The 72,089-nt window shown below is 39.6% G+C and overlaps 2 protein-coding genes and 1 long non-coding RNA gene across 5 annotated transcripts; 1 reads left to right on the forward strand and 2 right to left on the reverse strand.

Moving 5' to 3' along the window:
- Positions 1-14,369: 14,369 nt before the first annotated feature.
- Positions 14,370-24,516, reverse strand: LOC103715780 (tetratricopeptide repeat protein 1). Its single transcript, XM_008803538.4, has 6 exons — positions 24,408-24,516; positions 24,128-24,290; positions 17,806-17,982; positions 15,814-15,940; positions 15,481-15,594; positions 14,370-14,770 (listed from the first exon to the last, which is right to left on the reverse strand). The coding sequence occupies exons 2-6, from the start codon at positions 24,278-24,280 to the stop codon at positions 14,655-14,657; spliced, it is 687 nt and encodes a 228-aa protein (XP_008801760.2). The 5' UTR covers positions 24,281-24,290; positions 24,408-24,516; the 3' UTR covers positions 14,370-14,654.
- Positions 24,517-24,625: 109 nt separating this feature from the next.
- LOC103715778 lies at positions 24,626-30,056 on the forward strand. 3 transcript variants are annotated; one of them, XR_005509351.1, is made up of 4 exons: positions 24,626-25,209; positions 25,878-28,802; positions 28,995-29,276; positions 29,728-30,056. It is a non-coding gene; the product is annotated as an uncharacterized LOC103715778 (long non-coding RNA). The 3 variants fall into 3 exon arrangements; XR_005509349.1 differs by having other exon boundaries at positions 25,878-29,276; XR_005509350.1 differs by having other exon boundaries at positions 28,577-29,276.
- Positions 30,057-31,514: 1,458 nt separating this feature from the next.
- On the reverse strand, positions 31,515-52,578 carry LOC103715779 (nuclear export mediator factor NEMF). The gene is made up of 14 exons (XM_008803534.4): positions 52,366-52,578; positions 50,815-50,927; positions 50,634-50,730; positions 50,318-50,442; positions 48,359-48,893; positions 45,209-45,394; positions 43,159-43,452; positions 39,972-40,124; positions 39,263-39,417; positions 35,902-36,007; positions 34,790-35,737; positions 34,595-34,676; positions 33,319-33,699; positions 31,515-31,955 (listed from the first exon to the last, which is right to left on the reverse strand). Exons 1-14 carry the CDS (start codon positions 52,468-52,470, stop codon positions 31,765-31,767), a joined length of 3,471 nt encoding a protein of 1,156 aa, XP_008801756.2. The 5' UTR covers positions 52,471-52,578; the 3' UTR covers positions 31,515-31,764.
- Between the last annotated feature and the right edge of the window lie 19,511 nt (positions 52,579-72,089).

Genomic DNA, 72,089 nt, shown 5'->3' on the forward strand with positions numbered 1-72,089 from the left:
GCGTGGAAACGTTGTTCGCCCAAATAAAGCCGCCGAAGTGAGCTATAAAGCAAGCAACCCAGTTTGCAGCGTTGTTCGCCTTCATCTAGACATGTGTGGCCTGATAACAAATTTGGCGTTGTGGTCTCTGATAACAAATTCCACACCTCCACTGCTCCCTCCCTCGCCAACACTACTGTCGAAATTCATCTTGAGAAAGCCAAGGGGGGGCTCCAAAAAACACAGCATGGTCCTGGACACTGCAAGAACAAATGGGAAGCCTAGATTACCCTAGCCGACCCAAGGGGCGATGCCTTAATAGTGCCAAACCTTTGCCGCATGAAGTAGAATTCTGTCTGCCACCACCCTCGGATACGTGCTGTAGTTCTCGAAAATCCAAACATTCCTATCTAGCCAAATGGTAGACCAGATAGGCAGCAGTAATCCCATGCTCCTCAAGGTCGGGCCCCCACGAGGAAGCCTCCAAGAAACATAGAAAATCCTCAATTGAGGTCCACCCCTGTCGCTGGTCGGGGAAGGTTAAAGCGCACCCCCAAATCTGAGCGGCTTGCGGACACTCAATGAGACATAAAGATAGACTCTCTACCTCCGGCAGACCACACAAACTAAGAAAATCCTTACTCTCCACTGAGCCAGCACACCTCTGGTAGGTAAGCATCCCCATACTACCTTCGAGACAAACAGGACCACACGGGGATGGATGCGCATCCTCCAAATCTAGCCCCATCAATCTGCGAGCCAACGTCCTTCGACCACCCCACATAGTCTCGGGCTCTCACCACCGACCTCCTAGTCATACTCTAGACTTTTATCCACTGCCTCATCTACAGAAATCGGCAATGATAGGACCCACCTAGCAAGCTGCTCCCCAAACATCTGCCTAATGAGGTCCTCGTCCCACCTCTTTTCCTCCGAAATGAATAGATCGCATATTCACATCCCTCCGGCCAGCTGTGGTCGATCAAGGTGGGATAATCACGTAGTGCCACCTTGGAAAGCCATCTATCCTCAAGGACGTTGATAGCCCTCCATCCCTGATCTTCTATCTGATCGTCGGGATCACCACCGGGGCGCATGTGTAGATCTCTCTAAATGAGGAGCAACCTCGACCGATGTGGAAAACTATCGGATCGGCCGGATCCCCATACTTAACCCTCAACAGAGAGCCCCAGAGACTCTTCGACTCCAAAAGAAACCAAAATGCCAACCTGATCACAAGGATCTTCCGACGCTCAATCAAAGAATGGACCCCTAGCCCACCACTGCTAGTCGGCTGACATATAGTCTCCCAGGCTAGTAAGTGAACACCATGTTGTCCCCACGCTGCCCCTAGATAAGCTTATGAACAGTCGCTCCATGCACTGCAGCGCTGCATGGGGCACCAAAGTGTTTGATAACAAATAATATGGATCAAGCTTAGAACTGACCGTATCAGAGTGACTCTGCCCATCCATAGATAGAGCGCCTGTCTGCCACCCTCCAGTCTGCATCTGATGCCTATCTCTATAAAAGAAAAGCACTCCCCCCTACGGAGACGCCGGCCTGTGATCGGGATCTCAAGATATCTCAGGCTCCCTCCTGCTCCCCAATCTTTAGGATTCCCATGATAGAAGCCTTCACACTTGGGTTGATCTTCGGGCTGAAGCAAATGGCTGACTTTGCCAAGTTAACCTGCTGTCCGAACACCGCACAATATGCCCTCAGAATCCTCCGAATCACCAAACCAATCGTCTCGTCGCACAAGCCAATAGCAAACAGTCATCAGCAATAGCAAATGTGAGATCTGAGCCGAACCTGCCTCCGGTCTGTATGCCTCCACCTGCATCACTGAGGCATGCTGAAGTGCTCTTGAGAAGGAATCTAAGATGCATAGAATAGCGGTGATAGGGGCATCCCTACCTCAGCCCTATTGATGACCCGGAGAACTGCAAGGGGAGCCTTGACCCAGTATGGCAAAAGACAGGGTCTGAAACACCCCTGAAACACCCCTAACTTCACCTAATCTGAAGCATGTGAAAGCCAAAACCCTCCAAGGAGTGAGTCACAAAGTCTCACATCATCCTATCGTAGGCTCTCTCCACGTTGACACCCATCAGACATCTGCGCCCTGGCTCCCTCGAAGATTAGACATTAATCGTGAGTAATGACATGTTGTCGGAAGATTACCCCCTAACAAAGGCCCCAGCTCAGGGCAGATGAGTTAGGTAGGATCCCCTCATCCTCTAGACCAGAATCTTTGCATAACATACTAGGTGGTACACAAGCTGATCAATCAAAAGTAGCTCGGCTCCACCGATTCTGTCTCTTCGGAATTAGGGTGATGATGTCTGCTTCATTCATCAAGCATCGTCGCAGACGAAAAGAACTACTGGACATCAATCGTCACCTCCAGCTAAAATTGATAGACCTTCTGAAAAACTGGAGAAAAGGTATCAGACCCGTCTCATTGCTGAGTTACGCCCCGGAGACGTTCGCAGCGGAATTCGAACGGGCGTTCATCACATGAACGCGCCTCGGATCGTAGAATTCAAAAAATTTTCTGGATCCAAATCCAGAAGATCTTGAATTCATTAGGGAGGGAGATTAGGATTTGAGGAAGGTTATTAAGATTCATGAAACTGAAACTAAAATCAGAAGAAATTAATTTGAAAGATCTCATTTTCAAAAATTCTGCAGGTGAAGAACACCGCAGTCTGATGATCTATCTAGGTTCCTGTTTGAGCCACACAATTGTCCGGCCTCTACAAGTATCTATACGAGGATCTAATCATCTGAGATAGGGTCCTTACCGGAGGCTAGCTCCTTGCAAAAAACCTCTCATGACTACATATAGATATAGAAGATAAAAATCTGCAATATACCTCCTTAAAGAAGAACCCTTTCTTCTTCAACCTTGCTCGCGATGAGGAAGGAAGAGGAACCTTGCACGTGGATCTCCTTACTTGCTACCGTGGAAGAAGAGGAGAATAAACCCCTGCTGCCGTGAGAAGAGAAAGAAAGAAGAGGAGGGTTGAGAGAAAGAGAAATTAATTCATAACTTCCCCTTGCTACCTTTTATAGATTGGGTTAGGCTCCTCCTAACTTATTAGATATGACTATAACCCACCCTTGGATTAATGCCAAGTGTCCAATCTTTTCCATAGATGCATACATGTTCTATAATTTGCATATAATTTTCTAATCATATTAGGATTCCTAATCCATTAGGAGAATTAAGATTTGGAGCATGCATCCTACAACGCCATGGGGACTTTAAAGTCCGCATAGGAACATGACTAAGTCAATTCACCTACAACAACACGTGTCTAAAATCCGCACAAACCTGTTAATCAAATGACCCAATCATGAATCCAAATTAATTGGTCGAACCCAATTGATTGCTCATTAAATCAGCCCAATGCAATCAATTCCACTTAATTCTTCTTCCATTACCACTAACACTTAGTGGGTTAATTCAATCACCAATCAATTGATGATTGATTCTATTATGATTCCAAATCACAATTATGATAGTCTACAATAAATCCTCTATTATTGACCCCGTAGATCTATTCTAACTGGTGATAAATATTGAATCTCCATCTCTATACACTAAAACTCCTTTCATGACTGAAACGATTCATTCTACTCTTAGGGTTCACTGATCACCAAGTGAATGCCTTCGTCTCACAATCCACTAGTGACACCTAGCAGTATGTGGCAACCCAGCAGAATGAATATCTGAATCTCTTGTGCAGTTAGCGTATATACAGTCCCTCTATCATGGATCCCGACGTGACGGAGTTATGGATATCTCGTCAAACCCTATCTCCGTCATAAAGAAATTTATACGACTTCAGTTCGAGATATGAAAAAACTTTTTTTTCAAAATATCTAGCCAAAATTTATCGAACCAGTCCATAAATCACATAGGATCACTCCTAATCTATCAAGTCGATAGATCCCATCTAGATGCAACCCTATTCCAAAATGAACCTACTTCAGCCAAATTCGCACTACAAGGACCCGAATGACTAGGCCCAAGTTCACATCTCGTCAAACTACAGCAACCTCATAGAATAGCTGAGGCATCGCAGTCAAGACCAGTCATACAACTGCAGCATAATAGCACTGACGAGTTGATAGACACCAGTAACTACTACTTGTCATGCTAATACTTTGTTCTAACAAGTACTTGCATAATCACTCCAGTGTCTCTACACCATGGACTCAAGACCTCTCCATCTAACTAAGTATCTGTGCACAATACGATCGATCACCGTCCTCTGATGGATCCATCGATCAGGAGCATTAGAAATAATCCTAAATACACATGCCTCAAACTCAACTCCTTAAATTATATGTCAACATCATAATTTCTTGGACGATCATGGACACATACAAACATGAATGAAAAATAAATTGCCCAATCTTTATTATATAAGTTCAATTACAAATTAGCCCCAAATACAAATACGTCAACCACGTGCTTCTAGGCATACTCTAACAATCTCCCACTGCACTAAAGCCAATCAGACATATATTTAAGTCCCATTTTTTCAAGATGACTTCTAATTCTTCCTGACTCAGCTGCTAGTAAATGATCCGCCACATATCATGGACTACTCTGCGCACCTCTCATATTTTTCGAGAATACGCGAAAGTAAATCGCCGCTCCATGCTTGGACTAGTGAGACACTCGGCTCCTTAGCCAGTGCTATGGCGCCATTGTTGTCGCAGAAAAGGTTAGCATCTAATGACATGACTCCTAGCTCTTCGACAAACTTCTTGTACCAAATGCTTCCTTCGAGCATCCGATTGCAAGCAATTACTCCTTCCATGTAGAATCTGCAATAATCGGGTGCTTGAAACTCTTCCAATTACCATCCTCATGCATAATAAATATATCAGTAGACTTCTATCATCAGGATCAACATAAGTCTGAATCAGTATATCCTTCTACCTTAACTCTGTCCTCCCCAAAAGACCAAAAACAGATTCAGCCTTCTCAATACTTAAGATATTTTCACAGCTATCCAGTATCGCCTGGACTTGACTATATCTGCGTGACATTCACAGCATGCATATCAGTCGATACATAGCATGCAACATGAGGCTCCCTATGCCGACATAAGGGATCACTCTGCTCTGAATCTCTTCAGATATTTTGGGTACATCTTTTTGGGAGATATTTCCTATCCTTAGTAACAATCCCCTCTAAGATTTCCATGCTGAACCTCTTCACACTTCCTCTAGTACATTCTGTGATAGGCCAAGCATCCTCTTAGATCATATCTCTATACCTTAATTCCCCAAAATATAAAGCTTCACCTATATCTTCATGGAACTTCTAGACAACTAAACTGAACATGAGCATGAATATCATTCCAATAGAATATCATCCACTACAATACGAAATACTGAGCCCTCCCACGACCTTTTGAACACATGTTCCTCTTCGTTCTGATAAAATTTAAACATTTGATCACACATCGAACGAGTTTCCAACTCCGACATCTTGCCTTAGTCCAAAATGGATCTTGCAGTTTCAAGACCTTGATCACCATCACTAAAAGTGAAACCCAGTTGTTCCACATAATATCTTCCTCAAATATCCATTAAGAAAAGCAGTTTTATATCCATCTTCATATCACATAATCATGAAAGCTGCAAGGCAAGCAACGTTCGAATGGACTTCAGCATGCTACCGTGGAAGGTATCTTGATAGTCAATGCGTTCCGCTGGTATAACCTTTTGCCACCAACCTTGCCTATAGGTCTCTACCTGCCATCCGAACCATTTTCCTTTTGTAGATCCATTTACACCCGATAGTACATACCTTCAGGCGGCACTACTATCAACTTGTTGAATCATGAGTCTATTCTGACTCATCATCCATCCATTTTTGGAGTCGATGTCTAACATCACTTCATTGTAGGCTCTGGTCATTACTATGATCTCTTTCTCCCATGAGGAACTCTTCCACTATTTCTCTTAAGCCATACCTAAGTATCTTCAGGAGATGGGAGATCCTACGATCTACGAAGTACGAGTTCTCATGTATGCTCAATGTGAATAGGTTCACTAGCTCAATTGCTCGTTGCTCTTCAGAGACTTTCTCTTCGAGCCAATTTTCTCCCACTGCCTCTATCAAGAATAAACTATTTTTCCAAGAAGAATGCATTCAGCTCACAAATACTTTGTGATCTCGGAGTAAAAATTGTATCCTAACGACTCTTTAGGATATCCAATGAAACGAGCAACAATTGTCCTAGACTCTAACTTGTCAGCCTGTTGTCGCTTGACTTGGGCTGGACATCCCCAAATCTTGAGATAACCAAGACTTGGTTTCTTACCATGCCAATCTCATACGGTATGGTAGGAACGGACTTAGAGGGAACTCTATTCAATATATAGATAGCTGTAAGTAGGGCATCTCCCCACAAGAATAAGGGTAAGTCAATGAAGCTCATCATGGACCTGACCATATCCAATAGAACCGATTCCTCCTTTCTGACACTCCATTGAGTTGAGGTCCAGGAGGTGTTGTGAAACTATACCATTTTGTTTGAGATAATTGCGAAACTCTCCACTAAGGTATTCCTCCTCGATCTGATCGAAGAACCTTAATGAGTTTCCCTATCTGTTTTTCTACTTCAAATCTGAATTCTTTGAACTTTTCAAATGCTTCAGATTTATGTCTCATAAGATAGACATAACCATACCGTGAGAAATCATCGGTAAAAGTAATAAAGTAGAAAAATTGACCCCTAACCTATACATCGAATGGGCCACACACATCAGTGTGTACTAGGGCAAGTATTCAGTGGACCTCTCCCCATGTCCTACAAAGGGTAATTTGGTCATTTTTTCTTGAAAGCAGGATTCACAATCAGATATGACTCAGAAGTCAATGAACTCAAAAGCCCATGTTTCTCCAATTTGTTAATTCTGTCTTCTCCTATATGACCAAGTCTGAGGTGCCATAAATACTTTTGATTTATTCCATCTTTAGATCTTTTTGATCCTATGGTACTCACTATAATGCTCAAATACATTCACAGATACATCCATATGTAAGTATAGAGACCGTCAATCATAAAACTACGTCCAAATAGTTTATTTCATAAATAAACAGAAACGTATCTTTATTGAAATTAATTCATAATGTTCCTATGCTAGACAAGATACAGAAATCAGATTTCTGCTAACACCAGGTACAAATAACAATCTCTAAGTATCAAACTAATCCTGACGGGTAAATGCAAAGGGAATGTGCCTACAGCAACAAAAGCAACTCTTGCTCCATTGCCAACTCTTATGGTTGCCGCACCTTCCCATAAGCCTTCTACTTTCCTTTAGACCCTGCATGGTAATGCACAAGTGAACACTAAAACCAAAGTCTATAACCCAACTGGAAATAGGAAAAACTGTTAGATTAGTTTCAATAATGAGCATATTAGACATACCTTCAGAAGGCGTGTCATCCTTCTTGCTCTTTATGTTTCCCATGTAGATAGGACAATTTCTCTTCCAATGGCCATCTTCATTGCAATGGAAACATTTTTCTTTGGGTTCGGCCTTCTTCTTAGGAACTTCCTTCTTCGGCTTTTTCTCGGTCTTTCTGCTTCTTCGCAGGCTTCTTCTTCTTCCCAGTAGACTTTCTCTTGGAAGTAGAAGCTAGCTCAAGCAGCGAGAACTGTGCCCCTGAACCTTTCAAGGCTCCCTCAGTTGTTACCAACATATTCAACAATTCAAGTTTGGTGCATTCAATTTTATTCATATGGTAGTTTACAATAAACTGCCCATATGAACATGGCAACGATTGTAGGATCAAATCCGTCTGCAAATCCTTGTGCAATGGTCATGCCAAGCCTCTCAAGCCTCCTCAAGATCCTTGATCATGGTCAAACCATAGTTCAATGGACGGACTGCCCATCGCGCATCTTGGCTTTGAAGAGCCGCTTGGACACTTCAAACCTCGTTGCGCGACTCTGTTCACCATACAACTCTTGTAGGTGATCAAGTATGTCCTTAGCAAATCTTCATGCTCTCATGCTGGCATTGCAATTCGTTGGACATGGATGCCAAAATGTAGCACTAACCTTATTGTCGTCATCCAACCATTTTGCATACGTCTCACGCTGTTCATTGGTTGCACGGGTGGGTAACACCGGGAGTTCATGGTCAAGAACATAAGCTATCTTTTCGCCAACTCAAGACAATCTTTAAGTTGCGGAGCCAATCTTTATAGTTTGGTTCGGTCAACCTATTGTTATCTAGAATTCGAACTATCGGATTGGAAGCCATTGACATCTGCAGAGAGTAAAGATTTTAATTAGAAATTTGTATTTGACATTAATTTATTTTAGGGACTTTTAAAACAAAATTGAATCAAATCCTTCCACTATTTCTCAGATCTCTCGTACTTCCCTGATAAAGATACGGAAACCTGCGACTTAGGGATTTCGAGTGGAGTGCTGCAGTCCCACCAATCTACATGTCACCTCACCTAACAGTTATTGGAGACACATAGACGATGAGTGTACAACTCTTGTATAATGCTTCGTAAGTATATTGAGCTAACCTGGTCTCCAAGTCATAAGGACCTTACCTAACAGTTATTGGATCCGTTCCTTGGTTAAGTCAGACCCACCGTATATCCCGCGAAAATAAAGCTGTGATTGGGTCCTCACCTAACAGTTATTGGAGCCCAACCCCACCTTTACCCCACAACATCTCATGTTAATAGAGAGGTTCAATCCTCCGATGCAACTAGCCCACTGTATCCAGCCGAGACTAATCAACGCCGGAAAGATCTTAGCAACTCTACTACGGTGGAAGACCAATCGACTTAATATTGGGTAATCAGATCTTAGTGATTCCAACTTTGAGCTTTCCATAGGAGGTAATCGATCAATTGGCAAGGTAAGCAGGTGGGAGGCTCTCATTACTCAGAGAGTAAGGTCCTAATTAAGTAACCACCTTTGAGCTTACCTAGACACCAATTAGATCAATTAATCAAATATGGCTAGCTCAATGTATCGTTCACTCTCGATTGATTTAGGAAGGTTTTAGGTCTCTTGGGATTTACATCTAATGTAACCATCTACCCCATACCATATGTCATTCAATTTACATCTTATGTAAATGTCACATTGGTTCAGGTTTACATCCTATGTAATTATGAAACTCTTTGATATATTATGTGATTACATCTTATGTAAATGACATAATTGTTTCAGTTTACATCTTATGTAAATGTCCTATTGTTTAAGGATTTTATTTACATCTCATGCAAATAAATTTTTGTTTAACTAATACATACATCTCATGCATACATTATTTTAAACATAACCTTAAACAAGTATGAACATTATGATTACCATATGCATCTCATATATATTTTCAGATCTGAAATTTTAAACCTATTATGCTATTCTCTGGATTTCAGATCATACATTACTTGATTTAAAACATTGTAATCTAATTGCAATTCTAAAATAATTTGCAAAATTATAGCAAAAAAAAAATCTGCATGCTGAAAATTTCAGCAACCTGAAATTTCAGCACGCAGAAAATCTAGCAAGCATAATTCCTTTAAAAATCAGATTAAAAATATGGTAATCAATCCTTAGGTTCTAATCATGCTTCCTAGAACCATGGCTCTGATACCACTGCTGAGTTACGTCCCGTTCGATGCGACGTTCGCAGCGGAATTCGAACGGAATGTCGTTCATTGCATGAACGCGCCTCGGATCGTAGAATTCAAAAATTTTTCTGGATCCAAATCCAGAAGATCTTTGAATTCATTAGGGAGGGGAGATTAGGATCTAAGAAAGGTTGATTAAGATTCATAAAACTGAAACTAAAATCAGAAGAAATTAATTTGATGATCTTATCTTCAAAAATTCTGCAGGTGAAGAATACCGCAGTCTGATGATCTATCTAGGTTCCTGTTTGAGCTACACAATTGTCCGGCCTCTACAGGTATCCACACGAGGATCTAATCATCTGAGATAGGGTCTTACCGGAGTGCTAGCTCCTTACAAAGACCTCTCATGACTATCATATAGATTAGAAGATAAAAATTTACAATATACCTCCTTAAAGAAGAACCATTTCTTCTTCAACCTTGCTCGCGATGGAGGAAGAGGAAGGAGGAACCTTGCACGTGGATCTTCCTTGCCTTGCTACCGTGGAAGAAGAGGAGGATGAAGACCCCTTGCTGCCGTGGAGAAGGAGAAAGAAAGAAGAGGAGGCGTGGAGAGGAAGAGGAGAGAATTAATTCATAACTTCTCCCTTGCTACCCTTTTATAGATTGGGTTTAGGGCTCCTCCTAATCTTATTAGGAGTATGGGACTATAACCCACCCTTGGATTAATGCCAAGTGTCCAATCCTTGTGCTCATAGATGCATGACATGTGTCTATATAATCAATTGATTAATTTTCTAATCATATTAGGATTCCTAATCTCATTAGGAGAATTAATTGATTTGGGAGCATGCATCCTACGATGCCATGTGGACTTTAAAGTCCGCATAGTGTGAACATGACTTAAGTCATATTCATCCTACAACGACATGTGGTCTTTAAAATCCGCACAAATCTTGGTTTAATCAAATTGACCCAATCATGAATCCAAATCAATTTGGGTCGAACCCAATTTGATTTGGCTCATTAAATCAGCCCAATTGCAATCCAATTGCAATCAATTCCACTTAATTCTTCTTCCATTAACTCACTAACACTTAGTGGGTTAATTCAATCACCAATCATATTGATGATTGATTTCTATTATGATTCCAAATCACAATTATGATAGTCTGACTAATTAAATCCTCTATGTGTGTGATCCCGTAGGTGCTATTCTGACTGGTAGTGAGAAATATTGAGATCTCCATCTTAATATCACTGAAACTCCTTTCAGTAGACTGAAACGATTTCAGTTCTACTCTTAGGGTTCACTGATCACCAAGTGAATGCCTTCGAGTCTCACAATCCACTAGTGACACCTAGCAGTATATGGTGGCAACCCAGCAGAATGGAATATCTGAACCTCTTGGTGCAATTAGCGTATGATACAGTCCCTCTATCATGGATCCCGATGTGACGGAGGTTATGGATATCTCATCAAACCCCATCGTCCGTCATATGTCAAATTTATACAACTTCCAGTTCGAGATATGGAAAACTCTTTTTCCAAAATACCTGGCCAGGAATTTATCGAACTCAGTCTAATAAATCACATAGGATCACTCCTAATCTATCAAGGTCGGTAGATCCCATCTAGATGCAACCCTATTCCCAAATTAACCTACTGCAGCCAATTCGCACTACAAGGACCCGAATGCCTTGGGCCCAAGTTCACATGCTCGTCAAACTACAGCAACCTCATAGTGAATAGCTGAGGCATCGCAGGTCAAAGGACCAGTCATACAACTGCAGCATAAGTAATCACTGACGAGTGGATAGACATCCATGTGACTAATATCTTTGGTCATGCTAAGTTCTTTGTTCTCTAACAAGTATTTGCATAATCACTCCAGTGTCTCTACACCGTAGACTCGAGACTCGTCCATCTGACTAAGTGATATGTGCACTAATCTCAGCAGATCGATCACCGTCCCTCGTGATAGATCCATCGATCAGGAGCATTTAGAAATTAATCCCTATTGACACATGCCTCAAATTCTCAACTCCTTGAAATTATGCGTCATCATCTATTAATTTCTTGGACGATTCATGGACACATACAAACATGAATGAAAAATAAATTGCCCAATCTTATTTATTAATAAGTGTCCAATTACAAATTTATGCCCATATTACAAATATGCGTCAGCCACGTTGGCTTCTAGGGCATACTTCTAACACTTATAACCTATGTGGACTGAGGAACACTGTAGTACGGATCTATTGGAGCTGATCATGGGCCGATCATGGTACTTGTGATTAGATTTGAATGAATTTGAACCCTTAGCCCGATGAGGATGTCAAGGCTTAAATGGAGGAAGTATGTGAGGATTCGTATGGGCATGTGCTTAATCCCACTCGGTTATTCGCTAGGTAGATCTTGAATACTTATATAGAATTAAGGAACCCAGATAATATCTTCCAGCCAGCCATTTTAGGTGAAGTTTAGAGTTATTACAACCTACATTACACCCTGAATGAAGAGTTATCTTAGGCGGAAATGTTATAGATGAAAGCATATGAAACTTGCCATATGTATGTGCTCACAGAAGCTATTTCTGCATGTAACTTCAACTGCCGTTACTCATTCAGCAATAGTGAATCCCTCAGCTGCTAGGCTTGTCTTCACAAATTCCAAGTCCTTCCTGTCCCCTTTCAAATGCAGTATCTATAAAGCAAGAACTACTTTGATGAAAATTGTCATCAGATACAAAGAAAATTAGGATGGACTAGACTCCTAAGGGGTATAAGTCTATAAACGACCGAAGGAGAGAGAAAGAGATGACTTGGCACGCGAGAGGAGGAGAAGGCGTGGGAGACAGAGGAGAGCAGCGTGGCTCGGTGGGGCGGTCGATGGGAGAACGAGAGAGAGAGGGAGAGAGCGGTGCATGCTCTGTTTTCGAACACAAGGCCGTGTGCCCCCTCCCGTTTCACGAACTGATGAGGCGCCGCTTTAATAGGCGGGCCTGGGCTTAAGCCGGCTTGAGCCGGACATCACAATAAGACATATTTTTTTAGCTCTCACATTATATCAGACGATTTTCACAGGTTCGATATAAACTTTCATCGACAAACAACTAGCAATATTTTCAACTTTACCTCCACAAAAATTATTCCATTCAACTGCAATGGGATACTTTTAAAGAAAAGGAAAAACAACTGCATGAGAAATAGTCTTTCACCTGAACACAGGGTCTTGTTTGGTTTGTGCGAAAAGAAAGAGAAAAGTGTAGTCAATGAAAAAACAAAAAAAGACCACCACTGAGGTGGTAGCCTACTGGGAGCGTGGCCTTAGTTCCAACCAAGTGGTTCCGAGTTCGAAATGCACGGGCATCGATTAAATTGTGGAGACCGGATGCTCCCTACTTGGACACAGGGTATGGAATGGCTTATCGCTCTACTGGTAGCCTCGGTGGTGCCAGGTGTGACGTACTCACACATGGTATTCGTGCCGAAGCCTAGAGGGGTAACCGAGCCGGGCCCACGAATGGGGAGGGTATGAGTAAAACCGGCCGAGGTGCCCAACACACGGTCATTTTTGCCCGCATCGAACATTCTCCTAGCGGGGTGGGGGCCCAGTGGGGGCTGCTACGCGGGGGTGGGCTTGTCCCTTCCTCCCCTCTTCCCCTTTTTTAAAGCAAAAAAAAACAAAAAAACAAAAAAACAAAAAAGACCTCTTATTTGGTTAGAGTTTTGAAAAAAGAAAGATAAGAAAGTAGTATTCCCATGAGAAATAAAAATCCATGAGGGATATGGAAAAGCTACTTTTCCACCGTTGGGAATTAAGATTTTTTTTCCAAACTACCCTTAAGCTATCAAAATCAATAGATAATTAAGGATATAATAGATATTTCAGAAAGTAAATACTCAACCAAATATAAACCAATATGGAATGTATTATTTTTTATAGTCAACTAAATATAATAGAACCATTTTCCTATAATATTCTCAAAAATCAATTTTTTTTTAAAAAATATTACAATAAGAAAATTCTTTCCGTGAATCAAACAAGCCCTAAATATTTAGGAATGTGCCATTGGAGAGGAGTGGGGACAGACCGGTTGGTTGTTCCACCACCAACACTTTAGCCATGCCCTCTTGTTTCCTCTCCCAACTTTGTTCTTAACTGGATTCTCTTTTGGGTTTTGTGGGTTAAATGGAGATGGGGGCTTTGGGCCTGCAAGGAGAGGCTGGGGACAGAGATTTTCATAGGAGCCCATCCTCTTCTCTCCCTCACTTCATATTATCTTGACACTATAAGATATGAATCAGGATATTATTGCAATTTATCTCGATTAACGAAACCCCAAAAGAAGGCAGAGTCAGATGCACGTACACAAAGACCATAATGTTTTTCTTTCACAAAAAGATCATAATTCGGTACCATCAATATATCACTAACTAGTAAGCAATAATCCAAGAGTCATTTACTCATCGAGATTACTGGTTGGTGTATCCTTCTCAGCCAATAAGCATTGTCCCAACTATCTGGGGATTTAACAATGCCTCACCTGCCAAGCATTCCTAGCTAAAATTACTGTTGATGTCCTTTTTAATCTTTCTAAAATATATGATTAAAATTCATGAATATTAAATTTGAATCATTCCATATACTTCCAATAAGCATTGTCCGTTTGCCAAGCATCCCGAGAACACTTTGTTCTTCACACCATTTTATTAAGAAATGAAAAGGTTGGGGAAATTTCGCACCATATCATTTCATACATTCTGTCATCTCAAGCACACTTGCTCCTCATCCGAGCAGAAGACCCACAGCATGAAATAAAGGAAATACTGATCACAGCACATAAAAGATCTGTTTCATCCAGAAAGAGATACAACTATGGACTATTGTCCAGTATAAATAGAACAAGCAGCCAACACCGCATTACCAGATGTCCAAATTCACATTCAAACAATAAGAACGATATACATCTTTTTCCTTTTGGCTATGTGTTCCAACTTCCAACTTTCTTGCCTAGCGCTGAAATTGGATGGAGTATGAACCCGTATTTGGATCTTTTACAGCTTTAAAGTTGTCAAGGTTCATTCCAAAACGTCCCAAAACAGAATTTCCCATCTCCTTCAACTTCCCTGCAAGGAGTCAAAAGGTGTTATCTTAAAAAATGCTATGAAAGATTCTTCGATGGGTAAAAAGAAGCATAGCTTCCTCTTTGACATGACTTGAAACGGAAATAGTGAGAAAAATGGGTTTCCTATTGTTTTATCTCATTCTTTCATTCTAAATGTCAAATTAAAGGTGATATGCCATACTATGAGACTGACAAATTATAATTGAGAGGAAAGACATCCAACAATAATGGATGAAGCACAAGAATTCACCAAATGCTATATGGTTGTAAAGATGTAGCACAATTGTAATGCGAGATATTCTGCTGGCATATTTGAACTTGGTGCATGTTCAACGATATTTCTATTGAATCAAAACCCATATGCAAGTGAATATTTAATTCTAGCAAGATTTTTTGGTTGGCATATCTGATCCTAATGCATATTCATGTTGAGTGAAAATCTATCTCCCTTGATTTACAAAGGACTACAAAATAGGAAGGCAGGGCGATAAGTAGACATCACAATTCTAAAATTTAGTCTTCTACGAGTCTGCATGCCTATTTCACCATCACAAAAGATAGAACTAACCAACAAATTCCATAAGAGCAAAATATAAATCAGAATTTGTCAAAAAGTCAAATGAAAAAACATCGAAATCCAATTTATCTTTATTTGCATAAGAAAAATTGTTTATAAATATAGAGAAGGAAATACATGTTATATGAGCTTACCAATCATCTCTTCCTTCATCTTCTCTCGTTTTTCTGCTGCAATAGGCTCTAACCGTCTTATGTTCCTTCTAGCTTGATCATTTGAAGGATCTAACTCCATGACTTTTTTCCAGTCTGCAGGAAATTTTACAAGATAAGTACCACAATTTAAGAATCCATCCATTAGAACCATTAGGCAACTTTCCAATTCTCTCCAGAGCTTTTACCAAAATAAGTGCTGACTGATATATTGGAGGAAAAACTTATAAAGAAACAGAAAACAAATTATATAACAACATGAATGACAGCAAAGTAAATCTTCAACAGAATATATAAATAAACATTTAACCATACCTGCAATAGCTTCTTCATAGTGTTCAAGCTTTTCATGTGCCTCTGCTCTTCTGAGCAGTGCTTTTATATATGAAGGATTCAACTCCAATGCTTTTGTGCATTCCTTGATAGTGTCATTAAATTTTTCCTGAAGAAAATTGAATGCTTCAATGACAAAAAAATCAAGCTGAAATACTTGCTGAATGAAGTACCAGAAAGAAAAGAAATACATGCTGAATGAATAATGGAGCAAGTGGGTGAGATAGGTCTGGTTATAAACACTTCATAACTTATTGGGTAGAATGGCACCAACCTATTTTCCTTCTAGGGTGGGTTGCATTTGCATATAGCATAGATTTATCAGATCTTTCAAATGAGGTCAATGCTACAAGATTAATGCCCGATCCACCATAAGCTGAATCTAGATTAGGTATAGGTCAACTTAGACGCAAGGATAGGGTGACAAAAGTATCATGGTATACACCAATATAAAATTCTAAAATGAAAGAACTTCCACCACCATTTTCAGACAACTGTGGATGAACTGGCCAAAACCACTGAAAGTCAACTGAAAGCAGTCAAGTTTCTGCTGAAAACGATGGAAACCAAAACTTAGAGAGGAGGTCAATTTTCAGTTCACACTAAAACCATCCCATTAAGTATCATCTCAGCATTCAGGTGCCAGTCATTCATCATGGATAGGGCCAACTCTTAGACGTGTATCTTGGATTTCATTTCCTCAATGAATTCTGGGTGGGCTGTTCACCCTCCCAATTTCTCAAAAAAAAAAAAAAAAAAACTTAGAAGCACCCACATACCATAAGAAGGAATGCCAGAAATTCTAGGGTAATTGAGCGGAGTCAGTGTTTTAACTAAGCAAGGATGATTGGAACAAATATTTTTATATAATCTTTGACAAAAATTATAAGAAATTTTGGATAACTAGGGGACAAAAAAATTTGCAGCTTATCTAGAGTCTAAAAGTGTGTATATCAGATCAGCCCAAACTCCACATTCTTTAGGTTTTTGAGGATATCAGGCAACCGGAATCATCCTAAATAAAAAGTTAAAAAGAGTATAAATGCTGACTCTGACCTGAACCAACAGGTCCTTAAATCAGGGTGAGCATTGCAGGTCTGTTTAATCCAACCCGTGCTATCCTATAGTATACAATACAATGAGACCTGTGCCTGACAAAATCTTGCTAGAGGATACAGCATATGCTTAGAACTAGTCATAGATGACCAAATTATAAAGGGTTTAAAAGGCGGAAGCAAAGACATCTTCAAAATTACATGAATATATTTGGTTAAAGGGAATATATAAGAACAAAGGCTTACCATTAAAAACAAACATATGATTAAATTCCATAATAAGGCAATCATAAAGCCCATGCAAGAATGATAGTTCGATCGACCATTACAATAAGAAAAAATGAATGTTTATACAAAAAAGATGTGAGCAAGCTTCATTGCAAAATCATCTTTCAAAGAATTCTAGAAGAATAATTATAAACATTTCCTGAAAACATAAACATGGCAGGACACCATGCAATATCTTCCAATATAAATTCCTTCATGCATACATGGTACTTCGACTTAAAAAAAGGCATGCCAAGGTTTCCAAATAAAGTTTAGAAGCATCTTTAGACCAAGAACTACAGAGACAATTTAGTGTTCTGGAGCATTGAAGGTTGAAAAATAAAGTTATAGTTAAAAATTGGATATATCACCAAGGAAGCTGACACATTTGGAAACATTAAAAAAACAAAAAAAAAAACCACAGAAAAAAAAGCCAGGCAGCTTTTAGAAGAACTTGTACTGAATATTATGACTATTTAGTAGATATGGAGACTCTAGTATATTAATCAAGTTTTGTTTCCAGAAATCTGGGTTTCATTCATATAAGATTCACTAAGATATTAAATACGTGGATCTTCAAAGTTGGGAATAGAAGACAGAATTAATAATATGAAATTTTCCATGAAAAAATGTCGGGGAAAAAATGGCCTACCAATTTCAGGAAGCATACGCCGCGGTTTGCATGACACATGGAACAAACTTCAGATGAAGGCACTTCAGAGGCAATTTGCAACGCAAGTTCATATTGCATTAGGGCATTTTCATACTGCCCAGCCTTAAAAAGTTTATTTCCTTCTTCTTTTGCATCATTTGCTTGATTTAGAGCTTTCTGCTTCACAAGGAAAGGATGATTTAATGCAATGTATTCTGAAAAGAAGCTAAAAAGCTTCGTAGCATACACTACTACCAAAATATTATGAATAGAACTTATGTGATGTGATATAGTGACAAATGTGAGAACCCATGCTTGAAATAAATGAAAGGCAAAGCAGATTATATATCTGAACAACTCAAACCAATATTTTGTTTGTGCAAGTATTATGCATCTTGGAAGGGGAGGATTCCCTATCCTTGTATACTTTAGGTTACAGTGAAAACTAAAAATTTCCTCCTATAGAAAACTGATCCTATAAGATTTTACATCTATATCTAGCTCTTCTGTAATCCTCATCCCATAAGCCTGCAAAACTCAATATGGTGAGCGTTGAACTATTGGGAAATAATAAGCATAAAATGCGAAATGATGCTAAGAAATTTTAACATGCGAAGAAGATATTGAAAAACCACGAAGGATTGAGTTGCATAGGAAAATAGACTACAGATGACATGAGAACTTTGCAGGAAACAACAGAGGCTGCCAATATGTGATTAAAGAATCTAAACATAGACCATGAGACATGCCAGTGGTGAAAAGTGACAAAATGAAATTTTCTGGCGTAGAAGATGTGGCAGGAAAGCCCAATGCAAATAAATAAGAGAATGTCCATTGTTTATGATTATGGTTAGATATTTTGATATCTTCCGCCATATAGGAATTTCGGAGACGTCAATGTTTCTTTTCGAGTAAAATTCAAAGTTGTTGGTTTAAAAAAGTATCATCCGAAACTCAGGCATCGAATATGTTTTGTAATATGTATAAAACTATTCTAGCAGAGATAGGACTGTTGTAGGCAATGTAAGGCAAAGCTAGTGCAAAATTCATGAAAAATAAATGTATTTCGGAAACTTCAAGATTAAAACCAACATAAGTATAAAAATGAAATCAACAGAATTTATACAGTTATCTATAGCAAAATCCAAAATCACCCGATATAAACAAGAGAATTCAGCCCAAACGTTTGAAATATGGTTCCCATTGCAAACAATTAGGGACGAGTTTCCAATAACCCAGATAATTTTTCCTAAATTATGGGAGGTATTTCCTGTTGGAAGTTGATAAACTTAATTATGCTGAGGAATTCAAAGGGTCATATGAAGTATCCAAAGGGTCATATGGATAATCTAAAAGGTCTCATTATGATGTACTTATTAGGGGAGTTAAAAGGTCACTTCTAGTGCCTATAAATATGTGGCTATCATGAAGAAGAATGCATGGAAGAAAAAAAAAAAGAAAGGAGTGGTAGATAGAGAGGGCTTGAAAGAAAAATTGTATTCCTCTTTGAAGAAAAGTTGTACTACACCATTATCTTATATAAAGTATTTTCTTTCCATGTTCTTGTGTTTCCACCACCATTGCATATTCTATCAAAGTGGTATCAGAGCTTGGTCATGGCTACCGGGATGCTTCCTATTCCTCGTCTCACCAATACCAACTATGAGAATTGGAGTATCCAAATGAAGGCATTACTTGGATCTCAAGATATTTGGGACATAGTCGAAAAGGGCTATGAAGAAGACGGAGATAGAGCACAACAACGAGAGACTTTGAAGAAAGATAAGAAGGCTCTCTACTTCATTTATCAAGGCTTAGATGAAGCCGCTTTTGAGAAGATTGCTGGTGCTACCAACTCAAAGCAAGCATGGGAGATCCTCGAGAAAGCCCATAAGGGTGTTGAGAAAGTGAAGAAGGTGCGCCTTCAAATATTGAGAGGCGAGTTCGAGACTTTGAAGATGAAGGAAGGAGAATCCATCTCGGATTACTTCACAAAGGCTCTATCTATTGTAAAACAAATAAGGAGAAATGGTGAGAATATAGAGGACAAGCGTGTGGTGGAGAAGATCCTAAGATCCTTGGATCAAAAGTTTGACTATGTTGTGACAGCAATTGAAGAGTCCAAAGATGTGGATACTATGACAATTGATGAGCTCATGGGTTCTCTACAAGTCCATGAGCAGAAGATCTTGTTGCGAAAAGAAGAACCTTTGGAGCAAGCCCTGAAAAGCAAGCTCACCATCAGTGAGAAGAAGGAAGGCCCAACTGACGAGGACAAACATAAAAACCATGGTCATAGTTACAGCCGTGGATATCATCATGGACGAGGCCGTGGACAAGGGCGAGGTTCTTTTGGACGTGGCAGAGGAAGAGGAGGCCTAGGATTTCCATCAAATGAAGAAAGCACTCAAGATGGAAAAAGGCAACGAGGTTTCTCAAGAGGAGAACGAAGGTATGATAAAAGAAATGTTAAATGTTTTATTTGTGGCAAATATGGTCATTTTTCCTCAGAATGTTACCATAATAAGAATAATCAAGTGCATGAGAAGGCCAACTATGCAAGGAAGGAGGAAGGAGAAAATGGTGTGCTACTACTAGCAGAGAAGGGAGAAGAAGCCTCCAATGAGAATAAATGGTACTTGGATACCGGTGCAAGCAATCATATGTATGGGCACAAACATATCTTTAAAGAGTTAGATGAGACAGTGGAAGGCAACGTTTCTTTTGGAGATGCCTCAAAAATTCAAGTGAAGGGGATAGGTAAGATCCTAATCCAACTCAAGGATGGTTCTCAACAGTTCATTTCTAATGTTTACTATGTGCCTAATATGAAAACAAATATCTTAAGTCTTGGTCAATTATTAGAAAAAGGCTTTAATGTTTGCATGAAAGGAGGATGCCTGTACTTGAATAAACATGATCAGTTGATTGCAAAAGTACCTATGACCAAGAACCGAATGTTCGTGTTGAACATTAAGTATATCAATACAAAGTGCTTAAGTGCATGCATGAAGAATAACATGTGGCTATGGCACTTGAGGTTCGGGCATTTGAACTTTAGCTCTTTGAAGCTCCTCTCCTCAAAGGCGATGGTGAAGGGGTTACCTCTCATGGAGAATACTTGTGAAGAAATATGTGAAGCATGTATTATTGGAAAACAGTCAAGAACAAGTTTCCCAAAGGAGTCATTTCATCGAGCCAAAAAACCTTTGCAACTAATCCATACGGATATTTGTGGTCCCATCACACCAGCCTCATTTGGAGGTCGTCGTTATTTTCTAACATTTATTGATGACTTTAGCAGGAAAACTTGGGTGTATCTCTTGAAGGAGAAACGGGAGGCCCTGGAGATATTCAAAAAATTCAAAGCTTTTGTGGAGAAACAAATTGGGTGCAAAATCAAAGCTTTGAGATCAGATCGAGGAGGAGAGTATACCTCGAAGGAGTTCGAAGAATTCTGCAAATCTCAAGGCATTTGGAGAACCTTAACTGCCGCATACTCACCCCAGCAGAACGGCGTAGCAGAAAGGAAGAATCGAACCATTCTTGACATGGTGAGAAGCACGCTGAACACAAAGAAAATGCCAAAAGAGTTTTGGGCAGAAGCCGTAAATTATGCGGTGTACATCCTCAACCGCTGCCCAACAAAGAATCTTGATGGAAGAACCCCTCAAGAAGCATAGAATGGCTATAAGCCAAATGTATCTCATCTAAGAGTATTTGGTTGTATTGCCTATGCACACATCCCAGATCAAAGAAGAAGCAAGCTTGATGATAAGAGTTATCCTTGCATCTTTATAGGATATGACCAGAGGTCCAAGGCATATAATCTCTATGATCCAGAGACAAAGAAGACTATTATAAGCTGAGATGTGAAGTTCAACGAAGAAGGAAGTTGGAATTGGAGCACCAACTTGGTGGAAGTACAAGAAGAAGAAGAAGATGAAAAGGCTCAAGCTGAAGATTCCTCACCTCTCTCTTCACCTAGCACGAGATCTCCATCTTTAAGTGAGGATTTCAGAAAGACAAGAAGCATTCAAGATCTCTATGGGGTAACAAGGCCTCTTAATCTCATTTGGTTATATGCTGATGAGGATGTAATCTCTTTTGAAGAAGCAGTAAAGAATGAAAATTGGAAGACGGCCATGGATGAAGAAATGAAAGCAATCCAAAAGAATGACACATGGGAGCTTACCACTCTTCCAGAAGGCCATGAACCCATCAGAGTGAAATGGGTTTACAAGGTAAAGAAGAACGCAGAAGGAAAGATAGAAAAATACAAGGCTCGCTTAGTAGCTAAAGGCTACAAACAGCAAGCCAGGATTGACTACGAGGAGGTATTTGCTCCCGTAGCTCGTATGGAGACAATTCGCCTGGTAATTTTCTTGGCAACACAAAACAATTGGAGAATCTACCAACTAGATGTGAAGTCGGCCTTTTTGAATGGCTTATTAGAAGAAGAAGTATATGTTGAGCAACCTAAAGGGTATGTGAAGAAGGAATGCAAAGAGAAGGTTTTAAAGCTAAAGAAGGCACTTTATGGCTTAAAACAAGCTCCAAGAGCTTGGAACTCAAGGATTGACAGCTACTTCAAAGCAAACGGCTTCAAGCAATGTCCCTCTGAGTATGCTGTGTATGAAAAAGAAAAAAATTCTAACATATTACTTGTTTGTTTGTATGTGGATGATCTCATCTTTACAGGTAACGATCCACAAATGATTGAAGAATTCAAGCATGCTATGATGAAGGAATTTGAGATGACAGACATGGGACTCATGACATACTTTCTTGGTTTGGAAGTCAAACAACATGAAGAAGGAATTTTCATATCCCAAGAAGGCTATGCTAAAGAAATCTTGAAGAGATTCAAAATGGAAGATTGTAATCCTATAAGCACCCCCGTTGATTGTGGAGCAAAAATATCAAAAGAAGATGAAGGAAAGGTTGTTGACCCTACTCTCTACAGAAGCTTAGTGGGAAGTTTGAGGTATATGACCTATACAAGGCCGGACATATTATATGCAGTCGGCTTAGTCAGCAGATTTATGGAAGAGCCCAAATCAATGCATGGGAAGGCAGCAAAGAGGATTCTTCGGTACATTCGAGGTACTATTACTGATGGACTATTTTATTCTCATCTTAATAACTTTGAACTTGTTGGCTACTCAGATAGTGATTGGGCTGGAGACATGGATGACCCTAAGAGTACTTCTGGATTCGCATTTTTTATGAGAAATACAGTATTTTCATGGATGTCAAAGAAGCAACCTATTGTTATTCTTTCTACATGTGAAGCTGAATATGTTGCTGCATCTGCATGTGTATCACATGCAATATGGCTAAGAAACTTGCTAAAGGAAGTTGGTTCTGAGCAAAAGAAGCCCACTAAGATAAACATTGATAGCAAATCAGCCATTGCACTAGGAAAGAATCCGGTGTATCATCAAAGAAGCAAACATATTGATATTCGTTTTCATTCAATCCGGGAACATGTGAAGAATAAAGAGGTAGTGCTACAATATGTGAAGACTCAAGATCAAGTGGCTGATATATTCACTAAAACCTTGAAAGTAGACCTCTTCATCAAGTTTAAAAGTTCTCTTGGTATGATAAAGAAAGAACAATTAAGTTTAAGGGGGAGTGTTGGAAGTTGATAAACTTAATTATGCTGAGGAATTCAAAGGGTCATATGAAGTATCCAAAGGGTCATATGGATAATCTAAAAGGTCTCATTATGATGTACTTATTAGGGGAGTTAAAAGGTCACTTCTAGTGCCTATAAATATGTGGCTATCATGAAGAAGAATGCATGGAAGAAAAAAAAAAGAAAGGAGTGGTAGATAGATAGGGCTTGAAAGAAAAATTGTATTCCTCTTTGAAGAAAAGTTGTACTACACCATTATCTTATATAAAGTATTTTCTTTCCATGTTCTTGTGTTTCCACCACCATTGCATATTCTATCATTTCCCAACTCATGGATCATCCCATCAAGTTTAGTGCGCCAGAGAAATTACAATGATCATTTCTCTTTTGTATAAAAAATTGGATCCCTTTTATCATCAGATAAGAACATGGAATTTGGTTTTCGAGTCCATCGCCTACCCTTTTTTTAAAAAACCTAGATAACACTCCTTCGTAGGACCCCACAAAATTCATAATAGATAAAGAATCTTATGTACAAATTAGAAGGCAAATTTCAGGTACTAACAATGGATTACATATAAAAATCTAAACTTTAAACCACGGGAAAAAAGACTTCCACATCTACAAGAATCCAAAATTCGTAAAAACAGATCAAAGCAAAAATAAGCGATATCGGACCTCTTTCAACTGCTCGTCCGTCAGCGCGTCCTCAAAAGCTTCGTCCTCGCTGCCGGCTCCTTCCTCTGTTAGGGCCACCGAAGCCTCCGGACCTCTCGGCTCCGGCCGGCTCTCCGGCGCTTCTTTGCTCTCTTCCGGCTCGATGACGACCATTTCCCCTCGGCTGAACCAAGATCAAAAGAGAAAGAATTATGAGACAAAGGGATGAATCAATGATTCGCAAATCGTAACGTTCGAATCAACTGGAACTAGGTTTGCTCCGATCATATGATCCGATTACCAAGATCGAGGCGCCGATACCCCGGGAACTTTTTTCTAGGGTTTTGGAGATGCTTCGAGAGAGAGAGAGGCGATTCCGCTATAAAATAAGCGGGCGGAGGCGGTTTATTTAACAAGCTTATATGTGAAAATAGTATTAGACAGTGGTTTATATGTAAAAGCGCCTCTATTTTATTTGAGATACTCATGCGTGTAACGTGATAGGGTCTTATATGTGAAAACGCCTGTAGACCGCGGAAAAAGTTTTATCTAATAATACTAGTAATTTGCCTGGATAATTACAGTACAACGGCGACGCATCTGCCGAGTTCACGCAGCGGGTAAATTAAATCAGTTGCGTGGTTCGGATCCGGTAACGTTTTCTCCCGTGTCGTGCACGCGTGCAGTATTCTTGATGTAATTTAATGCGCAATAAGGGAGCTTAAACTAATTTTTCTATTAGACCTCTCGTTCCCTCGTCTTCTTCCCTTCGCTCGGCCGTCGGAAATGGCCGCCCTATCGACGCTGTTCACCGGCGTGAAGCGGCCGCCTCCATTCCCCTCCTCCGCCGCCTTCCCTCTCTCCAAGCCCTTGTCTACTTCGAGATCCCAACGGAGGAACCCCTTCTCTGCCTCGCTGGTCGTCATCGCGGCTGTGACCATCTCCAACGCCCATACCCGGGAGCGGGAGAGGCTCAAGTAGCTATTCCGGGAGGCTCGAGAAAGGTGCCTCGTCGATCCCATGGACGGTGTCTTCTTCACCCTCGACGATTTCCTCGCCGCCTTTGACAAGCACGACGGGTCCGAGCCCAAGTTGGTCCCAAGGTTCGACATATCCTCTCTCTCTCTCTCTCTCTCTCTCTCTCTCTCTCTCTGTGTGTGTAATTTCGAGTATTTAACATGATTTGGTCATGTTTGGAGCTTAAATGCTAACCTGTTACTTTGATAGAATGTGGTTTAGTCTGATATCATTGGATTTAATTACTTCAGTTTGTTAAAGAATGCGCTTTGAGCGCCGATTAGTATTTTTGAATCATAGGTCCGTAAGAGTTTGAGTTCTTGGAATGATGGATGGGAGAAAATGCTTTCTTCAAATCGACAGCAAAATTTATCAACAATCTCCGCATGAATTTGTAATTTTGACAAGACGTAATTTGGTCATCGACTAGCCATCTTAAATTGATAGGCGCTAATTGATTTTATATCATGTCATCTAGACTGACAACTTTTCTGGGTCAACTTGAAGTGAATTATTAAACCTGGATGCATTTTCTATTAAATTTAGCAATATCCAAAGCTATACGTCTTTTCATGCTTTCTTTTAACCAAATTATATGACTTATGTGGACAATCTGATGATGTTGTTGTTGTTTTCCTCTCTAGTTTAGGCCTAAATGTTTAAATTTTGGTCCCTTTTCTTTTCTGTACAACTACTAATTTCAGTCTGTTGTGATTCTATCGATATTATTAAGTCAGCTATTTAATACTTGCAGGTTATTATAATTCTTTGCAGCACATGAGATCCAACTATTTTTCCATTTTTTTTCTCCCCCAAGGTTAAAGGAACTGTCTTTATGACAGATGATAATGGTGCTCTTGTGGACATTGTAGCAAAAGCATCTGCATACCTGCCTATTCAAGAAGCATCTATTTATAAAGTTTCACATGTAGCAGAGGCAGGCATATATCCCGGATTAGAAGATGAGTTTGTTGTAATTGGTGAGAATGCAGTAGATGATAGTTTGATTTTAAGTCTACGATCAATTTGATGCGATCTTGCATGGGAAAGGTGCCAGCAGCTCCAAGATGCTGTGGTCACAGGTAAGGTGGGGATCATGTACCGCATCTAGTTGTCTCCATCTATGATTGCTATGTCGGCCCTTTTCTTGGCAAACATGGATCTGCTGATTAGGTCTCATGTATGATATTAGTCTCTGGTCCTTTTTTCTATCAACTTTAGCTGATCCACTCCCAGGAAGATTTGATGTTTTTAGTTTCAGAGTATTCTTCCTACAATTGCATGATTGACTTTGTTTCCTGTATTTGCCTCTATATTTCTCATGTTTTTATTGGAAAAGTAATATTGGAAAAGCAATACTGAAGGCTTGCAGCATTGCAATTAGCCATAAGGGATCAAGATAAGACTCTCCAAATGCCAACTTTGTCTCATATTGCTGCTGTTCATTTGTATTCAGAAGCCATGGAGGATTTTATAGCTTTATCTCTGTCTAAATGTGTTGCTATTTAAGCTTCATATACCAAGGTCTCTTGCTTTTGCATCAAGAGTTGTTTTGAGCTTCATAACACATTAGGCTTTGAATCTTAAACAAACTTGAATCTCAAGCTTGCCCTTTACATTTATATTCCTTCAAAGTTTCTACTAAAATTCTCCTCAATTTCTTATTAATATTCGCATTCAAACAAGCATTTGCAAATTCATTTCATTAATTTGTGTTAATGGAGCAAAGCCTCTCTAGGTAATCAAAGAGCCTCCTTTTCTTCTTCTTTCATCAAATGCCTATCTTGAATTGGCTGTATTATCCAAATAAAAATATGCAAGAGTCACTGAAAACATATAATTAAAGTCCGCCAACTGCGAATCATGTGTAGCATGTGGAACCAAGGACGGAATATACTGATGTTTCTTCAATTCTACTATTTCAATTATAATAATTGATGAAAATGGAGTAAGCAGGAAGTGCTGTTACTGAAGGATTAATGTAAATCAATATAAGCGGAATGCTTGGGTTTGGTTTGAGCAGTTGAATAGAGAATGGCGGATCAAAGAAACATAGGTGCGAGTGCTAAAGCAGCAAACTGTAATTTGAAAAAGCTCATATTGTAGTATACCATTAATTAAGGTGACCAAAAATAGATTGATCAAGGTAAATTGCTTATGTAAATAACATAAATCTTCAGTGGGTTGAGGTTCATTCAAGTTTCTGACCAACTATCTAGCTTACAGTTGCAAAAAAGTAAAAGTGGAGGGGATTCAGGTGGTAGAGCAAGAAAGTATGTTTCTGTAAGGCAAACACATTGTGTAAAAATTGTCTGCAGAGTACAACACTGCATAAGTCAATTTATTAAGGAAAGCTCCAAGTCTTTATGAAATTGAGGAGCTAGTGTGGTATCATGATAGAAGCTTCCTGTATCTAAGGCCCAATATTTCCTTTGAAATTGGGAACTAATAAGTGTTAGCAATGTTTATTAATGGAAAGATTGATAAAAGGGAAAAAAAGTCTTGAGCAATCATGAATAGGTGCTGCTAATCCGCAATATGAACTATTTTAAACATTTTGAAGACAATTGGATCGACGGCTTAAAGTTTTTTTATCAAGTGGTTGCGTGGCAAAAGGTTCATGTGCAGAGTCAAATAACAGTTCTAATTATTTATGTCCATTGGCTTTTATATAATTTTAGGTTAAATTTAGAGTTTTGAAGAGGTCTACATGCTTGAGGGCAAGGTTCTTGCGTGGATGTTGCGCTGCAGGCACAACCATTACTGGAGGGGGGACCTATGTTGATTTTGCACCTTAGAATCTGGTATCTGGACTATGTTGCAGTCAAACATTCTTTAGGACTGATGCAATGTTATACACCCGAAATATGGCAAAGGAAACTGCTTACAGGAGTCCCCTTGATATATTTTTTTTCACTCTGTTAAAGAACCAAAAGTTTAGGATTAGTTTTCTTTGGATATAGTTCTTAATCCTTCTAGGTGAGTCTGTGCTACAAAATTCTGTATGCAAGGGCATGAGTTAATTTATTAGATTCATTTATGGACTGCTAGAATTTATAAAAGTTTGATAATCCATGGGTCATCTGTCATCTGTAAACTTGAGTGATGCCCAATTGTGGTTGAACGATTCCTTCAGACCCTCTTCTTCCTCCTACAGACCCTCTTCTTCCTCCTTGCTTTATTGTATTAAAATATTTTACTTATCTCCTACTAATACATGTAGCCATGTTCTCTAGGATTTGTTAGGAAGGATCACTGAGTTAGTTAATTTCCCTTCCGAAAAATGAAAACCTACTCATAAAATGCATCCAATTATCAGCTCATGGAACAGATCTATTGAAATTTGGAACTCAATATTTGCCTCTAATTATGATTTTTAGTGAGGTCAACATATAATACTGTTTTGCCCTTCATGCCTGCCTTTTAATGATCACATGCTTTTATGAACTGCAGGTTGTTGGGCAAAATAAAGGAGGTGTGGTGGTCATCATGGAGGGCCTTCATGGTTTTATACCATTTTCACATATTTCAATGGTGGTTGTTGTAACCTGATATCTGCATATTCTAATTTATTGGTGCTACTTAGTTGAACACCTAGGTTGTTTCACTTAACAACCATTTCCAAGAACAATCTCGTTATTTTTAAAGAAAAGCAAAGAGGAGTTTCACTGTGTTGCTTGTGAGTAATAGCACAACATTAGCTAATAAATCAATATCTTTTCCTGATTCTGTTGGTATTGTAGAATATATAGATCTTGTAGACATCAGCCTCTATTTTTTGGCAAAGTGGCACTCTGTCAATACAGTTTACTTGCACTAGTCTGATCTAGTATTACTTGTTTCTGATTCTTGGACTTGATGTGCCAACTAGATATCAACTGCAAGAGAACTCATCAACAAGAAACTACCTGTGAAATTTGTGGAGGTTGATAAAGAACAGTCTTGGCTTGTTCTCAGTAATTGCAAGGCTGTGGCAATCAATAAAGCTCATATTGGAATAGGGTCAGTTGTCACTGGAATTGTTCAGGGCCTGAAACCATATGGTGCCTTTATTGACATAGGTGGAGTTATTGGCCCTCTCCATGTTAGCCAGATAATTTATAACCTTGTTTCAGATGTTGCGACAGTCCTGCAGCCTGGTGACAGGCTAAAGGTATACAGGTTTGACTCTTTCATGTTCTCTTGATTGCTTGGCTGTTTTCAAGAAGGTTCTAATGGAAGCTTCTTATTACTACTAAAAGCCATGTCTATGAAGACACTTTTCTGAAACAGAGATTGAGAAGTAGTAAAAAGGCAGCTTTACCATCATAATCATAATTATCTAGACTTTTCTCAACTGAGGCACTTTATGGTATTCCTAATCTTAGTTCTGCTTAGAAGCAAGGTTTTATAAAAAGAATCCCACATAGTTGTTTACTAGCATATAACCTACACGATACATGGGATACGATTTTTTCTGTTTTTCCCAATAGTTCTTGAAATGCAATGTAATAAATTATAAGGCTTGATAATTACCATCGCGATTTATTATAATTGTCTCAAATAACACTGTCTACCTTGAGTTTCAGCTCCAAGTAATCGAACTTTTCCCACTTTTTATGCAGAGTGGCTTCTCGTATTTGAGGTGATTGTAGACCCCTTCATGCCAATTGTACCCATCAAGGATCTAGACATAGCAGGATCCCACTGGTAGAGGTGTAAAAATGGAACGAGTAATTTTAGCATGCTGCTGCTACTCTTTCTTCCATAGGCTTCTACGGAGATACTTTTTGTCAGACAGTTGTTATCATCAATTCTTGCTTTTGTATTTTTATGCTAATATTGTTGAAATGCTAGGAAACATCCTCCGCAATGTTGTATAAATGGTGTTGACAAGATCATGAGAAGTTACTGGACAAAGCAGAGAGTAGCTATCAGTCTCATATTTTCATTTAAGGCTGCAATTGTAGGTTTTGGATAAATTTAAATTTTTGAATTTTAAAATTAAAATTCTTTTAGGAGGTGTTTTGTTGTTAAATAGAGCAAGTTCAAAAATGAAAACAATTGAGTATAAGAATGCAAGAAAAAATGAACTAGAAATTGCTGCAGTGGCCATGATTAGTAATTTCAATATATATATATATATATATATATATATATATATATATATATATATATTAGGGACATCCTAAGAAAACAAGCTTTTGATAATAATATAGAAATGTGGTTGTTGTATGAACTTTCTGAGACAATTGTGATATGATTATTGATCAAATATAATAAGAGTTAAACCATATTATAGCATTCTGAGTTGTATATTATGGTAGCCAGAGAGGGAGGTTGAGATCCTGCAGCCCTGCACAGGCTGATAGATCAAGAGCACAATAATGATGGAAAGCATCAGCCTTCTATAGAGGACCTCCTTATGTGGGTATACCTATCTCCTCTGTAGATAGATATTTTTATCTCCTGTGTGACCATAGATGCTCATATTTTTATTTTCTTCTGCTTCAGCACTAAATAGCACGAGCAATCCAACTTGCTCTTAAAAAGGTTTATATAACCACATCGTTTGTTTTTAACCATCCTAGTTTTAACCATTGCATACAGACTGGTCTTTGATACGGGAGATATTGACTGCTCACTACGGAGTTAATCACATGTATCATGGCAAAATGCACACTAATTGTCACTAATGAAACTCCTTTTTCCACCTTCCAAGTGTGTGACACCATTCTTCTTCCTTGGCCAGATTTCACGTTCGTGTGTATTTTCACTAGAACCGGAAAAAAAAACTTTTCCATCCCTAACCAATTTACCCACTTCAAACGGCCATTGGCTCCCCATCCAGCTGAAGACAAAGCTCTAGCCGGATCAGAATGACTGATGAGAGGAACAGTTGCTCAGCTTGAAACTCGGGCGGGGATCTCCCTCTGTTACAAGCACGGGAGATCAGGACAACAACCATCTAAGCATCTGACAATGGCTCAATAACGTTCTGAGATAGACCCATATTGTAGTTTTTGGTTGAGCACAATGATTGACCGGCATACACGAATCCATCCCAGCAGAAGACGTTATACAAACCATTCAGATCAAGGATTGCTCTGGTAGTCATCAATTGACAAATGATCCATATGCTGCCTGAGCTAAAGCGGCTATCATGCTCCCAAGCAACCACAAGTTCAATTCCTGGCAGATTCTTAAAGAATTTTAAAGAACCTAGAGAGTTGAGACTTTCTGAATTTTTTCGAACTTAGGAAAGAAATGAGAATCACCTAATGAAAGACACCTCAAGTTTATAGAGTAATCCGTTTCAAAATTCTATCGTCCCCATTTCTGAAAGATACACATCTAATGAGAATAAGGGTTGCTGTCAATAGGGTTTCTCAGCTTGCTAAGAGCCACCCTCTAATCCGCACATAACTAGTTCGTAAGTTATTAAACAGAAACATGCACTCGTTCGCAAACATGTATTTATGAATGGAACTCCAAAACTTCTTTACATCCACAAGATTTGCAACCACGACCATTTAAGATGCAATCCCTTTACTATTAGTATTTTAAATTTGGTAAAAATATGAGCTTAGCAGCAAAAGAACTGGCAACATAGTTACCTTGCTACAAGTGAATAATATCCGACCAAGACCTTTCAACCTTTGCTAATTATCCTTGCCGGATTTTTTACCTTTTTTCTGTTTTTGCTTTAACTGAGTTAGACCTGGTGCTGTAATCTTTGCATTGCCAACAATTGCAGCCACCAATTCTGGATCCGTGCAAGCTTTCAATAGTTCTTTTTCGCGGTTTGTCACTTCAGGCATATGCATAAACAAGTTCATTGCAGTTTTGGCAGCTGAGGCAAAGACATTTAAATCAGTATATCAAATATGTAAAATGGTGAACTAATTGCATACATGATTAAATTATCAAATTAACTGCATATGCACACCAACACACGAGTGCACGTGCACATGTGTGTGTGTGTGTGTGGGTGTGTGTGTGTGTGTGTGAGAGAGAGAGAGAGAGAGAGTTCCCATGCAAAAATAAAACATTTTCACTATAACTGTGAACTAAGGCATGCCTGGATTTGAGCATGATTTGCAGGCTCTAAATATCCCCTGAAACAGCAGATATCATATCTAGTGACAAAGTAACTTCCAATGTCAACAAAGCAAGATTAATGAAGCATATAGAAATGCACAAAAATTGAAATAAGTAGCCATTTATTGTTGATGGATACAAGTTTGAATAAGGATACCAGACAAATTTTGAAATTATTTTCATTTGTTTCTTGATATACATTATCAACATTCAATTGCAATTGAATATCTATGTGCATCACTCACCAGTACGATCATATCTAAGCATCTAGCCAACAATGTTGAATACAGAAGCCTAACTCGTTAGTTTTGCATCATTTCCCAACATAACATTTTATGAGATCAAGATGTTGAAGCTGTTTACAGATACCATCTTGATTCCTCCTCTTCCAAAGATGTCCATTAAAAAAATGAACACTTTGACTTGCACTTGGAAACTTTATATGCATCTATGATTCACGTTTGACTTCATCTGATATTCTTGAATTGGCCCTCATCACAAACACATATTACATTTCATGATTTCAGCAACCAGCAACTATAGTGAAGCCATGAGTTTGTGGATAAAATGTTTAATGAAATATTGTTTGTCTTCTGAAAGGAAAACAAGATTTTATACCATGAGACATCGACCATGCAAATAAATCACCTGCCCTAGAGAATGGTGGCTAGATGCATGAGGAACATCTTGATAAGGAATGATTGAGCTTTAGATTTTTCAGTGCCCCCAAAACTTATGATACTCAGAGAGTAATCTGAGTTAAACTGAAGAAAATCCATATTAATGTGTTTCAACAGTAGCACAGAAAAGAGTCAAATATTTTGGCCTAGTTTGGGCTTCTGACAGGGCATAGATACAAGTGAATCAATCATATATTACGCAGCTTACACTATCAACTTGACATACAAGTAAATCAATAAATAAAAGAAATAAAATTTATGAGACTTCTAATGTATAACAGCTCAGTGATAAACTATTGCCAATCTGAACCAAAAAAAAATTGATTGCTAATAATAAGATCCTTCTAGAAATGATGAATATTATAGGACTAATGAGACAGTGGCAACTTTTACTTTCATGGCTTCCCAGTAATTCACAAATGATGAGGAAGATACCTTTTCCTTTCTTTGCGGTGCCTGGAGTTATTTTGACACGGTATTTGTATGTCTGCAATGCATTATAAGGGCCACAGACAGGTATTGCATACAGTAAGATATCATCTAGAAGGGGATTGCCTGTAAGATAATCTAAATCATTTAATTTGGCCCTCTCTTCTTCCCCTATCTCATGGATTCCACTCTCCTCAATAGAAATCCTATCCATCTCACTTGTAGTTTTATCCAATTCTGCATCCAGATCTTCAAAGACATCACCATTGGCATGCTTATTCACTATACCCTGCGATTGATCGGTTTCCAAAATAGTTTCTGGACAATCCCGAGAAAGGTGACCAGACTTTTTGCATTTATAACAAATTTTGGAGGAGTCATGCTGACCTGATATATCCAAAAAGTAAGTTTCAGAAGATGGCCTCAAATGTTGTTCGTCAAAAATGAAATGCAACCATCAAAAATGAAAATGCAACAACATTCAAAAAACAAAGTTAAATTTTAACCTGAATTGTTAAACAGATATGCATGTGCCAAGAACCGTGCCGCGACAAGAGGAAAATGAAAATACATATGATGTTAATGTGCATATTTGCATTAATGGATGAGGAAGTAGATCCCTTTGCATCAGATATTTTAAACAGTCATAATATCAGAATATATATAGAGAAGCTTCTGATGCTATTAACAAGAAAATAAATACGAGGAAAAGGTGGCAAGATAACATGAAAGGGCTGTTCGAATATTCCTCCAGGATTGAGCTGAAAATCCTGCAGGATTCATGGACTGGGCCACCCATTTAAGCATGGCTCTATCAACCAAACACCTCCCAGCTCAAATTCTGTGGAAAGAATGGATCTTTTTTTTTTCTTTCTGCAGCCCAAAGGCTGGGCTTTGGGAAGACCCTTAGAAGATGCAAGCTAGATGGGCTAACAGGTCTGATTCCTACAGAATTTTCAGCCCAATCTTAAAGGAATATCCAAATAGACCCAAGATGCGCATCACTCCAGCATGCATGCATATAACCATCTGTGTAATATTAATATTTGTAAGACTATACTAATAGAAACAAGTATAACAGATATGCCCCAGCTATGCACAAAGCATAATCTGACTATATTAAATCTATTCAATTGATCCGCCCATACTCATATTCTTAAGCATAAAGAATATGAATGATTCAAGTAAAATATTTGTCAGGATACATGCTCCAATTAATATCAATTTTCAGAGGAACCATGTGTTAATTAAATTTACTGCGAACGAAATGTTAGTAAAGTACCAGTCCCTGATCTGGTAATTTTGCCAGCTCCTCCATCTTGATCTTGTGAGTCCTTTTCTTTTTTGGGAGCTTTACCAGCAGACTGAATTTATTAAAAGACAATCAGAACCAGAACTGGGGAAAAAATAGGTGAAAAAGGGAAGAAAAATCAAGTCTCCTTAACAAATCAAAATAAATTTGATGTTATGTACTCACTGCAAGTAACGCCATACGAATTCTCCTTTCTTCTTCATCCTGTTCTGCATACTTTTCCTTAATCTTCTTAAGTTTGCCCTTCTGCCCACGGGTGATCTTTTGCTTAGCTGGCTTCATATTCTCATTATTTTTATCTAGCTGAGAACCTGATGGAGCACATTCATTGCCCTCTTCTTTTTTATGTGAGCTACTTACACTATCGCTACTATTATTCTGGCCTTTCTTGAGTTTACGTCTTTCTGCCTTTGATACGTAAGGCTTCTCTCTTACAGTACCTTTTTTCCCTTCACGCTCATGATCCTCCATTGAATTTGATTTATAAGCATCAAGCGCAGCACCTTTACCAGATAGTTTAGCAGGACCAAGGCCAAGAGCCTCATCAATGAGAACATCAAGTTGGGATGAAACAGAAGGTTCACTTTCTTCATCAGTATCAGATAAACTTCCACCATGCAAATTTTTCTGCTGGCCTTCTTTGTCTCCAACAAGCTCTTCAGATGGGTTAGCAATATTAGGATTAGGAGGTAAAACTCCAGAAGCATTATCAATTGCAGAGGTGCTATCAGGATCCACCTTAGAATTATCTGTGTTCAATCTGGAAAGATGACCCAATTCCTTACTTGTGCCAGCATCATCCAAAATTTCTTCATCGGAATCAGAAACATTATGCTCTTTATGAGATGCTCCTTCCATTTCTTGCAGACCTTCATCTTCACCTCTTACCCTCCTTTCATTCAGATGGGATGCCAAAGAGCTCTCATCCAAACGAAATAGAATGCCAAAACCCATAACTAGGGGGTGAGGAGGAAGGAAATTCTTTTTACCACGAATCATGAAACTACCGACTGTAAGATATTCCCCAGAGGGAGCTGTTTTACTAACTTGATGGGGGTACACCCACCAAGCACTTGTTACAATCTTTGAGTCCCATGCCTGACTGTGACACACCTGCAAATAAGAACATGTTTTAGAAAAATCTAAACCCACAACCTAGAATATAGTGAAGCACAAAGGCAATTGTTATATTACGCCATACGTAATTAGATTTTGCTCAGTAAAACTATCTCGAGAAGAAAACATTTCAGACTTTTAGAAAGTAACATTGTACTCACAGTAAAACAGCCAGCTTGATTTAATGTCAGTGGCGGTATTGGACTATCTGGTTTGTAATTCTTGATCACCGTACTTGAAGCGCCATGCAAGTCTGCATGCACATACCTGTTTTATATCCAAAATTAGTTATATCAGCAGAAATCATCAGTATGATCCTGCTTTCTGTCTGGGATATAAGACATATAAAGAATGCCAAGCTATCAGAATTCTGTCCCGTAAGAATACAATACTTTGAGGAAAAAGATGAAGATGGCCCCATATAATGAAAATAATATTGCAGAGCGAGCACGAACTTATTCCACAACCTAAGTTACGCAAGTTCGGCATGTCATATTATGATTCTGCTATATGCTACATGACATGCTGCAGAATAGAGCATCATGATAATATTCTAACTGTGTGCCAAAGAATGAAATAGATAACAGGGATTTAGAAAATAATGCCCCAGAAAGGGCATAAATAAAAGAAGGTGATATAAATTTGTAACATCCACTCAATAACTTGCACATAAGCAAACTACAAAATACTGAAAGCATCCAAATAAACCGCATGGTGCAGGCTGATGCCCCGTGTAGAGCTAGTTGTAACAATAAGTTACAAAAGTAGAGCTGGTTATAACAATAAGTTACAAAACTTGATGGACAATACTTAGATTTCCACCCATAAAATGGTACCTCACGAACCACAGAACACGGGAGAGGAATTCTGCGAACCGCGAAACAGAAAAGCAACAAACTTTAATAAAAAAGGCAGGTCAAAGCAGCTAAAGCATACATAAGGTACAATTACTTAACAGGTAGGCAAATGGGAGAGGAAGAGAACAATATAGCCGACAATCGGCAAAATGAATTAGCAGCTGAGGAAATAGAGGTCACGCTAAGGTATTATGAACAACATAAAGCTTTATGAAGGACATTGAGGTTTATTGCATGATTCCGAAACATAAGTTTTGTTTATTGCAGGATCATTGTACAATACTTCCTTACGCCTGTCTGAGACTAAATACAATATTCAAGGAATATAGGCATATAATTAAATATTGAAATCATCAATGCAAGCAAAGTTTCAAATGAGCCTTTCTCCCTTTGCACTGGAGACAGCTACATCAATAACTTATAGTTTTGTATTTGCATTAGTGCATATACATGTATACATTGTTGTTTCACTGTGTAGGAATGCAAATGGATTGCAAATTACATTCTGCACATGGGATTCAGACATCCACTGCTTATTGTGATGTCTAGAAAATAGAGTGCAAGTCTTCTTGTCATGTAAATATACTGTTTGTGCCTATACTAGGCTAACATCAATGCAGAACTTGACCCTCAAGCCAAAGCATTAGAACATTGTTTTAGAGATAAAATATCAGCCTTCTGCTTTTTAAGCATAAGGCAACTGTTGTCCATGGTATCAATAGAAAAAGTAAAGAATGAAGAAGTGAGTTATTCATTATAGAATATACAACAATGCCATAGGAACTGACAAAGCTTCAAATGCTCTTAGAAGGAATATGAGAATCGCATGAATAATAACATAATACTCGTACTTATGAAAGTGTGGGACATCAAAGTCAGGGCTTAAAGCTTTACTCTTGAGACATAGGATAATTGCAATTTTGATATCTGACTGTGGAAGTAATGCATGCCTGAAAGACTGTTGGAATCCATATATCAAAAATTGCTTTTTTCCCCTCGTACAAATCAATTCTTCTCCACCTCTAAATGAATTTTTGAGAAAAACACTCCATCGTATATGCTTAAAGTATGTAACCATAAGGTAGTTCTCCCTACTCAATAACTGGCCTTAAAGGTGGACATTCTCTTCGAGGAAGCCAATTTGACCAAAAATTCAACACCAGTTCAAATGTTGAGGCGGGCTGTAAAATATCTTCGAAGTATGGAGGTAATTTTTGATGCGACAATGGGTCAGGTCATGTCAAGTTTGGTCAGGTCATGTTAGGACAATAACATAGAAAAGCTTAACATGTACCAACCAGACCGAGCATTTACCAACCTAACTGAGCATAGGGTCAAGACTCACAACCCTCCAACCCATACCCACCCACAGGTCTATACAGAACTCGGAATGACCTATTTGATCTTAACCTAATCTATTTGGCAAGGCTTGATCCCTAATAGACCGAACCCAACATATCAAATCCAATCCTTACAATTCTTAACAGCTCATTTCTATAGTACTTAAACAACTAGTTTTAAGAAAATGTCAATCACTTAAAAAAATAATCCAAAATCACGAATCAACCTGACTTATCAATGTCAACCCAAATAAAACTCCACCAATTAAAAAAATTCAAAATCATGAATCAACCTGACTTATCCATTTCGACCCAAATAAAACTCTGCCCTCATGACACGAGTCATCCATTTAAAGTTCATAAGAAAACTTGACCCATACCCAACCCTAACTAAAAGCCCTTGACCCAAACCCAACCCAAATATGGTTGGGTTGAGTCAACTTTTGGATCGGGTCACTTTTCGACACCCCTACGTACCCAACTCGATTTACAAAGTCTACCCCATGTTAGATAAGTTAAGGACTGATGGTTGGTGGGTGGGTATGTTAGGAAGTAAAAATGAGTATGTATCACATCTTCAGTGAGCCTCATGACCAAATGTTTTAGGTGTTTGATTCTCATGGACAAGGTAGAGATGACGAATATTACAATATGGCCTATTGCTGGTTAGCATGATCTCAGACTTTAAGGTAACCAATAGGAATAGAATGGCTATCAAATGAGAAATAACAAACCTAGCTCTACACCGGGAAGAAGTTTGAAGATCAATTAATGAGGGAACAGCTGATTTAAATTTGAGAGATTAAAATGGTGAAGCTTCTGGGAAGGGTAAACTAGATTCTAGTAAGAGCAGTATAGAGGTCCCATGTAGAATGGGCATTGCTAAGGCATTCATAATATTTCAATTATTGCCCTTGCTTACATAAAAAATGCTTTATATATTATGCTATAAATATCTGAAATTATTTGCATTCCACTTGCTGATAAATTTCCATTCATAGAATCCAAACTGATCCATAACAATGATAAGTTTCCATAAGATACTATTATAGTGCATAGTAGCTACTTATCAAACATGTTTTCAGAAGAATATTTTTACACAATATTTCTTGGATGAGAATAGTGCAGCTATCAAAAATGATTGCTTGAATCAAGAAATTCTAAAATCGTGAAGTTTGAAGACCAAGCTAATATTCCAAGTTGGTTGACAAAAATATTCACATCACATATCCATGATTCATGATGTTGAGTACATGCTAACCCATTAGAACCTAAGTGCTACAATGATCCAGGGAAAGAAAGGTAGTCTATTTCAGATTACTTACAGATCTCCTTTGGACATATATCGCTTGACTATCATCTCATTTTGTTGAGCATCACGACCACTGATAACTAAATAATTTTCACTACTGATAAACCAATTGAATTTCTCAAACCAGTGCACCTTACGCATATGAGAGATTGCAGCAACAGTCTTTTCCTGCAAATAAATAGCAATACATTGATAAGAGGTACCTGTTAATTTGATTTATTTAAAATGTATTCTCTAATCAGTTTTTTAATGAAATATAAGAAAAAGAGTCTTTATCTAGTTTAATGTCAGAACCTTGCAATCTAATAAACAAATTTCCCACAATTATTGAAATACTGGCAGCAGCCAATGCAATATCACATGTTCATGTAATACATGCAAAGAACTATCATGCGAACAAGTAGTTTAGCTACCCAAAGCTACCACTCAAACTTCCATGTTTGTCATATCAAAGGATAAATGCAAGAAGATGTTGCTCTATTAAACCAAGACCTCATAGCAAGCCCTTAAAGGTATAACCAACTAATAAGGAGGGGGTAAGCCACACCTATTTAATTGTACATTTATTTCAAATTCAAAAGGGATATTCACACAGGCAATATATCTGAAGCATTTGACTTGAATGTGACAATGATACTAAAGACACAGATGTATACAGGGATCTCTGTGAGTATGTTCAAAGAAATATCATGAGAAATATTAAACTATAGTCTGTAGAATACCTGAGCAAGTTGGAGACGTGTCTTCTTCTCAGCTGCTTTGAAAGCCTTCTCATGTGCTGTAACGGTCTTCTCTTGTTTAATCTCCTGCTTTTTCTTCAGTTCATACCAGCGGCGAGCATTTGCATGTGCAGAAAGTGCTAGATCAACCTCTACCTGGAAGGAAAAGATAATTGCCATTGATTCTTGCAATTTGAAAAAAGATAAAAATAAAATCGAAGTTTAATGGATAAAATACTGCAGGAATACTACAGGAAAGAACTCTGAATTTACAGCAAGATGATATGGATTTACTTCAAACTTCAACAAGACTAAGACACTCATACGGCAAACAGCCACAATAAACAATTAACAATTAAGAGAAAGAATCTCAATGGAAATATATTGCAACATATTAGAAAAATAATGACATCTACCAAGAAATGCCAAGGCCTCCTACAACCTGTTACCAGTAGAGTCAGTGGTTGATTTTTGAAAGAAATGTAGATAAGATGTAGAGGAGCAACTTGACGGGACACCTGACTATGCAATTCCATATAATGTACTGATCATTTCCAACTTTCAACTAGCCAATCTCTTTCATCCATGAGTTGTATTAATAAAAATTTCTCGAGACTAAATTAGACTGGTATTAACAAGTCCATGATAAACTAGAACCATCAACAAAATTGAGGAGATCTATTTTGCTGTCCCAAGTAGGGGAGACATGATTGTACAAACCTGTAACATGTGAGAGGTAAGTCTGCTAAAAGGGACCAACATACGGAGAGGTGAAAACTAATACAATGAAACATCTAAATCAATTTTAATCCGAGATTTATACTTAATTTCTTAGTCTACTGGGATTTATTTCTCCAGCTCCTTATATTTGGTTTAACTCAAAAAACAAAGTCACATTTGAGTGACACATTACTGCTTTATGTTGTATTTAAGCTATGTAGTACATCCAAGGTATGCTGAACCGACCGGAATCGGTCGGTTCAGCCTGTACTGAACCGATGCCAACAGGCACCGGTACGGTACATTCTATAAAAATGGTTCCGACCCAAACTGGGTCCAAACCGGTTGGTTCCGTACTTGTACCGGTTGGTTCCATACTTGTACCGGTACAAGCCGATACCGGTGCGAACCGTTCGATACAAGCTCTTTTTCCCCGCGCGCGGCGGGGCGCGCGGGGAAGAGCGCCCACGCGGGCTCCATGGGCTGGAGCCCGCGTGGGCCACTAAATGCCACAGAGTGGCATTTAATGCTACTCTATGGCATTTAACGCATTCGTGCGGACGCAGAGTTTTTTTTTTGGGGGGAGGGGATCGCTCGCGGATAGAACGTGGGCCCGCGCGCGATTCCCCGCTCAGGAACCACGCCCGTGGCCGATTCCCCAGCAGGGAATCGCGCACGCGCGCAGTTCCCCGCACGGGCCAAAGTGGCATTAAATGCCACTCTGTGCCATTTGACGCGTCCTCCCATGTCCGCAGATGCGCGCAGACGTTTTTTTTTTTTGACGTCTACACGCGCGCGGCCACGGACGCGCGCGTCTCCGGTTCGGTACCGGTTCCAACCGGGACCGTACCGGTGCCGGTGCTCACCGGTACGCCGATACAGTCGGTCCGGCGAACCTTGAGTACATCTAAGTTACAAGGAACTTAAGCTAACTAGTGACAGCTGACAAGACTATTGACGTAATTATCAGAATGACCAAGGCATTACTATTGATGCAATCCTCCCTCCCCAACTTCTCGCATGAATTTAATATGAAAAAGAAAAGGCTTTAAGGTGTCTCTCTAGACTAATTGCAAATGCAAAAAAAAAAATAAGTATTCACAATGAAGTTTAGAAAAAAATCAATTTTTCCAGGCTTTATTTCATCAACACAAGCCCGAAGTTTAGAATCCTATTGCATATCTTAAAAGATTGTATCTTGCTTGAAATGAATAATACTTTTTTCCAAAAATTATTAATAATATGCTCAATGGAAACCATACCTTTTTTCAGCGGTAATATGAAAGATTTTATTAACAAGAAGAAAGTAGAGCAAAGAACACAAATTAAGAAAAAACAACAAGAGAGGAACTAAAATTTAAGGTTGAAGGACATAGCCAACTCAATGTACTGGTTAATAAACCACCTCTTGAAAAGCTGACAGATAAGAATAAGCATCCATGATCTCCAGCAGTACCTCAACGAGGTCCATGTATTATGAAGGCTAAGAATTCAAGTTACTTTTAAGCAACTAGCAACTGTAGGTGTATTGCACTCTTTAACTATTTAATCATTTCAAAGGTCTATGGATGGACCATTACATCATCTAAATATAAGACACGACAAGAAAAGCTTGACAAGAGAATAAGAGTGAGAGAGCTCAAATCATGGGCATCATAAGCCCCAATCATCGGCTCAAAAAACCAACTCTAATATAGGTTATGACAACCAACCCTAAAAATCCTCTAAACAATCATTAGAAACAACATTAGGAAAAGAAAAAAGAAAAAAATGGCATTCCAATGAATAACTGACGCCAACCCAATTTGACTCGGTCTTTGACCGATACTAGTTCCAGGAATAGGACTTACCTTGGTGATCACTGTCCTCAACTGCCTCCAAATTACGGAAGGAGGTGTAAAATGAATTAGTTTTATGTAGCAGTAGATTTTATGCCCCTATCAAATCAAACTTTATCATCTCATTTCGTGAAGTTAATTAGTCACTTATATTTTGGGGCAAGAAAGGCTTATTTTTCTAATTTGGAATAGTAGAACTTCATGGTTAGGTACATTAGTTAAAATCTATACCAGTCCTTTCATCACTTCAAATGCTTGCATTCACAAATAACTAGTTAAACTTCGTTTACATTTATAATTTTCTAAAATGAAGGATGTTTCAGCAGAAGATCTGCTGTTAGTGCATTTACTATTTTTTTATTTTATCATACTGATGCAAGAACTTGAAAACAAGTCATCTCAGGAAAGAAAATCACATAACACAGAAAAAAGTAAGTTATCCACAGAACTTATATCTACTTAAGCATGTTACGTGCAAGAGTAAAGATTTAAGAGCAGATGAAAATGCAGGAATGCACCTAGATATGAATGGAAAATGTTAGGTGAGTTAAATGCGCATTTGATATATCAAAGATGAAGGAATAAAGTGCATTAAGGAAAACACAAATATGAAACTGAAGTTGCACCAGCACCTTCTCAACAGGGGAGGTTTTCTCATCCTCATCCATTTCATCAAGATTGTTACTCAACAATAGGGTGATGCAATTTCTTTCAAGATGGAGCTTATCTATAAGGCCAGCTACAGGATTTCCAGATTTTCTCTCCTCTTTCACCATACGAGCAAGATCCACCCAATCCATCCCATTTGCAAGGGCAACACGAACAGCTAAAATGGCTGCATCCACATCTTCCAAGTTGTACTCAATCAACTGTGCCAATTTAGTGCAAAGGTCAACTTCCTTCTTCAGTGTATGTACCCGGTTTTCCTGCATCGTAGCACAACGTACTTCTAACATGCAAATATATTGTAGATAACAAGCTATTAGCAAAAAAGCATTATTTTGTTTGTGAAGAATTAATGCCCTGATAAAACAATGAAAGAAATACAGGAAGAAGGAAAAGCCACAAAACCAAGTTATGGGATTGCCTTCCCATTCAATCTTACACCCCCCAAAACACAGTGGGAGACAGCCCCTAAAAAAGAAAAAAAAAAAGAAAAATCTGTGACAGTTTTAAAAAACAAAAACATTGAAACCACGACACCAACAAAAACTCCATGGGAATTGCTAGACATCTTCTCAGGCCATGTCACTAGGCCAGTATAAGAGCCCACACAGTCCAAGAAACAGCAACAATGCATCATTATTCATTACACAAATTAAACTACATGAATTACGATGGCTGCACCATGTTTAGCCAGTGGTCTAAAAATGCCACAGTAGCGAGCACCCCCTCATTGCAGATCCAAGCTTAGTAGGATTGACCAGCTGCTGCCTAAGTCAATTTCATATAAAAGCAAAGTATTGTCAAACAACAAATTTACCAAGTTACCCCCCGCCAATGATGAGAAGTAAGGTTCAACAACATGTGAGGTTCAACAAATTCACCTCGTGGTTTTAGAGAACAGAAAACATAAAAGGAAAAAAACTACATTATGTCCTTCGTAAAGGTCAATAGAGAAGAGAGAGAGAGACAGAGGGGGAGGAATGAAGAGAAGCCTCCTCCAATTCATGATGGTTTTATCAGTTACTGCACAATAATTTAAGACAAATACATGTAACTCAATATATAATCTCGCACTTAAGCAGCCAAGAAGTGTCATTAGGGAGAAAAAAACAAGACATGTAAAAAGAAGGTGGGAAAATTGGAAGAATAAATGAGGGGCCCATGAAAGGGAAAAGGGGGTACTATTCACACCTGAGAAAAGTAAGTTTTTCATTCTCCACTCTTCTGGAGAAGAAAACAAAATTTTCTTTTTTCCATCTTTCTCGAAAAGTCATTTCCATAGCTTAATATTTTTCTCTCATCCAAGCAAACAAGATATGAAGTTTTCTAGAAAAGCTATGTCCGAGCTTTTGCCCCCCGACATCCAAAGAGACCCCAATAACTTAGCATCAGAACTCATAGTGACCAGAAGGTCCTTCCTAAGATCATGAAATAGATCAAATAATTCTCTAGATCTTCTGATCACAGTTTGGATGAATATGAGTTTAGAGAGGGAATAAAAGAGATCACTAGCTGAGAAAAACTAAGCTCCAGGAGATTAGCGACGGTAGATTCTCTAAATATAGAGAAACTTTAGTACAACTTTTCTAATCGTGTGATTAGAATAATTATGATGAACAAAGAGGTTAAATAATTCTAGATTATTCCTTGACTATTATATTTCTAATAAAGCAATTGAATTATGAAATTTGAAACAGGATGTGCACAGGTTCATGCCTTTTAACTTGCTAAAATCCAAAAACTCATGAGTAGAATTAGAGCTATCACAAAAGCTAAATTTCTAAGGATGACATAAAAATAAAGATAGTGTCTGATAGGTTCCTAAAAATCTTAATTTTAATAAACTTTTTTTTGAGTAAAATGCTACTCTATTAATGTGCAGTTAACTTAAGAAAAGACTGAGTAATTCATATATAGCACGCTAATACTAATGAATGATGATAATCCCTTTTCTTTAACCAAAAATTTTTCTTGAGAAAAATAGCTAACATATTACTTTCCAAAACAAAATAGAACCTGATCTAAGCGAATCTTGTTAAGCTTCAGTGTGGCAGATCCCTCTTTTGCTTTTTGTTGCTGTTCGGACCTTTGACTCTCAATTTTACTGTAAAACTCATCTAGTGCAGCGTCAAATGTCTCAAATTTCATGCATTCCCTTGATTTGAACTGATTCAATAGAATGGGACAAAATTCATCATAGACCTGCCCACAGAAAAAGAATAAAAAAATTAGTCTCAATGAAAATGCGAAAAACTAAGATATCATGATATGAATTCTTAGCAGTACCAGGAAAAAATAAACATCTATTTAACATGAAGGAATCGATCCATCCTTTGTGAGGGTAAAAGATCACAGGGGTAAAATTGATATTTTAAGTCTTATATGTACAGGTTCACACAGTACGGTAGGCCTCCGCACCAACAAATAGTGGAATCTTGGAGCACCCGTAACACATGTACCATGTGTATTGGCGCGGGTGCACCAAGCATCCATACTATGATTCTATCATAACAAGACATAAGCCCCATACCGGTGGGTACAAGTTGGTGAAAAATGTAACCATGATAAAAGCATGGCTGCACCTCAATCATGAATTCAATTACATCAGAAAATAAATCATCAGTTATTTAAGAATGGTCAAAAGCCGAGAATATCCAAATTACTGCATCAACCAATTGCACCAACATGACCATGCAAAACAGCATAGCATTTTTACCAGAAGCCCTTTCAATCCCAAAAAAATTGTCTGAAAGTAGATACACGGACTATTCAAACTTGCTGAAGAGTAATGTCTGGACATGTGAAACATGAGTACAAGTACAGATTTCATGTCAACGGACAAGAATGCACGTCCTCTGTTATAATTTACACATTCTTGTATTTTGTATTGATTGCATGTTACACAAGAAATTCAACTTCGTAGTGTATGGAAGTTCTCATGGATGTGTATTTTGATGTGTTTACTTAGGAAAACTTGGGAATAAGATTGTATATTATATGCCAACCTAACTTCATTTTTTCCGGGCATCGCAGTATCAGAACCTAGCTGCATCGGTACTCGGACAGCGTGGATACCGGTTCCAGCAGTTTTTGGGCTGGTACTGACCGGTACGCATGCATACCGGTTGCGTATCGGTCTCGTACCGGCCGGTTCACACCGGTACCGATTTTTTTTAACTACAGCGCGCGTGCTATGGATTTTAAACCACAGCGCACACGCGTTGTGGTGCAGAGCGCGTGGCTCGCGCGCTGTGGATTTTAAACCACAGCGCGCACGCGTTGTGGTGTAGAGCGCGTGGCTTTCGGGCCACGCGCTCCCTCGGGGTAGAGCGCCCCGCGCATGGGGCAGAGCACCCCGTGTGGACATGGGGCCGTGCGCCCACACGCGGTTCCCCCTGTGCATTCCGTGCACAGTTCCACCGCGCGCGGCGCGATTCCACGACGCGCGGGCGTGATTCCCCGCGCTGGGAAACGCCCCGCGCGGGAGCAGGCCCGCTCATCCACGCAGGGTAACGCGTCATAAATGCCACAGAGTGGCATTTAATGCCACACTCTATGGCCTCTTTTCTTACCTACGTCCGCGCGTAGATGAGAACCGGAGAAAAAAAAAAACAAGGAAACCAGTTCGTACCGGACCGGTTCCGGTACGAACCGGTCTTGAACCGGTCCAGTAGGCGACCAGTACGCCTACCGGTACCGGTTCAGCGTACCTTGATGTAAATAATTCTAGACCCAAGTACCCAACCATGATCAGTTAGACCTAATAGCAGACATGCAAGTCAAAGCTAAAACAAAAGAATACAAAATACTGAGGGAAGCAGTGGCATAAAATAGCAGTTCCAACTGCCAAGGATGCCCAGATATCTAGCAAAGCAACAGCTTCAGACGGTAAAGAATCATCGCAAGCACCAAAAAATCCAATTGGAGTAGAAATAGCAGCAATGGTGGTGTAACAATGTTGATGAACATTTTGTTGTCCAACTTGGCACAAGATTCCATGGAAAGCCTGATGCTTTATTGTAGCAACAAAGAAGCTAGTGTTAGGGTCATGAACAGGAAAGCACATGATCAAGGTTCAAATATTCAAACCGTCAAGCAATGTTCCCCAAACACTTGGAATGGGTGCCAGAAGTTCCTTTGTCCCCAAGCATCCAACACTTTAACCTCTAAATATTCCAACACAGACTATTGCTTGCAATCCTATACATCAAAATCCATAAAAGAAAAGGGCTAAAAGTAGCATAAGTTGACTACTTAATAGTATTTTTAATTATAAAACACTACATGCCATTACAACATTAAAGATTGAAAAAAAAAGAAACAGATGTCATTGGAGGGGTCTTGGCAGTTTATACTTGTAGTTTTTAGTAATATGCCATTGAGACTTCATTAAACATATAGGCCTTCAAGTCTACTGGATCTAAGACTGATATACAAGCTAATTCTGACACATTTATCAATTAAGGTGAGCTTATAAATATAAGCAAAAACAAGAAAACAGGATAAGAAATTATTGGCAATCTCATTGAATTCTTGAAATCATAGCAGACAAAACTTTGTATAGATAGTAATTCTGAGACAGGCTCTGTGCAACATCATCAGTAACCTTAATGTCAATCAGAAATAACAATAGATATCCAAGAAGATATTTGCTTGGAGAGAATGAAAGATGATTAGAAGGAGTTGTTAAATTGCCACCATCATCTTTCTGATTCTAGACTTTGTACACATGTTAAATTCTAAACCTAACAAGTGCTGTCAGCAATTATCATGTCCTTAAATTCAAAAAGCAGAACTATCATGAAAGAGCAAGCAATTTGTGCTACACTACTGAGATAGGTGACAACTTTAGTTAAAGCAAAGAACACTAGCCAATTGTATCACATTATATGTTGACATAGATAAGCACACTTAGCACAACCTATTTTGATATGTCAAGGCAGCTTGATGACATAAGATATTGAAATTGGATACCTTGACTTAGTTGTTTTCCCTTCTATCACCACCACATCATTCAAAACAAGAGCAAGTGCTAATATATATAGTTGATTTTCCTTCTATCACTATCACATCATTTTAACCAAGAGTATGCGCTTGTATATATATTCCCAAACAACAGGTCACTTGAGCTACCAGTAAGTAGGAAAGCAAAAGCAGCCAATTAACCTTATCCGAAGTAGATTCTTGCAAAGGTAGAGTTTCCTTCTTCTCAATGACCTTATTTTGCATCAAAATGTATCCCTCAGGAACTATTTGACCTGAGATAACATCTGCAAGCCATTCCTCGAACCTGGTAACAGCTTGCACCAAAGCTTGAATTCTGGCCTCATCTATTTTACTATCCTTCCCAACTTTCATATTTGGAGGCAAGCCAGCGTCCAATACTATATGTTCAGATAGTGCAGGTCCATAGCTTAATGTCTGTCCAAGAATCGTCTTTAAAGTAGTTTTATTTGACTGAGTTCCATCATTACTTTTCTTCTTTGATGCAGGCAAATTCTTGTTCTTACCACTAGTAGGTTCTTTGGATTTGTCACAAGCATCGCCACTAGCATCAAGAACCTCAGAAGATTCATTATCATCAGTTAACTCAAAGCTAAGTGCTGCTTTTAACTTCATAAAGTCAGTCCTTTCAAAAACACGACAGGCTTCAATTGGATAACGATGGCGTGACATAATAGCCAACCCTTTGTCATCATCTCTGCAGTAAATGAGCTTGCATTAGATGCATTGAAAGTGACTTCAAATCAGAAATGCTATTTTTCCCATATAGATTAAAGGAAACTTTATGGTGCATAATATCAAACAAAATCTGTCATGTTCGCATCACAAAAAGTTTGACAGCGGCCAGAGGGTCAAACATGGAAATCAGGAAAATAATGATTTGAAAAGGGAAATGAACAGTTCCAATTTGTGAATGAAATTCAAATAGTCTAGGAACCATAGCCAGAAAATGGAAATGCATTAAAAGAAGATCTCATCATCCTAATAACGTGGAGTTGTCTACAACATGAAAAATAATGAATCTTAGTAAAGTAATTTTATACCCCCTTTTCTGGAGAGACACACACACATAATTGCCAACCCTTTATTATCTCTTGATAAGAGTAATTTTATCACCTTTTGTTTTCTGGAGACACACACTGGACAACCCTTTTTCATCTCCTAATAAAAGTAATTTTGTCCTTTTTTTTCTGGACACATGCAATCACACATGCGTGCGCACAGTCTCCAACCCTTTAAATGAGCTTACATTAGACAGATCGAAAGTGACTTCGAATCAGCAATGCTATTTTCTTGTATAGATTAAAGGGAACTTTATGGTGCAGAAATAACCAATCAATATCAAACAAAATCTGTCATGCTTGCCTCACAAAAAGTTTGACAGCTGGTTAAACATGGAAACCAGGAAAAGAAGGATTAGAAAAGGGAAATGAACAAGTTCCAATTTGTGAATGAAATGCCAACTAGTCTAGGAACCATAGCCAGAGAATGAAAATGCATTAAAAGTTCTCATCATACTAATAACCTGGAGTTCTCTGCAACACAGAAAGTAAAGAATCTTAATAAAGGTAACTTTACCTCCCTTTTTCTGGACACACGCACAAAGTTCGAGATAAAGAACTCAAATCATAATTTTTATCAGTGTAATTAGTAAGGCCAATGTCATAGTGAGGCCTCTTTCAACCGTAAGAAGTACTGATATCTAAACCAATAAGATTTGATGGTCATATCAATCAAAATTCATGTGGAGGTTAAAATAGAAGCAGATGAATCCAAATTAGGGCCTCTGTCTTAACTATACATTATAAGAACCAAGGCTACCAACTTATAAACAGAAATCAGTATCAAGAATTTTGACCAAGTTTCATTAAGTTTCAGGCTGCCCCAAATTTGGTGCAACAATAAAACATCAGGTCGCCCAGACAAGGTAGCCTACCATTTTCTCTCTTTTTCTAAGAAATTAGCATCAGCTACATACCACATAGATTTCACTTATATCATGACTTAGATGTAAGAGAAAAAATTAAAAAGATATACTAATTATACTATGTCAAAAGGATTATAGAACCGAAACATAAATAGCATCAAGATGAAATTCGCAATTGAGGATGTTATAACAACCTGTGCGATCGGAGAAGTGTCATGACAGTAAACTCAGAATCTGTAAGAAGAATATTTCCTTGGGCATACAGCTCCAGGATAACAAAATGAGAATTGCTACCCAATCCAAACTGGAAAAGGATAATCTGTCGATAGAAAATACAAGGTGGCTATAAATCAGCATAGGTGGGGATCAAGAAGCCTATACAAACCAAAAAAGTTGAATAACACATAGTAATGTATTGTAACTCAGAGAGTCAATTTGTTCATCCAGTTCCAAAATTAAGGAATCCAGACAGTTAATCTGATGCCACTAAATACAAGAGAAAGTAATTACACGGTCATATCCGAGTTGCCGCACATCTTCAAGTCTTCTCGTGCGGATGTGCTTCCGTAATTTAAGAGTGAATCCAGAAGGAGTTGTGTTTTTGTCCCTACAATCAATGGTGGAAAATCCTGATAATTTCAAAGATACTGCAATACACTTTATTAATGATCCAACTGAGCACATAATTTACCTGACATATTGAGTTGTGTGCAATCTGACACCACTTTCCATCAACAACAAAACTTTCTCGCTCTCACCTGACTCTGTCATGCCGCTGCTGTTCATCAGCTTGAACAGATAAGTCTACAAATGCAACATCATTATCAACAATTTAAGAAAAAAAGATTAATATTAATAAGAAATTTAAACAAATAGAGATGCATCCCTAAACAGGATAAGGGTGTGAATTCTAAACAAAATAATATAATTTGTCAATAGAGAACTAGGACTACTTGGTTTGAAGGAGTTGCAGAATGGACAAAAATATCAATCCAGGCCAAGGCATGTTGTTAATGCATTAATTCTGAACTGCTGAAAGATATACTTGAAGCAATCCTCCAAAATCCAGTTCCATACTGATAAAAAGTAGTCAGTTGTGTTGTATGATAGTTGAACTGATTACGATCACATAATGATTGAAGATTTACCAAATAATACAGTTCCATATTATTATAAGATATAAAAATAGTGTGAAGTTCATGGTAAAATCATGACCCCAAGTTGTTGACATTAATATCAAGAGTGACACTTATCTCCAATAGATTGTAGTTTCTAGAAAGAAGGCACGGATCTAACTATATAGGTATACTTCAACGCTTTCAACAATTGTAAAGGAAAATTTAAACAATTATATTTCCAAAGGGAAAGTGAAGGAGCAATCCATTGAAAGAAGCCACAACACAAAGGCAAACCTTGATCTTTAAAAAATAAGTATTTTCTTAACTATTTGGGCCCATTCTTATAAAAGAAAACATTATCTACATAGTTTGGAAATGTTATTCAACCAGTTCTGCAAGTCATCAAGTCTTCAAACTGACCCAAAATCCTGAAGAAGACAACTTTAGGCAAGAGAGGGCCTATCATAAAATAGTAAATGAACCATTTTGACTTCTGAGCTTCTAGTATAAATTATACCCAACCATAAGCTATTAGAAAGTCCTAAACAAATTTGCAGAGCATAAATAACCCTTCTAGCAAGTAATATGGCTGCGATCATCATTTTTATCCTCTCTAAGTTACTCTCAAAGGAGCTCAGATTTCTCTTTTGCAGGATTCCACAAGAAACTAAAATGCTTACGTGCACCAACTTTTTACCTTGAGATATTATCAAGAAAACACAATAGCCCTTTCTCTGCAACTTTAGTTAACATTTTGCTTCTTGATTAGGTATAACCGTTCTTTTCCAAAATTATGCTAGTATGCCGACAGATTCACAACTTCCGGTCTACAAACTTCACGAATCAAATCAAAAATTTGCCCAGAAGAACAAAAATAAAAACATAAACAACGGATTTTCACTGAGATATAGGCGAGGGGATTAAAGAAGAGAAACATATAAAAATTGGAAGACAGAAGGAAAAGAAATGGACAGGATGGCATTTGATCATGGGGGATTAGGGTTTTTGAGTTGTTACCTTGGGGAACATGGGGAGAGGGAAACGCATTGAAATTAGAGGACAGAATGAAAAGAATGGATCGGACGGTATTTGGTCTCTGGAGGGTTAGGGTTTTGAGTTGTTACCTTGGGGGTGATGTCGTAGACGTTGGCGCAGCGCATGCCGATGAGCCGCCGGAGGCATTTCACCTCGGCGGCGACGTCGGCGGTGTTCATCCGAACCTTCACCATCTTCGCTCCTCCCCTCGCTCCTCACCTCTCTTCTCTAACAAGCTCTCAGGGATCGTAGTATTTTTCTCCTACAGGTTTTCTAGCGGCTTCGGATTGGAATAGAAACTACGATTGTCGGATGGAAGAACATTGGAAAAGTAACGGTAATTTTTATAATATTTTATATGTTTATTATTGTATTATACTATAAATATAATATTATATTATATTATATTATGGTTAAATAATTTAATATTATATTAAATTATTATGTTATAATATATTGCTATATTATAATAATATTATTATAATGTAATAATATTATATTATATTATAGATTTATATATTAATATATATTTTAATTTCTAAAATCTAGGTCCTTACATTGGGTTACGTAGATGACAAATTCATATCTTCTGGACTCTTTTACTTATATTCTCCTAACAACATAAAATTTCTACCGTCTGGGTATTTTTACCCTTAGTCCCACACTTAATCAATATTTTTATAATTATGTTTTTTATTCTATATTTAAATTTAAAAATTGATTTCTGTATTTCTATGTTTATAATTTTAATATCTGAAGTCTATATCCTTAGGTTAACTAAATGATAAACTCCATGCTCACTTATATTCTCATGGTTAAGTTCCTATCTTCTGGATAATTTTGCTCCCAGCCCCTCCACGTAATCAATTTTGAACAAAAAGAAGCAAAGTGATCGAGAAGAAGCTATAAGTCTCAAACCTCATTTGTAGTTGACGGTGATGCATTTGTTCTTTCACAATCTTAGCTAAACAAGATTCAATCAACAAAAACTAGCGAAAGAATGTACTGGTATAAAAGAATAACTTACAATAATTTTTGTACAAATATAAAAAGATGAGAAATGATATGTAAATATGAAATATTTTAAGAATTAATTAACAAAAAATCCCTTTTTTTCATGTGTGGGTGCCTATGGATGATTTAATATTTCTAGCAAAGTAATAGATAATTTGGATACAATTTTTTTGGGATATAGTTGAAACCCTCTCTAGTCCATGGTTAGAACGAAGAGAGCTAGTCTATCAATTATGATTATTCGGCTATCGCATGGCAATTGTAATAAAGTGGACGGCATCAAAAGACCCACTCAATCCATCATGCCATACACGGACAATCATAATTGATTGACTGGACCTCTCTAGTTCAACCATAGACCAAAGAGGACCCGAACCTTTGGGATATACCTGTTTTTAGACTTAGTAAATTGTCCTCATAATTCAGGGGAAGAATCCCATCACTAAAAATAGCACCTAGTGTTTAGTTATTAATATAAAATCTATAGTTTGATTTATAAAGATTTGACATTATTTATCTTCTTAGAATTGTAAACCGGCTATCTTTGCATGCACGCTATCGCTTGATCTTGATCATCATAAATGATGCCTCAAGGGTGTAGATCTTTCATTTTAACAAAAGTTTTTAATTGAGTGCTTGAAGGATAGTATTTTGCTCTAGCCACTGCATCATACTTATGGCTCCATGCTCTTATATGCACGAGGGACCACAATAACTGGAACGAAACAAAATAATAGGAACAACAATGTTAAAATGTTAACTAGATTAATTAAAAAATATTTGGCATAGAGGGGATTCAAACATGATCTCTAACAAACCTGAGTTCTAACATGTTAGTTAATCAATTGACCTCAAAAGATTAAATCGATAGAGAAATGGTCAAAAGAATACATAAAAAGCCTAACAAATACGGCTCATTCTAAATTTACAAGAGGCTAACATCTGAAGCCTAAGCTATAACTTCCAAAAGCAACCATTTTATCAAAAAAAAAAAAAAAAAAGAACTTACAATGTCATTAAACCAGCTTCATGGACTGGGTCCAGTGACATTTACAGTTAGGGAACAACTTCTGATGTTCAGCACAAACTGTAATACCCCTAAAAAAAAAAAAAAAAAAAAAAGAGAAAAAAAAAAAGGAAAGAGAGATGGGCCGGCCCGAAAAGACCGGGCCCATCCCTCTTTTTACGATCGTGCCCTAGGCACGATCGTGGATGAAGAGAGGAGAATGGGAGAGGGGGGCGGCGGCGTTGGAGGGGATCGTCGGAGAGGAGATGGGCGCCGAGGTCCGGCCGGCCGCGGAGGAAGACCACTTTCCTTCGGTGAAGATCCCCACGGGTGAAGAGACCTTGGAGCCGTGCGCATTAATCCGAGCTGCTCGCGGACTTTCTCCACCGAGTCCTCGCCGGAAAAGTCGCCGGAACACCCCATCGGACCGAGGTAAGTGTGGCTCCTCTCCTTGCATGTCATTTGCTAGATTTAGGGCTGCTTTGGTTAGGGATTTGCCCGGTGAATCATCGGAGAAGAGCCCGAAACAGGGTACCCCTGTTTCGGCCTCTTCTTTCCGGTTTTTGGCCGCCGCCGGCCGCCGGGATGGGCCGGGATCCATGGCATTGGGGGTCGGTCGGGTCTGTGTGAGGGTCGGAGAGGGTTTTCTATGATTTATTTGAAGATGGGGATGGTGGACCGAGGGCTTCCTCTCGTGGTTTCACCCTCTTCTTCTCTCCCTCTTGTCGGTTCGCTGCCGGCCGGCGACGACGGTGGGACCTGGACACTGTGGCTGCCATCGGGTGGGGGAAGCCAAGCCACCATCACGGTGGTTTTTCCGTGGATGAATGGAGGAAGGGGGAGGGGACCCTGTGTCGGTTTTGGGGGAAGAAGAAGAAGAAGGAGAAGAAACTTCTTCTTCTCTCCCTCTCTTGGTCGGCCACCATCGCCGGCGACTGCAACAGTGGCGGCCGGCGATGGTTCGGCCAGTGGTGATGTCGGGTTGGGGAAGGAGAGGGCACAGCCACCATGGTTGTTGCCCTTGGATCAAAAAGGATTTGAGGGAGGGAGATGTATTCCCAACCATGAAGAGAGAGGGATCATCCCTTTCTTTTGGTCTCTTCACCAGGACCGGCCATCATCGCTGGCATGGCAGCGGCCATGGCTGGCGACGACATAGACCGGTGGTACAGGGTGGGAGTCGGGCCACCCCGACTGCCCTAGATTTGAGGGATTGAGATGTTTGGGGACCTGGTGATGGACCCCATAGTAGATATGAATTATGGTTTAGAATATTTAAATATTAAATAATTTAGTTGTGATTTATAATTGATGTTGTAGAGGAAGAGTCGGCGGAGCCAGGAGGTTTGATCAGGGGACTCAGCACCCCAGCGCGTAGGTTGTGATTCGGACCGTATTTGAGTCAGTCTACAATTTCGGTAAGGATCCTTGTACGCCAATCCTGCATGATATAATATTTTTATACTTAGATATGTATGATATGCTATAATCCAGATAAATCAAAAATAGTTTTATATTAAATTATATTTTGATCGTGTTGGCTTGTGGTTGATATTATGATCGTATTCTCTTGTGGTTGGTATTATGATGGATGCATGCATGCGCATAACTTACACCTACATAATTGGACTGATGGATGTGGTGCACTAAACTAACTATGTGATATTGGTTGCCCCGTCACGGGCTGGAAACGTGACCGTGGTTAGTTTAAAGCCGGAAATAAATATAAAGGAATTGATGTGTGGATGTAAACTGGATTGTATGAAAAGGGACTTTGGGTTTATCTTGTTATTATGGCAGGCCCCGTTACAGGCTGAAAAATGTGGTACTTTGGTAGGCCCCCTCACAGGCTAGAAATGTGGAACTATAATGTGCAGGCCCCGCCACAGGCTGAAAATGTGATACTTTGGTAGGCCCCCTCACAGGCTAGAAATGTGGAACTATAATGTGCAGGCCCCGCCACAGGCTGAAAATGTGATACTTTGGTAGGCCCCCTCACAGGCTAGAAATGTGGAACTATAATGTGCAGGCCTCGCCACAGGCTGAAAATGTGATACTTTGGTAGGCCCCATCACAGGCTAGAAATGTGGAACTATAATGTGCAGGCCCTGCCACAGGCTGAAAATGTGATAATTTGGTTGCCCCACCACAGGCTGAGAAATGTGACTGAGATTTGACCCAAAGTCGGAAAGATAATTAATCCGGATCAAGTTAATATAGAATGAAAAGAAAAAGCATTGAAAACATTAATGAAGATTTATGAGCTATCGTATGCTATATCATTCTTGCGTGGTTGGACTTTCATTGATATTTGACGTACATACTTATATTGATTATTTGAGCCTTTTGATAGCCGGTTTATGATTTCATGAAATGTACATCGATTTGTCGTGGTTTTCGAATTCATATTATTATTGTGTTGGTATGGATATGTAGGGATTCTTACTGGGCTGTAAAGCTCACCCCCTCTTCTTCTTTTTCTTTACCAGAGTTACATGATGCATTGATTTGGACGGGATGGGCGCAGAGTGCGAGTACCCGAGTCATTAGTTAGTTGGTTTATTTATCTTTCTTTGATGTTGATGAACATTTGAAGATCTTGTAATTGAACTAATTTGTTTATCTGGTGTGGACATGTTGGATTTGTCTATTTGAATTACTAAATTAATTGTGGATTTATTGGAATTTTTGATAATCATAGGCCTTGCATGATCTTTAGGGCACTGCTCTAGGGCTCATGCGGCTGGTCGCGTTTCGAACCCGGGTGCTGGGTTCGGGGCATGACAGAGTGGTATCAGAGCTTAAGGTTAAGGTATCCTAGGGTTTATGTTCAGGTGGGTATCAGTGGAGAATTATGATAGAAAAACTATCAGAGATTTGGTTTATAATCACTTGAGATTGTAACAAGAATGATATTATAATCTAAGGTTTAAGACCACTAGGGACTGTGGCCTTAGTGCCATTAAAGTTTGAGGTTTAAGATTATTGAAAAATGTGACCAGTTGGAATCTAAGCATATGTTTAAGATCACTAGGGATCGTGACAGAAATATATCATAGCTTAAGGTTATGATCACTTTGGACATGACAATTAAATTCAATGCTTAAGCTGTAAGATCACTTGGCATTGTGATAAAATGTATGCATCGGTTTGATTTTCAATGCATACGGAAAAAAAAAAGTATAAATTATCTTTGATCATGATAAGAGAGGTTTGACCTAAGATAAGTGTAGGAAGATTAACAATGGCATACCGGTTATACCATGTTCAGATATTATTTAAACGACTTGGAAGTTCAAACTTGATATGGGTTGTGATATGATCGTACTTTTGGTGTTGCTACTAATTATTAGAGTGTGATTTATACATGCATCTTCCGTATCATTGGAGTGGGCTAAGAAAGATTTTTCGTAGTATTAGTGCAGAATGTTTTCGAGGTTAAATCTGTATAGGGATTATATTTGGAATTGACATGTTTGAATATTGTAAATCGGCATATTTCTATTAGTGGATTAAATTCTTAAGGCCATATAGTATGCAAATTGGTGGAGTATTCTAATTATTTGAATTTGTACATTTGGATTGGGCTTCTGAATTTTTCTTATAATTGTTGGAGATGATTGGATGTGTTAACTTGAACTCAAGTCTAGGTTTCTGATCTAACCAGAAATTTTTGTCATTGTAAAATACAATATTGAGTAGAGATTTCGATTTTGAGATGCTTATATGAGTTATCACATGTAGCATTGATGTTAAACATTAAGAATCTTAGTGAAGAAAGATTTGGAGGATAATGGAGTTAATTCTATTCATAGTAATATTGGCTCAACAGTTCTAACCCATTGAGTTTGAGGTAAATTCTGTTGGAAGGAAAATCAATGTAGATTTTCTAATTAAATTGCAAAGAGAATACAAGAATTACCCCCTTTAAATTAAATCTAGATATTTTGGATTCTAAAAAGGTTGTGGAAATTGTGACCTTAAACTTGATTAATGGCTTGAGGGTTAGTTATGGTTAGTATCTTCTACATAAATTTCAATTAAAGTTTTGAAATCTGGATTTTCTTATTCCTAGTGCAAAGTGATATTTTGGTCATAAATCATTTAGAGACCTTAGAGTATTTAATGGATTAAATCAGAGTGCACAGCGGAAGTGTGGTGGTTTGAGTTATTTTGAAATTGGTTAAGGACATTAATATTTGATGTAAAAGGTATTATGATGGAACACTTGAGTTAGTTTCTAGTAGAGGAGAATGGTGTTGATTCTATGGATGATCTAGAGGTAGCTATGTAACTTTCACCAATGGGTTCTTCTTTTGTTGACAACCTTTGGAAGAAACTTGGGCATGTTAAATTTAGTGTTAACGGTTGATGATTCCTTGGTTGGTTTTAGACTTGTAATGTTTTAACATGAATCTCCTACTCCTAGCTCCGACATTGTTAATCTACCAATTTGAAAAGGTTTGAGGTTTTCCTAAAACAAAGGTTGATCATTAAATCATGAGCGAAGTTAAGAGAAGAAGGAGGATTATAGATTATGAAGAGCATTTGATGCTAAAGCCTTCTCTTATTTATGTTTAGCCGATTATGATCTCTATGTAGAATCAAGAGAAATTAATTTCTTTGGGATATAATTATTGTTGGGAACCCGCCCATGCCGCTGATATTTCAAAAAATTTTTCAGATGGCAGCGGAATCGGCATGCACGGGTTCGACGTTCATCGCATGAACGTTGTTTCGAGACCTTTCGTAGTTAGGTAAGAATTAAAACTTTAAAAACTATTAGGAAGATCAAATCTTCACCTTGCGCGGGTAGATGATCACCGCAAATCTGAATTCGTGGTTTTGGAAGAGGGTTCGATTGAAGCCGTTCAAACGTCCGGCCTCTACGGGTATCCACACGAAGCAGGATCCGATCCAAGCTCTCTATCTCACCGGGGTGCTAGCTCCCTTGCAGAGATAGCTTTGATGGCTGATGTCCTCCTTCTCAATCAACTCTTGATTGTGCTTAGAAGGAGGAAGAAGAAGGATGAAGAAGAGGAAGAAGATCACAGCCCTTCGCAGCCTTCTTCTTTTCTTACGCGTTGAAGTCAAGAGGAAGGAGAAGGGATGCCGCCAAGCTTCAACTTGCTTGCACCTTGCTTGCGGCCTAACCAAGGGAGGAGAGGGGAGGGTGGCGGCAGCAAGAGGAGGATTCTTCAATGCCTTAGGGCGCCGGCCCCTAGTCCTCCTTTTATAAGGATTGGAGCTCCTAACAATTAGGAGTTCCATGATAACTTACCAAAGGAAGGGGGCGCCGGCCCTAGCTCTTCATGTCGCCCTAGCCAAGTGAAGAGGGGCTGATGTCCTTTTTTTACTTGGTTAACCTAATCCTCTTCCAAAGAGGATTAGGTGCCTCTCTCATGGTTTCATCCCAATCAAATTAGGATTAGCCAAATTGGGTTCAATCTATGCTAGTCCTAATCCAATTAGGACTTGAATGAACCATGACTCATTTGAACTCTTCAATCCTAATCCAATTAGGAGTCATGTTGATTCATTAGATTAATAATTAATTAGGACTTAAGGAATCCTAATCCAATTAGGATTTGTTTAATTCTAGTCCTAATCCGATTAGGACTCTAATTTGAATCCAAAGTCCTAATCCGATTAGGACTCTAGGAATCCTACTCCAAGTAGGAATCCAATTTTGATTCAAAACTCCTAATCTCATTAGGATTGAGGAATCCTATTCCAAGTAGGAATCCCAGTCCTACTCCAACTAGGATTCCCAGTCCTAATCCAATTAGAACTCTAGGTATCCTACCCGAAGTAGGATTTCTTGTTTCAAGTCCAATTAATTAATTCCCTTTCCTTCTTCAACTTCTTATCAATCAAATTGATTTCTTGTGATTCCTAATCACGATTTCAACCATCGGATCGGTCAATACTTCTAGTGTGTGTGACCCCATAGGTTCTATTCTGACTGGTAGTGAGATATATTGTGATCTCTATCTCAATATTATTGAAAACTCCTTTCAATGGGTTGGAACGATTCCAACTCAACTCATTAGGGTTTATCGATCATCAAGATAATCCCTATGAGTCCCACCATCCACCAGTGACACCTAGCAGCATGTAGTGGCTACCCAGCAGAATGGAATGATGAACCTCTAGGTGCAGTTAACGTGTGATACAGTCCTACTATCGTGGATCCCTACAGGACGGAGGTCATGGACAACTCGTCAAACCCCATTGTCTGTCATATGTCAAGATTTATTCGACTTGAGTTCGATAGTGGAAAACTCTTTTTCCACTTTATATTACTGCCCTGGCCAAGGTCTTAGAACTCAGTCTAACAAATCACATAGGATCACTCCTCTTCTATCAAGGTCGATAGATTCCTTATAGGTGCATACCCTACTCCTACAGTGAACTTACTGCAGCCAATCTACACTGCATGGACCCATATGGCTAGAGACCATGTATGTGTGCAGTCAAACTACAATAACCTCACTGTGAGTAGCCGAAGCACCGCAGGTCAAAGGACCAGTCACACTACTGCAACATCAAGCAAGTCACTGACGAGTGGATAGACATCCAAGTGACTTCTTGTCTTGGTCACGCTCAGTACCCTTGTTCTCTAACAAGCACCTGCATTATCACTTCAGTGTCCCTACACTGTGGACTCAAGTCTCGTCCATCCAGAAGGAAAGTGATCTGTGCACTGATCGGATCGATCACCGTCCTCGTGATGATCCATTGATCAGGAGCATTTAGAAATTAATCACCAATGATACATGGCTCAAATTCTCAACTCTTGAGAATATGTATCATCATCTTATTAATTTCTTGGACGATTCATAGACACATAAATAATATGAATGAAAAGATGCCTTTTATTTATTCAATAATAAACAGTCAAGTATAAAATTATGTCCCTAGAATCAACAATGTGTCAGCCAAATTGGCTTCTAGGGCATACATCTAACAATCTCCCACTTGCACTAAAGCCAATTGGTCATATATCTTAGGCCCATCTTCTCAAGGTGGGCTTCAGTCTTTTGCTGACTCAGCTACTTAGTGAACGGGTCTGCCACGTTATCCGCGGAGTCTACTCTCTGCACCTCTACATATTTCTTCTCAACATAGTCGCGTATGAGATGGAAGCGCCGCTCTATATGCTTAGACTTCTGATGAGACCTTGGCTCCTTAGCAAGGGCTATGGTGCCATTATTATCGCAGTAGAGTGTTATGGCATCTGATGTCATCACGTCCAACTCTGCAATGAATTTCTTGAACCAGAAGCCCTCCTTAGCAGCTTCAGAGGCGGCGATGTATTCAGCTTCCATAGTAGAATCAGCAATGATCGGTTGTTTAGAACTCTTCCAATTCACCGTACTACCATTGCACAAGAACACATATCCAGATGTTGACTTCCTGTCATCGACATCAGTCATGAAGTCTGAATCTGTGTACCCTTCTACCTTTAACTCTGATGATCCTCCAAAAACCAAGAATAAATCTTTAGTTCTTCTCAAGTACTTAAGAATATTCTTCACAGCTGTCCAGTGTTCTTCACCTGGATTCGACTGATATCTGCTTGTGACACTCACAGCAAGAGCTATATCAGGTCGTGTACATAGCATGGCATACATGAGGCTTCCTATTGCCGATGCATAGGGAATCTTGCTCATGCGTTGAATCTCTTCAGATATGTTGGGGCACATCTTCTTGGAGAGATAAATTCCATGCCTAAGGGGTAAGAGAACCCTCTTGGAGTTTTCCATGCTGAACCTCTTCAGCACCTTCTCTATGTACATTTTCTGTGACAGGCCAAGCATCCTTTTAGATCTATCTCTATAGACCTTTATTCCCAAAATATAGGATGCTTCCCCAAGATCTTTCATGGAGAATTCTTTTGACAACCAGACCTTGACCGAGGTTAGCATGGGAATATCATTCCCTATTAGGAGAATGTCATCTACGTACAGTACGAGAAAAACGACAGCACTCCCACTAACCTTTTTGTAAACACACGGTTCCTCTTCGTTTTTGATGAAATCAAACGTTTTGATTGCGTCATCGAAACGAGTGTTCCAACTCCGAGATGCTTGCTTTAGTCCATAGATGGACCTTTGCAGCTTGCAGACCTTGTGATCTCCATCACTGGAAGTGAAACCCAAAGGCTGTTCCATATAGATATCTTCATCAAGATATCCATTCAGGAAAGCAGTTTTCACATCCATCTGCCAAATTTCATAATCATGAAATGCTGCAATGGCAAGCAATGTTCGGATGGATTTTAGCATGGCAACAGGTGAAAAGGTCTCCCGATAGTCAATGCCTTCGCGCTGACTATACCCTTTCGCCACAAGCCTTGCCTTATAGGTCTCTACCTCTCCATCCGAACCTATCTTCCTTTTGTAGATCCATTTGCATCCAATAGGTACAATACCTTCTGGTGGATCTACTAAGGTCCAGACTTGGTTGGAACGCATGGAGTCTAACTCTGACTTCATAGCTTCCAGCCATTTCTCGGAATCGACATCAGATATCGCCTCGTTGTAGGTTTTGGGATCCTGTATGTGATCCCTATCTCCCACCAGGAACATTTCCTCGGTATCCTCTTCTAGTATACCTAAGTATCTATCGGGAGGATGGGAGACCCTACTAGATCTACGAGGTGGTCGAGGGACATCGTGTACTGGCTCTATATGAATGGATTCAATAGGATCCATGACTCGTTGCTTTTCAGAGACTTTCTCTTCAAGCTCAATTTTCCTCCCACTGCCTCTATCAAGGATAAACTGATTTTCCAAGAAGATGGCATGACGGCTCACAAACACATTGTGATCCTCTGAGACGTAAAAATTGTATCCTAATGACTCTTTAGGATATCCTATAAAACGAGCACTTATGGTCCTAGCCTCTAACTTGTCCGCCTGTAGTCTCTTGACATGGGCCGGACATCCCCAAATCTTGAGATGACCCAGACTTGGTTTCTTACCATGCCATATCTCATACGGTGTGGTAGGAACGGATTTAGAGGGAACTCTATTCAATAAATAAATCACTGTGAGTAAGGCATCTCCCCAAAGGAACATAAGTAAATCAGTGAAGCTCATCATGGACCTGACCATGTCCAACAGGGTCCGATTCCTCCTCTTTGACACCCCGTTGAGTTGAGGTGTACCCGGAGGTGTCCATTGTGAGACTATGTCGTTTTCTTTGTGATAGTCCCGGAATTTCCCACTAAGGTATTCTCCTCCTCGATCTGATCGAAGAGCCTTAAGAGGTTTTCCAGTTTGTTTTTCTACTTCATTCTTGAACTCTTTGAACTTTTCAAAAGATTCAGACTTGTGTCTCATAAGATACACATACCCATACCGTGAATAATCATCGGTAAAGGTAATGAAGTAAGAATAACGTCCCCTGGCAAGCACATCGAATGGGCCACATACATCTGTATGTACTAGGGTAAGTATTTCAGTGGTCCTCTCCCCATGTCCTACAAAGGGCAGTCTAGCCATTTTTCCTTGAAGGCAGGACTCGCAAACTGGATATGACTCGGAAGTCAATGAGCCTAAAAGCCCATCTTTATCCATTTTGTTCATTCTGTCCTCTCCAATATGGCCAAGCCTGAGGTGCCACAAATATCTTTGGTTTATCTCATCTCTGGATCTTTTGGATCCTTTGGCACTCACATCTTGCTCGGTAACATTCACAGATACATGATAGAGACTGTCAATCATAAAACCACGTGCGACTATTTTATTTCTCAAATAAATAGAACAGCAGTCTTTGTCAAATGTAAAAACATGACCTTCCTGTGCTAGACAAGAGACAGAAATCAAATTTCTGCTAGCAGCAGGTACATAATAGCAGTCTCTAAGTATTAAACTAAATCCAGATGGTAGTCGCAGATGGTAGGTGCCCACAGCCACAGCAGCAACTTTTGCCCCGTTGCCAACCCGAAGGGTTACCGCACCTTCCGCCAGCCTTCTACTTTCCTTTAGACCCTGCATGGTAGTGCACAAATGAGCACTAGAACCAGAATCTATAACCCAACTAGAAGTAGAAGAAACCGTTAGATTAGTTTCAATTATGAGCAAGTCTATACCTTCTGAAGGTGTGTCACCTTTCTTGTTCTTCAGGCTCTCGAGGTATGAAGGACAGATTCTCTTCCAGTGGCCTTCGACATTGCAGTGGAAACATTTTCCTTTGTCGTTAGCCTTTTTCTTTTGAACTTCCTTCTTTGGCTTCTTGTCTTTCTTCTGCTTCTTTGCAGGCTTCTTTTTCTTCCAAGTAGACTTTCTCTTGGAACCAGAAGTCAACTCAGCAGCAAGGACATTGCCCCTTGAACCTTTCAAGGCTCCCTCAGCAGTTACCAACATGTTGATTAGTTCAGTCTTAGTGCATTCAATCTTATTCATGTGGTAGTTTACTATAAACTGACCAAATGAATCAGGAAGTGACTGTAGGATCAAATCCACTTGTAATTCCTTGTGCATGTCCATACCGAGCTTCTCAAGCTCCTCTAGGTCCTTGATCATGGTCAGACCGTGATCATGGACAGACTGCCCCTCGCGCATCTTCGCTTTGAAGAGCCTCTTGGACACTTCAAAACGAGCTGTGCGACTCTGTTCACCATACAACTCTTGCAGGTGTGCCAGTATGTCCCTAGCAGTCTTTATATTTTCATGCTGGCATTGGAGTTCATTAGACATGGATGCCATCATATAGCATTTTACTCTAATGTCATCATCCAACCACCTTTTATGCATTTCACGCTGAACATCAGTAGGACGTGCTGGTAGTGTGGGGATATCTGAATCGAGTATGTAGCCTATCTTCTCACAGTCCAAAACTATTTTGAGATTTCTAAGCCAGTCTTTGTAATTGGTTCCGGTCAGTCGGTTGGTCTCAAGAATACGGGTCAAAGGGTTTGAAGCTGACATTGTATCTGCAGAGAGTAAAAATTCTAGTTAGACTTTTGTACTTGATCCTAATCTGTTCTAAGGTCTTTTAGAACAAATGTAACTCCCACTATTTTCTCGAATTCCTCACACTCTCCTGGTAGGAAAACGGAAATTCCACACGACTAGGGTTTCTAGTGGGTACTGCGGTCCCACCGATTTATATGCCACCTCACCTAACAGTTATTGGTGACACATAGATGGATGAGTGTACAACTCTTGTACAATGCTTCTCAAGCATGTTGCAGTGTAACTTGGTCTCTAAGCCATGAAGACCTCACCTAACAGTTATTGGTCCCATTTCTTAGTTAAGTCAGACCCACCGTATAACCGTAGGAATAAAGTCGTCATTGGGTCCTCACCTAACAGTTATTGGTGCCCAACCCCACCTTTACCCTACAACATCTCATGTCTATAGAGAGGTCCAGCCCCCCGATGCAACTTGACCACTGTGTCCAGCCGAGACAAATCAACATCAGAAAGGCCTTAGCAGCTCTACTACAGTGGAAGACCTATTGACTTAATATTGGTTAATCAGGTCTTAGTGTTTGCAACTTGAGCCCTTCATAAGAGGTAATCGAACAATTGGCCAGGTAAGCAGGTGGGAGGCTCCCTTTACTCAGAGAGTAAGGTCCTAATTAAGTAACCACCTTTCATGCTTTCCTAGACACCAATTAGATCAATTAATCTAATATGACTTGCTCATGTCGGTTCACTCTCGACTTGATTGAGGAGGTTTTGATTTAGGTCTCAATTGGGTTTGCTACATCACATATAAACCTATCTACCCGACTCGCATTTACATCACATGCAAACGGCACATCACAGGCAGTTATAATCGCAGCATCAAATTAAAGCTAAACTTTAACTAGGTGATGATCATGGATTCTAATTAGGTCGTATTACAAGCACATGCACATCAATCGATCAAGTGGTCTTCAACTCTTGAATTGGTTCCAAGCCACCTTGATTCGATCCTTGATCAACTCTTGATCCCATCGCCATCAACCGCTTAGATCACCTTTCATCTCATGCCTTTGCTTCAACTTGATCGTTGATGTACATCACATCACAGAAATACAACCAGATGTAAAATAAAAATAAAAATAATTTACATCTCCTTTTAGGAGGCACGCAGGCCTCTCAAAATATCAAACAAGATGCATGCAAGCATCTGAAAAATTACATGACATCGCAGATCACATCGCAGGTCATTACATTTGATACCAAAAGGGTTTGAATCCTATGATCATCACCGTATGCAACAATTATAATTTTCAGATCTGAAAACTAACTGATTGTATCATGACATAGGTCGCTGATCATGCTAATCATGATTCTAAACTTTGGCCGCCGCCGGCCGCCGGGATGGGCCGGGATCCATGGCATTGGGGGTCGGTCGGGTCTGTGTGAGGGTCGGAGAGGGTTTTCTATGATTTATTTGAAGATGGGGATGGTGGACCGAGGGCTTCCTCTCGTGGTTTCACCCTCTTCTTCTCTCCCTCTTGTCAGTTCGCTGCCGGCCGGCGACGACGGTGGGACCTGGACACTGTGGCTGCCATCGGGTGGGGGAAGCCAAGCCACCATCACGGTGGTTTTTCCGTGGATGAATGGAGGAAGGGGGAGGGGACCCTGTGTCGGTTTTGGGGGAAGAAGAAGAAGAAGGAGAAGAAACTTCTTCTTCTCTCCCTCTCTTGGTCGGCCACCATCGCCGGCGACTGCAACAGTGGCGGCCAGCGATGGTTCGGCCAGTGGTGATGTCGGGTTGGGGAAGGAGAGGGCACAGCCACCATGGTTGTTGCCCTTGGATCAAAAAGGATTTGAGGGAGGGAGATGTATTCCCAACCATGAAGAGAGAGGGATCATCCCTTTCTTTTGGTCTCTTCACCGGGACCGGCCATCATCGCTGGCGTGGCAGCAGCCATGGCTGGCGACGACATAGACCGGTGGTACAGGGTGGGAGTCGGGCCACCCCGACTGCCCTAGATTTGAGGGATTGAGATGTTTGGGGACCTGGTGATGGACCCCATAGTAGATATGAATTATGGTTTAGAATATTTAAATATTAAATAATTTAGTTGTGATTTATAATTGATGTTGTAGAGGAAGAGTCGGCGGAGCCAGGAGGTTTGATCAGGGGACTCAGCACCCCAGCGCGTAGGTTGTGATTCGGACCGTATTTGAGTCAGTCTACAATTTCGGTAAGGATCCTTGTACGCCAATCCTGCATGATATAATATTTTTATACTTAGATATGTATGATATGCTATAATCCAGATAAATCAAAAATAGTTTTATATTAAATTATATTTTGATCGTGTTGGCTTGTGGTTGATATTATGATCGTATTCTCTTGTGGTTGGTATTATGATGGATGCATGCATGCGCATAACTTACACCTACATAATTGGACTGATGGATGTGGTGCACTAAACTAACTATGTGATATTGGTTGCCCCGTCACGGGCTGGAAACGTGACCGTGGTTAGTTTAAAGCCGGAAATAAATATAAAGGAATTGATGTGTGGATGTAAACTGGATTGTATGAAAAGGGACTTTGGGTTTATTCTGTTATTATGGCAGGCCCCGTTACAGGCTGAAAAATGTGGTACTTTGGTAGGCCCCCTCACAGGCTAGAAATGTGGAACTATAATGTGCAGGCCCCGCCACAGGCTGAAAATGTGATACTTTGGTAGGCCCCCTCACAGGCTAGAAATGTGGAACTATAATGTGCAGGCCCCGCCACAGGCTGAAAATGTGATACTTTGGTAGGCCCCCTCATAGGCTAGAAATGTGGAACTATAATGTGCAGGCCCCGCCACAGGCTGAAAATGTGATACTTTGGTAGGCCCCATCACAGGCTAGAAATGTGGAACTATAATGTGCAGGCCCTGCCACAGGCTGAAAATGTGATAATTTGGTTGCCCCACCACAGGCTGAGAAATGTGACTGAGATTTGACCCAAAGTCGGAAAGATAATTAATCCGGATCAAGTTAATATAGAATGAAAAGAAAAAGCATTGAAAACATTAATGAAGATTTATGAGCTATCGTATGCTATATCATTCTTGCGTGGTTGGACTTTCATTGATATTTGACGTACATACTTATATTGATTATTTGAGCCTTTTGATAGCCGGTTTATGATTTCATGAAATGTACATCGATTTGTCGTGGTTTTCGAATTCATATTATTATTGTGTTGGTATGGATGTGTAGGGATTCTTACTGGGCTGTAAAGCTCACCCCCTCTTCTTCTTTTTCTTTACCAGAGTTACATGATGCATTGATTTGGACGGGATGGGCGCAGAGTGCGAGTACCCGAATCATTAGTTAGTTGGTTTGTTTATCTTTCTTTGATGTTGATGAACATTTGAAGATCTTGTAATTGAACTAATTTGTTTATCTGGTGTGGACATGTTGGATTTGTCTATTTGAATTACTAAATTAATTGTGGATTTATTGGAATTTTTGATAATCATAGGCCTTGCATGATCTTTAGGGCACTGCTCTAGGGCTCATGCGGCCGGTCGCGTTTCGGACCCGGGTGCTGGGTTCGGGGCGTGACACAAACCTTCTTCAATTATTAGCTAGAAATTGAATGCATTTTATGCTAAAATATATAGTACAAATTGTGACCTTTTTATGCCCTGTTTGGATGCCCAATAAGTGAAGCATCAACTGATGGAGGTTGAGAAGAGCTTAGTCGGGGAGAGAGCACATTAAAGCGAGTTTTAATGTGAGGGAAGTTTTGAACCATCTAGTCCCCAAAAAATCAGGATATCCAAAATCACCTCTCAGAGAATTTAATGTCCGCACATTTTGGAATTTTATGGTTTGTGAGGTCTCTCAAATTCATTAAATTTTTCGCCTGTCTTCTCCTTGAGAAATTTGTGACTTAGCTGGTTCTGGCATCCAAAGAAGGCCTTGATCATTTAGAAAGAAATAATCTTGATTTCCACGTACTGCAATCATTATGAGATGTGGCATTACGTTGAGATTTTCTGTACCTCTCTTGTCAAAACTAACCATGTCACATTGCACCAATCTTTTCTCAAATTTAAGCTCGATGAGTTCTACGAGGAGCATTTGCAAAAGCTTCTCCAAACGCAATATATTGCAATGGATCTCTATCTCCATGGAAATAATTGAGCTGGGATCCTCTCTCGGGGTTGGACTGGGGAAAGCCAATCTACTAATGCATGACATGGTGGTTGTGCTTCAGTGAGCCGCTTATGATAAGATATCCATGTTTGTGTCTATGTGGCGTCTATGCAATCGTGATTTGGGTTGTATCTTTTGTGCAAAAGCATGATTGATCTTAATCTTGAAGAAGCAGATTTTTTTAATAAAAAATGTTTTTTAGCATCCGGCAGTGTCAAAATTTTTTGATACTACTGTATCATAGAATTACGAGTTGCATGGAAAGAATTAATTTATGCTAGGTAGAAATTCTGAAAGAAGATTTACTAACAATTATCAATAGCTTCGTGATCCATCTTATGCCGATGCTAAATGATTGCTAATGGATGATGCATGCTTTTCTCTCTATTGAGAGATTTCTCATGCTTACAGAAAAACTAATAATCTTGCACATTGGATGGCGGGCTATATAGCCAACCATACCAAATTTACACTATAAGATTTTTTCACCTGTCTTTCATAATACTTTTAAATATTTTATTTTCTAATTTTTATGAATGTATTTATCTTTATTTTTAATAATTATCTAATTTTTTAAAAAAAGCATAGATCTTCTTTCACTACGTTCTCTATGGATCTATTGACTCCTATGAATCTCAAAGCAATCCGAATTCTTTCGTTTATCCTCCTAAGCGACCATCGCGCGATCCCTTGTCCCTTTTTTTTTTTTTTTTTTTTTTAACTTCTTCTTAAACTCCAAACAACCAATCTCGCCTCCCACACGCCTATTCTACATTAACCAACGATCTAAGAACACTAGAAGGACTGATATCTCCTCAGGCTCTCAGATGCCATAACATAAGAGAGGACGAAGAGGGCGAATCGAGGCCTCCCAAGTTCTTTGCCGAAAGATATGGAAGAGAACCCTTTCCCCTCGAAATGGATCGAAGCCAGGTGATTCTCTCTCTCTCTTGAAATGCTCCTCAGGATCTGTGGATTTCATTCAAGAATCGACTCCTTAGTGTTAGGGAAGTAGTCGTTTGTTTTTGTTGCTGGAAATTGGACCCGGGGGCGGTCGTCGGTCGAGGAGGGGGAGCGGCAGGTGGACACAGGGGAGTGGCGGTCCGTCGGCGGGCGGCGTCCTCCGTCGGGGTGCCTGCAGAAAAGCCGGTAGCCGGATTTTCCGGCGCCGGCCCTCCGATGCTTAAGTCAGAGGGGGGCAACCTGTGTTTAAAGGAGAAAGAGGAGAACAGTATTTTTAGAGTTTTCTGTGTCCAACCCCCTTTGAGAAGCAAGGGTTCCCTTTTATAGGGGGGTCGGTTTACCTGTGATGTGATGGGGCGAGACCGTCGTACGGCTCGGCATGTTGCTTGGACTGGCACACGATCGGGTGAATCATTGCATTGATGTCGGAGGTAAGGCCGAGATCAGAGACTTATCACGGTTGACTGGACTCCGCTGAGCTGATTTGCCGTGGAGAGCCGTGGGTCCGTAGATAATAGGAGCCATGCGCATTAATTGTTGAGTAAGCCGGAGGTGCGCATTAATTGTTGAGTAAACCGGGGGTTCGCAGAGGTCATGCGTAATAAATGCTGGGGCAGTGGCAGGATATGGCCCTCGGCCGGACCTCGGAGGGGTACGACCGTAGTAGGTGGTCGACAAGGACAGACCTCTGGGGTCGGAAATTCTCCAGGTCGGAGGTTCTGAGGTCGGACGTTCCGAGGTCGGACGCCGACCTCAGTCGTCCAAGGTCGGCGGCTATGCGGCCTTTTAGAGGCGGGGTTACTATATTGCTGGGGGGGAAAACCGTATTCCCCCAACACTACCCCCGACTTCCGAGTTCGAGCGGCTTGCAAGCTCGGACGTGGGAAGTAGAAGTTGTCATTGTGGTTATTGAAGCTGAAGGGGATCACGTCCGCACCCTTACGTACCTTGAAGCTTTTATAACGGAGTCTGCGCCCTTTGGCCCTTCGAGATCGCTCTACATGGTGAACTTATAACGGGATCTGCGTCCTTACGCATCCCGAAGCAGCTACAACGGGGACAGCGCCCTTTGGATCTCCGAGATCGCTTCGTACGTCGAACTCATGATGAGGGTTCCTGGGCCCAATGGGGCGGCGCCTCGATCTCGTGGTCGAGGCCCCCCTCTTAAATAGGTACGCCGTTTTGCGCCTCAAAATGAACACGCGGCATGATCCGAGGTCGGATGTTTCTGATCTCGTATTGGCAGGATAGTGATCTGGGGAGGCTGGGGTTACATCGGCGCTCCACGTGTCCCTGAGGCTTATTAAATGAAGGGAGCGGGGGTGACGTCCGCTCGTCTTTCAAGGTGGTCCGGTTTTGCGGACCCATGATGAGGCCGTGAGATTCGATGGGACGGCGCTTCGATTTCGTACCCGACTTATTGATCTGGAGTGAATGCGGTGCTTCGGCTTCCGAGGCCGACACGGAGCGCAATCCAGACAGGGGGTGGGAACCGAACCCGCCGATCTGGGCCATCAGGGAGGTCTATATAAATCCACGAATCTGCCCTAAGAGTTCTATTTGGTTGCCTTTCGTTTTTGCCGTTTCCTCCTTCACTCCACCTTTCGACCAAATCTTGCCGACGATGCCCGGAGCGATTTCCGGCGACTTTTCCGTAGGTTTCCACCCTGTGTTAGCTAGAGTTCCTCTTCCTCCTCCTCCTTACTCC

Source organism: Phoenix dactylifera, unplaced genomic scaffold (assembly GCF_009389715.1).
Source record: "Phoenix dactylifera cultivar Barhee BC4 unplaced genomic scaffold, palm_55x_up_171113_PBpolish2nd_filt_p 000945F, whole genome shotgun sequence".
NCBI lineage: Eukaryota > Viridiplantae > Streptophyta > Magnoliopsida > Arecales > Arecaceae > Phoenix > Phoenix dactylifera.

What these genes read in the sequence shown, in the direction of transcription:
- LOC103715780 (XM_008803538.4), bottom strand. Translation starts at nt 24,280, where the DNA reads ATGGTCGTCATCGAGCCGGAAGAGAGCAAAGAAGCGCCGGAGAGCCGG. An exon ending in GCGTATGCTTCCTGAAATTG is followed by an intron (nt 15,941 to 17,805) that starts GTAGGCCATTTT and finishes AATTTTCTTCAG; the next exon opens with GAAAAATTTAATGACACTAT. An exon ending in CTATGAAGAAGCTATTGCAG is followed by an intron (nt 15,595 to 15,813) that starts GTATGGTTAAAT and finishes AATTTCCTGCAG; the next exon opens with ACTGGAAAAAAGTCATGGAG.
- LOC103715779 (XM_008803534.4), bottom strand. Translation starts at nt 52,470, where the DNA reads ATGGTGAAGGTTCGGATGAACACCGCCGACGTCGCCGCCGAGGTGAAA. An exon ending in TCTACGACATCACCCCCAAG is followed by an intron (nt 50,928 to 52,365) that starts GTAACAACTCAA and finishes TTGCATTTGTAG; the next exon opens with ACTTATCTGTTCAAGCTGAT. An exon ending in ACAAGATTCGCTTAGATCAG is followed by an intron (nt 43,453 to 45,208) that starts GTTCTATTTTGT and finishes GCTACGATGCAG; the next exon opens with GAAAACCGGGTACATACACT.